Source organism: Malus domestica, chromosome 11 (assembly GCF_042453785.1).
Source record: "Malus domestica chromosome 11, GDT2T_hap1".
Lineage (NCBI taxonomy): Eukaryota > Viridiplantae > Streptophyta > Magnoliopsida > Rosales > Rosaceae > Malus > Malus domestica.
Window position 1 is genome coordinate 24,582,151 of NC_091671.1, and position 72,089 is coordinate 24,654,239.

At 38.0% G+C, this 72,089-nt stretch overlaps 4 protein-coding genes and 1 non-coding gene across 5 annotated transcripts; 3 read left to right on the top strand and 2 right to left on the bottom strand.

Moving 5' to 3' along the window:
- Positions 1 to 13,459: 13,459 nt before the first annotated feature.
- Positions 13,460 to 15,954, top strand: LOC103448226 (uncharacterized). The gene is made up of 3 exons (XM_008387476.4): positions 13,460 to 13,774; positions 15,138 to 15,175; positions 15,671 to 15,954. Exons 1-3 carry the CDS (start codon positions 13,699 to 13,701, stop codon positions 15,782 to 15,784), a joined length of 228 nt encoding a protein of 75 aa, XP_008385698.1. The 5' UTR covers positions 13,460 to 13,698; the 3' UTR covers positions 15,785 to 15,954.
- A 136-nt stretch (positions 15,955 to 16,090) lies between these two features.
- On the bottom strand, positions 16,091 to 21,988 carry LOC103448225 (uncharacterized). The gene is made up of 6 exons (XM_070807912.1): positions 21,764 to 21,988; positions 21,519 to 21,584; positions 18,599 to 20,906; positions 17,960 to 18,106; positions 17,085 to 17,383; positions 16,091 to 16,244 (listed from the first exon to the last, which is right to left on the bottom strand). Exons 3-4 carry the CDS (start codon positions 19,055 to 19,057, stop codon positions 18,044 to 18,046), a joined length of 522 nt encoding a protein of 173 aa, XP_070664013.1. The 5' UTR covers positions 19,058 to 20,906; positions 21,519 to 21,584; positions 21,764 to 21,988; the 3' UTR covers positions 16,091 to 16,244; positions 17,085 to 17,383; positions 17,960 to 18,043.
- Positions 21,989 to 33,136: 11,148 nt separating this feature from the next.
- LOC103406853 (uncharacterized) lies at positions 33,137 to 34,425 on the top strand. Its single transcript, XM_070808456.1, has 3 exons — positions 33,137 to 33,973; positions 34,034 to 34,346; positions 34,406 to 34,425. Exons 1-3 carry the CDS (start codon positions 33,137 to 33,139, stop codon positions 34,423 to 34,425), a joined length of 1,170 nt encoding a protein of 389 aa, XP_070664557.1.
- Positions 34,426 to 55,325: 20,900 nt separating this feature from the next.
- Positions 55,326 to 55,397, bottom strand: TRNAD-GUC (transfer RNA aspartic acid (anticodon GUC)). The gene has a single exon. It is a non-coding gene; the product is annotated as a tRNA-Asp (tRNA).
- Positions 55,398 to 63,852: 8,455 nt separating this feature from the next.
- LOC139189498 (uncharacterized) lies at positions 63,853 to 64,965 on the top strand. The gene has a single exon (XM_070808457.1). The coding sequence runs from the start codon at positions 63,853 to 63,855 to the stop codon at positions 64,963 to 64,965; it is 1,113 nt and encodes a 370-aa protein (XP_070664558.1).
- Positions 64,966 to 72,089: the final 7,124 nt, after the last annotated feature.

The following is a 72,089-nucleotide window of genomic DNA, read 5'->3' on the forward strand; positions in this document are numbered from 1 at the left end:
AATTTGCTTTTGACGAATTTATTACATAAAATTTCACTTGTTCTATTTTTATTTTCTTTGCATAACAAATCCTATAAACACAAAAATAACGTAAATAGCTCAAAAATATAAGGAACTAACTAAGAAAAGACGAGTGAATTCGAAGTAAAAATATATATAAATATGATCCGATCAGCAGGAGACTTTCCTTGGTCGGATTTTCTTAACAAGGACAACATTTGCTACCCATGTTGGGTAATTGACTTCACGGACGAAGCCTATGTCATTGAGTTTTTCAACTTCTGCTTTCATCGCCTCGTATCGTTCAACATCATAAGATCTTCACTTCTGTTTTACTGGTTTGGTCTTAGGATCAATACTCAAGTGGTGACAGATGATATCGGGAGAGATGCCCGGCATATCTTTATATGACCAAGCGAAGACCTCGGCGTTCTCTTGCAAAAAGGAGATCAGCGACAACCGAATGGGTGGTGACAAAGTGGTGCCAATCTTCACCATGCAATCTGGATGGTCTTTGAAGATAGAGACATTCTCCAACTCTTCAGCGGGTTGTGCTTGCTGGGTGAATGAGTCATCTCGAGGGTCGTCGGGTTGACTGTTGCCATCATGAAAATCCGAGTTGGCTTCATCTGGACTGGTCTTTACTACCTGGTTATGTATAGAGAGGGTCTCCTTGGGGACAGGCAGGTGTTGTTGCTTAACTGAAGTGTTGTAACATGATCGAGCACTAAGTTGATCTCCCCTGATGTATCCATTGCCTAAAGGGGTTGGAAACTTCATCAACAACATATGCGTGGATACCATGGCCTTGAGATCATTGATGCCTGTGCGCCCAAAGATGACATTGTATGTCGTCGGGCAATTGACCACTAGGAAGTTAGTGGTAATAGTAGCTGTGTAGGGGCATGTACCAATGGTGAGGGGTAAGTGTATACTCCCTAAAGGTTGCACGATATCGCCAGAGAAGCTTATCAGAGGAGAAATCGAGCGATCGAGCAAGTGTTCAGCTACATTAAGTGCCTTGAAAGCTTCAGCAAACATGATATTAACTGAAGCACCTGTGTCTATCAGGATTCGTTTCACATCAAAATTTGCTATGTGAGCCTCCATGATCAGCGGGTCGTTGTGAGGGTAGATGATACCTTTTTCTTCCTCAGGGTAGAAACATATTGGATCCCAGTTAGGCTTTTGATACTTGCCTCCCCTGATGTCTTCCACGTGAAACACTTGATGGCCAGGTCTCAAAAGTTCGTTCACTGTTTTTCATGGCCCTATTGGAAGATTCAGACATAGGTGTGCCGCCGCTTATAGAATATATCACATTTACCTGGCGTTGGTTACGGTTATCCCTTGGAGGGTGAAGGAGGAACTGATCAATTTTTCCTTCACGTGCCAAAGCTTTAATATGATCACGGAGGATGACGCACTTCTCGCCATCATGGCCATTATACTCGTGGTAGCAGCAAAACATGCCCGTGTTTTTCGTGGACTTGTAATCTGGCTGTCTTGGCTTTGGCTTTGGTATCAGATGAGCTATACTAGGGTAGATGGCTGCGCATGTAGCGTTCAAAGGTGTGTATGTCTCATACCTCGGGGTAGGGCCTGTCTTGACATATGATTGGCCCACTGCATTGACTGCCTGGGGACGGGCGTTATTGTGACGATATCCTGAGTTATCGCGATAGTGCCCCTTATTCTTTTTATTAAAATGAGATTGGTGAGGATGGAAATCTTTCCTTTTGCCCTGGGATTGATATGTCTGCTGACTTGGCAAAGCATTAAATGAGGCAGGGGGTGTTCTGCTACCGTTTGGAAGGTTGAGGTCTTCTCATTTGGTTGGATCTGGCCTCCACTCCCTACTTGCTGATAAGGGGTGACTGTAGGGGGTTTCCCTTGATATGTCCTTGCCTCGGCGGAGGCATGGTTGTAAGCTTGTGCCATCACCTCAGAGTAAGTCTTCCAAGTGTTGGCATTGATCATGTACTTAAAGAAACAATCACGTAAGCCTGCCGTGAAGGCCTTGAGGGCGGTCTTGTCATCTGCCTCAGCGCAACGAGAATACTCATGGCTGAAGCGGCCATCATACTTTCGTAATGACTCGTCCGGCTTCTGGCGAATAGTGTACAAGTCATCTGCGGAATGCAAGCGATCGGTCTGGAAGATGTGTTGAGAGACAAACAGCTTCCTCAACTCTTCAAATGAGTCTACTGTCTCAGGTGGAAGACGGCAATACCAGTTTAAAGCTCCGCCAGAGAGGGTAGAGGGGAAGAGAAGGCACCGTTCTTCGTCGGTGTGTCTCCGGTATACCATGGTGGACTCAAAGAGGTTAAGGTGTTCAATCGGGTCTTCCTTTCCAGTATAGAGTTGTAAGCCAAGCTTCTGCTTTGTCTTTGCTTGGAGGGGGGTGTTGAGGATCCTTCTTGTGAGGGGGCCAGGCCTGGGTTGGTTCCAGTCAGGTATCTCGGCTTGACGTTCAGCCTTCAACTTGTTTACTTCCTCCAGGAGCTGTAGGACAAGGGGGTCCTGAATGGAGTCGTGCACCACTGAAGTTTTCTTCCGTAAGTCCCCGTCGCCTCTTGGAAGTAGGAAAGTTTGATCAAGATAGCATGATTTTTCCTTGGACTCGTCACACTGACTCCTAGAGTGAGTATGTCGGAACATTTCCGAGTCCCCTGTACCTTCATGTTTTTTTGGGACTTGTTGCCCATTCCCTAGATTAACTGCTGGCCTGGGTCGTGGGAGAGGACCGAGTCTTTCAGAAACTCTTGGGTCATTGATCTTTGAGCTTATGTGGATGGGATTCTCTCGACGTTGCTTTAGGAAGTCTCGACAATCGCGATAGACGGCTTTTGATTCTTCCACTCCTTCTGTGAGGAGGTGTTTTCCTCTACTCCTTCTGCTTCGGGTTGAAGCAGCTGGGTTGAGAGAAATCTCATGTTGATTATCACATTGATGTGTAGCTCGATCCCTATCAGGGATATCCGTGTTGGATATCGGTGACCCTCTGTGTTGGGGGGCATTCAGATGATTGTTGACCTCAGCAGGGGCGACGAGCTTGTGTGCTTGAGCATGCCTAGCCTCGTGAAGCATCTCGAAACGTTTTTCATACTGCTCTTGGAGAACCTCGTTCCTCATCACTATCTTGTTGTTCTGAGCTTCTAACTCATCGACTTTAGCTTGAAGAGTAACTCTATTTCCTTCCTGCTTTCGTTGCTTCATACTAGGTCCAATGGGGGTGTCATTCTGTGTGCTATGGCTTCTTTCGCTCCCCATGTTGGAGAGAGATGTTTGGCCAAAAGAAAGTGTACGAGTTTGTGATCTTCGCTTGGTTGCTTCGATCACTAGTGAAGATAAGTACGTAAATGAATAGGGACAGGGAAGGAAACACAAGATGTACGTGGTTCGCCCAGATCGGCTACGTCCACGGAGTAGAGGAGTTCTCATTAATTGTGAAGGGTTTACACAAATACATAGGTTCAAGCTCTCATTTTGTGAGTTCTAGTGAATAGTTTAGTACAAAATGACATTAGAGATTATTGTGGGAGAATGATCCCTATTTATAGAAGAGAGTTTCTAGTTTTGTTCTAACATTGACACGTGTCGTGTTGTGATTGGCTTCTGATGTTGACATGTGTCGAGCTGTGATTGGCTTCTGATGTCGACACGTGTCGCATTGTGATTGGCCTCTTGGTTGAAGGGAAGCTCTTCTTGGTCCTTGATGGTATAACGTTGACCGGTGCTCAGTAGTTTCGGGATTGGTCAAGTATGGTACAAACAAGTTGCATTAGTCAAGGAGTTTATTCTCCATGTCTTGTCATGTCTCCTTATTGTCAAGGAATTTAAAGAAGGCAATATTTTTGTGTCTTTAACCTTGCCTTTATATTGTAACCCGGCTTCTTGTTCTTCACACAAAAAAATATATACAAAACCTTCAAATTACAACAAAAATCAACCTGGTATTAGAGTAGGAACCATAATCAGCCTGCTTCTTCATTTTTTGTTGTCTGTGCTGCTTTTTTATCCTGTTAGGGTTTCTAAGACCTTTCTGCTAAAATGGCAGAAGAAATCCTTCAGTTTTAGACAAAGCTTATCAATTCTTTCACCTCCAAATTTATTTGAGGTTGATTTAATCCCAACCAACGCTTGAGTTCAGTGTTACTAAATGAATTCAACTATTTACCTGGTCATCTCACTCTTGCTTTCAGTGGGCATTCAAAATTTGGATATATAATGGCAACATCAAAGCTCCTGATGTCTTTTCTCCCAACTATGAAGTTTGGCTATGTAAAGACCAGTTGGTCATGTCATGGCTTCTCAATTATATGGAAAGAAAAATTGCTAAAATCTTCAATTTTTCAAAGTCCTCTCATTTTCTTTGGCAGTGTGTTAAGGAAATGTATGGTAATCAAAATAATGATGCTCGATTGTTCCAACTAAAAAGGGATCTTGCTTGTCTTCAACAAGAAGGTAAGCCTTTCGTTTAACTCTTAGGTAGCATGAAGAACATGTGGAATGAACTGGAGGTTACTCGTCCACACACCACTGATGTTGCTGTATGACTGAAAAGAACTGAGGAAGACAAAATCTTCTAGCTCTTGGCGAGTCTCAGTTCTGAATATGAAGACCTTAGTAGTCATATTCTTATTAACTCTGAGTTACCCTCGTTTGCAGTTGTCTGTGCAACAATCCAGTGAGAGGAAGTTTGCAGGAAAGTCATGAATATGGAGACTGAAGGTCAATATCACTAAGGCTAGGGTGTATATGTCCAATCAAAGACAACATGAAGAGAAAGTGTGCAAAGGCAAACGACCAGACTTGAAGTGCCTTCTTTGCAATAACATTGGCCCTGTGATTGAAAGGTGTTGGATACTACATTCATAACTGAAGCCTAAGTTAATGAAGGAGAATACCAGAAGCTCACAGAGAAGGTTCCAAAGTTCCATCTACAAGGCTAATCACATTACCTTCACACCTACTGAGGGTCTAGCTAATTTCATGGAAAATCCAACAAATCTCATTAATGAGTTTGTTGCATTTCTTCAAAAAAGGCAAGAGGATGTTGACAGCAATGGAGAAACCAACCCTAGGGCTGAAAGTTCAACTGCACTACTTGGGAAGTTTGCTAGATTCCTAGCTGAAACTAAGTACCCTTCACAAGATGATGTACAAGATATTTTAAATGATTTCTCAACAGCCCTGAATGTAATTTCTATGCATGATCTTTGGGTTATAGATTCAGCTACCACATATCATATGACAAAAAAAGTTACAAACCTCTATGAATTTGAGAAAATGACCAAACCTTCCAAAGTCTCTGTTTCAAATGGTAAGGGTGCATCTATTAAAGGGAAAGGGAAAATCAAACTAATCTCTGAAAAAATAGAGTCAATGACCTTGTATGTTCCTTTCTATTTCAGTTATTGTCACTTGGGAAAGTCACAAATTCCATAAATTGTATTGCTATTTTTCACCTCACAAGGTCATTTTTCAGGATTTAATCACCAAGAAGATTGGTGAAGGTTTTTACTTGAACGGGCTATATTACCTGTCAAAGGACTTTCAAATTCCCAAGGGGCAGTAAAGTCAAATCTTGTTCAATATCACCACCTATGGCATCAATGGTTGGCTCATCCTTCTGAACTTGTTTTGTCCAAAATTTTCCCTAGTATAAGGACAAACATGTCTAAGTGTGACATTTGCCACCTGTCCAAACGTACTATGTTACCTTTCAACTCTTCCACAACTAGGACTAGCAAGCCTTTTGAACTAGTTCACTATGATATTTGGGGACCCATCCTTGAATCTTTTGATGGCTATAGGTACTTTGTAACCTTTGTTGATTACTTTACTAGAGTCACTTGGTTGTATCTTTTGAAATTTAAAAGTGAAGTTATGGAAATGTTCAAAAACTTTCACAATGTTGTCAAGACTCAATTCTCATCTCAAATTCAAACCTTAAGATCTGATAATGACACTGAATATATGTCCCATGTTATGACACAATACCTAAGTAATTATGGAATCATTCATCAAACCATTTATGTTGGCACTCCTCAACAAAATAGGTTGGCCGAGAAGAAAAATAGAGATTTACTTGAGAAAACAAGGGCATTAATGTTTCAAATGAATGTTCCTAAAAGATTTTGGTCACAAGGTGTTCTCACTACTACATACCTTATTAATCAATTGCCAAGCAAAGTGTTGAAGTTTAAATATACTTTGGAAGTACTAAAAGGAAAGCCATTTGACTTGTCACACTTGAGAGTGTTTGGAGCCACTTGTTTTGTTCATGTTCAGTCTATCCACCATGACAAACTTGATCGAAGAGCTGAAAAATGCATGTTCATTGGATACTCTTCTACCACCAAAGGGTACAAATGTTATAACCCCAAGTCTAAGAGGGTTGTCATGACAAGAGTTGCATACTTTGATGAAGGAACTCCATACTACCAAAAGGTTAGAGATGGTTCCAGTCATGGGGAGCTCTTTCAAGATCTACTTCCCTTACCAAATCCAACTACAGTTAAAGATGTCTCAAATAGTATTGGTGCTCCATAAGATCACACCGACAATGTGTCTAATCCTAATGCTGAGGAATAATAAGATATCACTTATTCAAGCAAAGAGATCATCATCAACGAGCCTGCTAGTTTAGCCCTAACACACGTATCCTACTAATGAGCGTCATCGTGCAAAAAGACTGCAAGAATATGTTACTTACACTGCAAGGCATCCAATCGCCAACTCCATTACTTATCACAGAATGTAACCCTCACATTTTGCGTTCCTCAGTACAATTTCAAGTCATTACAAATTCAACTTCCAGCTGTTGGCGAGTCTCAGTTCTGAATATGAAGACCTTAGTAGTCATATTTTTATGAACTCTGAGTTACCCTCGTTTGCAGTTGTCTGTGCAACAATCCAGTGAGAGGAAGTTTACAGGAAAGTCATGAATATGGAGACTGAAGGTCAATATCACTAAGGCTAGGGTGTATATGTCCAATCAAAGACAACATGAAGAGAAAGTGTGAAGAGGCAAACGACCAGACTTGAAGTGCTTTCTTTGCAATAATATTGGCCCTGTGATTGAAAGGTGTTGGATACTACATCCATAATTGAAGCCTAAGTTCATGAAGGAGAATACCAGAAGCTCACAGAGAAAGGTTCCAAAGTTCCATCTACAAGGCTAATCATACTACCTTCACACATACTGAGGGTCTAGCTAATTTCACGGCAAATCCAACAAATCTCATTAATGAGTTTGTTGCATTTCTTCAAAAAAGGCAAGAGGATGTTGAAAGCAATGGAGAAACCAACCCTAGGGCTGAAAGTTCAATTGCACTACTTGGGAAGTTTGCTAGATTCCTAGTTGAAACTAAGTACCCTTCACAAGATGATGTACCAGATATTTTAAATGATTTCTCAATAGCCCTGAATGTAATTTCTATGCATGATCTTTGGGTTATAGATTCAGCTACCACATATCATATGACAAAAAAAGTTACAAACCTATATGAATTTGAGAAAATGACCAAACCTTCCAAAGTCTCTGTTTCAAATGGTAAGGGTGCATCTATTGAAGGGAAAGGGAAAATCAAACTAATCTCTGAAAAAATAGAGTCAACGACCTTGTATGTTCCTTTCTATTTCAGTTATTGTCACTTGGGAAAGTCACAAATTCCATAAATTGTATTGCTATTTTTCACCTCACAAGGTCATTTTTCAGGATTTAATCACCAAGAAGATTGATGAAGGTTTTTACTTGAACGGGCTATATTACCTGTCAAAGGATTTTCAAATTCCCAAGGGGCAGTAAAGTCAAATCTTGTTCAATATCACCACCTATGGCATCAATGGTTGGCTCATCCGTCTGAGCTTGTTTTGTCCAAAATTTTCCCTAGTATAAGGACAAACATGTCTAAGTGTGACATTTGCCACCTGTCCAAACGTACTATGTTACCTTTCAACTCTTCCACAACTAGGACTAGCAAGCCTTTTGAACTAGTTCACTATGATGTTTGGGGACCCATCCTTGAATATTTTAATGGCTATAGGTACTTTGTAACCTTTGTTGATTACTTTACTAGAGTCACTTGGTTGTATCTTTTGAAATTTAAAAGTGAAGTTATGGAAATGTTCAAAAACTTTCACAATGTTGTCAAGACTCAATTCTCATCTCAAATTCAAACCTTAAGATCTGATAATGACACTGAATATATGTCCCATGTTATGACACAATACCTAAGTAATTATGGAATCATTCATCAAACCATTTATGTTGGCACTCCTCAACAAAATAGGTTGCCGAGAAGAAAAATAGAGATTTACTTGAGAAAACAAGGGCATTAATGTTTCAAATGAATGTTCCTAAAAGATTTTGGTCACAAGGTGTTCTCACTACTACATACCTTGTTAATCGATTGCCAAGCAAAGTGTTGAAGTTTAAATATACTTTGGAAGTACTAAAAGGAAAGCCACTTGACTTGTCACACTTGAGAGTGTTTGGAGCCACTTGTTTTGTTCATGTTCAGTCTATCCACCATGACAAACTTGATCGAAGAGCTGAAAAATACATGTTCATTGGATACTCTTCTACCACCAAAGGGTACAAATGTTATAACCCTAAGTCTAAGAGGGTTGTCATGACAAGAGATGCATACTTTGATGAAGGAACTCCATACTACCAGAATGTTAGAGATGGTTCTAGTCATGGGGAGCTCTTTCAAAATCTATTTCCCTTACCAAATCCAACTACAGTTGAAGATGTCTCAAATAGTATTGGTGTTCCACAAGATGACACCAAACAATGTGTCTAATCCTAGTGCTGAGGAATAAGAAGATATCACTTATTCAAGTAAAGAGTTCATCATCAACAAGCCTGCTAGTTTAGCCCCAACACGTAGGTATCCTACTCATGAGTGTTATCGTCCAAAAAGACTGCAAGAATATGTTACTTACACTGCAAGGCATCCAATCGCCAACTCCATTACTTATCACAGAATGTCACCCTCACATTTTGCGTTCCTTAGTACAATTTCTAGTCATTATGGACCCCAAAACTTTCAGGAAGCCAATCTTTAAGATATGTGGAGAAAGGCAATGAAGGAAAAGCTGCAAGCCCTTGATGAAAACCAAACTTAGAGCATTGTTGAATTGCCAAGGGGAAAACGGGCTGTCGACATTAGATAGATCTATAAAACCAAATTCCATTTAGATGACTCCATTGAAAGATATAAGGCAAGGTTGGTTGCTCGTAGTTTCACTCAAACCTTTGGAGTGGATTACAAAGAAACCTTTGCACCTGTTGCAAAATATGAACACAATTAAAGTTTTATTATCCATCGCAATCAATTATGGGTGGTCCCTGTACCAAATGGATGTTAAGAATGTTTTTTTTTTTTTTTTTGCATGGTTAGAGGAAGAAGTCTACATGAAGTGACCTCCAGGCCACCCCTCAAGCCTGTCATCCTAATTTGGTATGTAAACTTTATAAAGCCATATATGGATTGAAACAATCCCCTCGTGCATGGTATGCTAAGCTTAGTTTAGTCATTGAAGTTGTTGGATTCAAGAGGAGTAATGCTAACTCTTCTCTATTTGTTCGTAATGGATCACTTGGGAAACTTGTTCTTATATATGTTCATGATCTCATCATCATTGGGGATAATATAGATGAGATTACAAGTCTCAAACATTCACTTCGACAAAAGTTTGCCATCAAAGACCTTGGAGTGTTAAAATACTTTCTAAGTATCGAGATAGCCATTTCCCAAAAGGGATTGTTCTTAACCAACGCAAATATGTGCTTAATTTGCTACAAGCGGCTGAAATGAGTGATTCTAGACCCAGTTGTAGTCCTCTGGACAATAAGCTAAAACTAGACATTGTGGATGAACCTCTCAGCAACATCACTCACTAGCAAAGGCTTGTAGGTAAGTTCATCTATCTAACCATGACAAGATCTAACATCACCTATGCAGTTAACATAGTCAACTAGTTCATGCACGCACCTACTTTAGCACATTTGAATGTGACTAGAAGGATCCTATGTTACCTTAGGGTGCGTTTGGTATGTGGGACGGGACGGGACGGAACGGGACGAGGCGTTCCGTCCTGAAATTTGGTGCGCCAAAAATGGGTGGAACGGGCTGTTCCACGGGATAGATTTTGGGTGTTTTTGCATCCCACCTCCCCCCTGGAACGGGTTTGTTCCACGTCTGTGGAACACAATGTTTTACCATTTTAAGACAAATATACCCCATGTCTTTTTCAAAAATTACACCTTCGTTTCGTCCCGTCCCGTCCCGTCTGCGTACCAAACGCACCCTTAAAGGGTCCATTGGGCATGGTACTTTCATGAACACAAATGGTCATACACATATTATAGGATACATTGATGCTGATTGGGTTGGTAATGCTACTGATCGTCGATCTACCACTGGTTATTGTACCTTCGTTGGAGGTAATCTCGTCACTTGGAAAAGCAAATAACAAAATGTCATTACTCGCTCTAGATCTGAAGCAGAATATAAAGCTATGGCATCCATTGCATGTGAGCTCATCTGGTTAAAAGATTTGCTTTCTGACTTAGGGTTTCCTATTCATCAACTAATGTCCTTATTTTGTGACAATCAAGCTGCCATGCATATCACCTCTAATCCTGGATTCCATGAGAGAATTAAGCATATTGAAGTGGATTGCCACTATGTTCAAGCACAGGTCCAATCTTAAATCATTCAAATAAACTTCACTTGCAGCCATGAACAACCTGTAGATATTTTCACCAAGGCGCTTCCCACAACTCAGTTTCATCTATTACTTTCCAAGCTTTGATAAATCAATCCCCTTGATCCAGCTTCAGGAGGAGTACTCGAAGATGAAAGTCAACCAAGGCAATTAAGGCTAAGTAGTAAGGGAAAGTGTAGTGCAGTTGTCTCTTCTAGGGTAGCTGGTTGCATTAGTCAAGGAGTTTATTCTCCATGTCTTGTCATGTCTCCTTATTGTCAAGCAATTTAAGGAAGGCAAGACTTTCGTGTCTTCAACCTTGCCTTTATATTGTAACCCGGCCTCTTGTTCTTCACACAGAAAAATATATACAAAACCCTCAAATTACAACAAAAATCAACAGTGATGAATCAAAGTTGATAGAAAGTAACAGATCATGGAAAAAGAATATTGGAAGTGCAATTGACATGAAGAAGCAAAAAAAAAAAAAAAAAAAAAAAAGACCAGGAACTTAAATTTGTGCCTGGTTCATATTAGATCACCATAAGGAAATATTCACCACAAAAGAAGAACCTGAGCAAAGAGAAAGGTAAAAAGAGGGGGAGGGGAGAAGTGAAGGCGCTCTACCTTCTTTCCTTCCACTAGTGACTACGGTCACTACTGTAAATTTTAAGTAAAAGAACAAGTAATGTTTATCAACATAGTAATTTTTTTTTTAATTGTGAGGAAATAGAGTTTTTTTTATTATTATTATTTTATTTTATTTAGAATCATGTGTCAACTCTATGTCCGTTAGATTAAAAGTTTTAATGAGACAAGCAGACTGAGTGGAAAAAAAGATGGTTGGTACAATATCTAGTTGTAGCACGGAACTTGCATGCTTTTGTTGAACAAAAACTTGCATCCATGTTTTTGTAGTAGATAATCTATTTGCAGAAGTGTAGAATTATGACTCCTTGTAGTGATGTGTGAAAAAATCATAATATATATGGGGATATATCAATCTCTCTATTGAGGTAGGAATCCTACACTATTTACAATTGGAAATTACATTCCTATAATACATGCTATAATTATGGAGAAGATTCACGTTTAATTAATGATATTCTGACACCCCCTTCAATCTGGACCAGCCTGGTTGGAAAAATTTGAAACAAAGAAGGGCATGATGAGACTGATGAAGAGCTTTAGTGAGGAGATCAACCAGTTGGTCAGCAGAGGGAATATAACAAACACGATGACTACCAAGAGCAGCCTTTCCACGGACAAAGTGATAATCAAGTTCAATGTGATGCGTGCGTGCATGTTGAACAAGATTGGCAGTAAGATAGGTAGCACTCAAATTATCACAATGTTGTAAAATAGGTGTAGTCAAGCAAACTCCAAGCTTACCAAGAAGAAAGAAAACCCAAGTAGTCTCCAATGCACGCACATGAGCAAATGAGCGATACTCAAACTCAGCACTAGAGCAGGACACGGTTGTTTTTTGGAGCACCATGATATAAGATTAGAACCCGAATAAATAAGATAGCCAGTAGTAGAGCACATATATCCGGACAACTTGCCCAATCAGCATCCGAATAGGCAGATAAAGAAGTAGAACTCTAATGACCCATATGAATGCCAAAATCTAAAGTACCTTTAACATAGCGAAGAATTCGTTTAGCAGCATTCAAGTGAGTAGTATGAAGAGCACTCATATACTGAGCAACCATGTTAACAACAAAGGAAATATCGGGACGAGTAAGGGTGAGAAACTGTAGAGAGCTAACTAACTCACAGAAAACAGTGGGTGAAGCAAGTAGAGAGCCATATGTAGCAGTAAGAGCAACCCTTATAGCAAGTGGAGTCGAGGCCAGGTTACAGGAAACCATATCAAATTTTGTACTTGGTGTAAGATTCCTACCTCATGTTTCAAAAAACTTAATCTTTTGATTAAATTGGAATGTGTGGGATGTGTGGATGCTTAGAAAATTAAACGTTACACTTTTCTATTTTATTTTATTAAGGTGTTGGAATATGCTTATACCTATTAAACCATGGTTTGTTTGGTTTGGTTTCGATGTATGGTTTAGTTTGATGTATTGGTCAAATTCAAACCAAATCGAATCATTGAGTGCTAATTGGTTATGTTATAATTTTTATGTCAAATTGAAGTACCCCACACTTATTGGTATATGTGTGTTATTTATTGTGTGGGGTCCCTTTTTGTGTGTAAATATAGCTATATATTTACATTACAGAGTGGAGGATTTGAGCTAAGATAAACAATAGACTAGAGCAATAACGTTGGGTTAGAGAGTTAATTGTTAGAGTGAGGGGAGTTTTTATAATAGTGGCATCACGTTGGTTGGTACTTGGCCCATCGATAGGGAGACTAAATTTGTAAGTAAAATGTAGTAAACTAAAAAATATAGAAGTTGATTATTGGATTAGTATTTAAGTGTATAAACGTGCTCATTTTCAATTGGTGACAATCATTTAATTTGTAAATTTTATCTACAAATTTAGGCTCCTTACTATTACTCTTTCTCCATTCTACTTGGTGAAAGTTTAGAAACCAGTACGTATAGTTAGTATACAAAACACGTTTAGATTAATAATCAATAATCCGCTGTCGTCCAGCGGTTAGGATATGTGGCCTTCACCCAGGAGACCCGGGTTCGATTCCCGGCAACGGTACTTCTTAATTTCATTTACTTTTCTTTTTAATTTTCAAAAAAAATAAAAATTTGTGCTTTTAGTAGATTATCAGAAAGACAAGAACATTAAACATCGGACGGACGCCGAGTCCAACTCCAACTCACGGAAGGCTTCCATAAACCCAAAAGCCCTACTTCTGCATCTGCTGCTGCTTCTGCGTTCGTGTGTGTGCTCTCCAAGCAAACTTGTGCCCCACTCCTTTACTCTCTCTCCACTTCCCCTATTTATTATTTCTTCGCCCACTTCCTCTGCATATCTGTTGAGAGAGAGATGGCTAAGGAAAACAGCTGCTTGACTCGCGTGGCCACCGGCGCTGTAATTGGCGGAGCTATCGGCGGTGCCGTCGGTATTTCTCTAAAACCCACTTTCTAAATTTGCTTCAAAACCCTTGTTTTTGTTCTTTTCGCTTTCTTCTGTTGCTTATCTTGGGTTGTTGTGGAATCATCCTTCGATGTTCTTATTTAATCTGGGTTTCTGAGATTTTGTTTGTTCGAATACTTTGCGATCTTTTAAATGCATGTTGTTTGGTTTGTTTTGATGGGCATCTGGAAATCAAAGCTTTAGGTATTTCTGTCACTTTATTTTGGATTTTCAGTGAGTAGGTTAACTTGAATTATACCCACATTGTTATCGTGTAACGAGGAAGTATAGATCATTCGATTTTGTTAAGTTTCCGCAATGTCTTGATACATATATAGATGGTAGGCCCTTGTTGAAGGACTTTGTTCTCATGTTTTATGATGATCTTGATTCCAATTACTGTATAACTTTCCGTTCAGATTATTGCCACTCAACGGGGATCTGAAAAAGGAATGGGAAACCTTGACGTATTATAGCAAACTTTAGCTGGCCTGAAATTGGCAAAAGCTGATCACCTATTTCTCTTCTTGACTTTTCTTAAATCTCTGAAGAATCTCTCAAGAGGTCGCACTTGGTGCGATGGCAAGTGCCTTCGCCCATGAGCGGTAGGTCTCGGGTTCGAGACTTGGGAGCAGCCTCTCCATAAATGGGGGTAAGGCTAGCCGACATTCACCTCTCCCAGACCCTGCGTAAAGCGGGAGCCTTGTGCACTGGGTACGACCTTTCTGAAGAATCTCTCACTTGTTACTGAAAGAAATGTTTTCCTTGTTTTCTCTCAAGTACTTCTCCAGGCCTGTCATGTTTTCTAATGCTAATAGTACACTCCCTTCTTGTGCTAATAGACATCCCGACCAACCCTTTCCTTTCCCGGGCAGTATTTACAAAGCTAATCACGTTATCAGTCATCAGTTTTCACTTCCACCTTGGTAACTAGTTTGTTGTATAACATGCACTTCTTCTACGGTACAAGTACTATGTGATATTGACATGTTATGTAAGTTTAACGATTGTATAAAGTGAAAACCTAGAACAAGTAAGAGACAAGTAAAATCATACATTTGTTCTACATGTTACAAATCCGTCACTACCCTACTCCGCATGTGTAGGGAATATAGCTTAGACATTAGATTAATATAACATTTTGCTTCCTCTGAAAAACGTTTCTTTTGTTAAATCTGATGATTCATTACTACCTTAGTCCACATACTTCTTTCGGCACTATAATAATATAAGAGTTGTGGATTATGTAGTCTGGAACATGATCTTTTATGATAAATTAGTCAGCTAGCTTGAGAAAAAATGGATATTTGCTTTACCTTGTCTAATCGTAATTTATCGAATATGTCCAGGTTCGGTGTATGGGACATACGAGGCTTTAAGGTTTAAGGTACGTCCTCAGATCTAGCCTCTAGTTATTTTCATCGTTTTAAATACAAATTCCACAATTTTCTGCTCATGGTTTTTCGTTAATACTTTTTTGAGCTTCCATGACGATTGTCTAAAAAAAACTGAGAATACGGGAACATCCATCTGAACAGTATGTTGTTAGGCCACAAACACCAAACAAGAAAATGGAGTGACCTTCAGGAAAAATATTGGCTGTATTTTGAGTGATGGTCATGCTAGTGGCATAAGATGAATGAAAACTTCGAATGGTACATTTGTGATGATTCAATTTACATTAGATGGTCAAGTTTTCTAAATGGGTCTCTGTGTTGAGAAACATAAAAAATTTACAATCCCACCATTCGTCAATATGTGATAAGACTTTGTATCATTGCAATTGTTTTTCACATGTTAAATTATCAAACAATGCTATCCCTTAAAGAGTCTGCCATGCTTGCATTTAATTTTTTTTTTCTTTTCATAATTATGCTTGCAGGTGCCAGGATTTCTGAAGATCAGGCACATTGGACAAAGAACAGTGTCGAGTGCGGCTCTCTTTGGTCTTTTCTTAGGTGCCGGGAGCTTGATACATTGTGGGAAGTCATATTAAGCTCTTTCCTGCCTTAGATGAAGTAATTTGTTCTGTTTACAAAGTTTTGCTTTTGAACATGAAACTAGATGCTGCGCAGCAGGTGTGTCGTGGCGAATAGTTGTTTCTTCAAAGTCGGTAGTTCTGTTCTGTTGTTTCTGCCTTTAACGTTATATCGGAATTGTTTTTTATTTCTGTCTCTCAACGATTATTCATAGTTGTCCTACGGCGATGCAGACAATTGGATTATCTTAACCGGTTACTTTGTGTGTTAGCTGACTAGAAATTTTGGCTATCTCATCGATACGTTCTTTCAATAAAACAAGATAAAAAAGAATGATTTCAAATTAAACGTTGCGCCACCGATAAAAAAAACAACTTTAACAATACATCAAAGACATGTACAAGATACGAATTTTAATATAACACGCAAATCTAACATAACCCATATCCAAGTCCACAGCCCAAAACAACCAAAACCCTAGATGAATCCATAACCCAAAATCCTAATTATCATCACGAATTGAAGCTGTGCCGTCATTGAACCCACCGCATCTAGCCATAAAGAACATGTAGAACAAAGAGACACTCTGGAGAAGAGTCAATCTCCAATGATCCAACTGTGCATGATAGCGGAAAGAGTAGCAACTACAAGTCGTCATCAGTTTAATTCCTATAAAATAGTGAGACAGATTTATGGAACACAATTAGCCTTCATTCCTATCGTACATTTAAATCAAACTTTGGCCTTAGATTTTTTTGTAGAAAACTGGATATATGGACGATGATACATGAATGTACAGCTACCCAATAATCAATATATGAAACATTTTTATCATGCCTCCCAGTGGGATAAAATCTTGGCTCCACCACTGACCATGCCCTATTTAAATGGCCGGTGTTCGTGCCATTCGGGCCGGCTCGCCCGTTTGATACATTTACATCCCACCGAGACAACACCTACTCTATCAGCTACTCAATCGGGTATAAGCTCACCACCTACGTTCAATTTCTAATACTGGGCCTATACTGAATGCCTGGTGATCAATGGCTTTGTTTTATCGCAGTAACAATACAAAGGATGACTATTATATGCAGCTTGCTAATTTTAAAGAAAATGCTAGGGAACAATCTTGAAGAAAATGCTAGGGCTCACAGTAAAAGCTTGCATAAGAAGTTATACGTAGGGAAAGGATTCAATTCCATCATCGTAAGATCATCCCTTGATGCCTGCAGCACTATCAGATATATGGGTGAAGTACCAATGAAGAAAGAAACAAACTACGCTTCCCACTCTATTGGGTCAACATGAAATAATCACCAACATCAATAGCTAAATAACGAAAAAACGAGACGCATAATAGCCAATGAGTGAGATGTACTTAAGTCGTCCATATCTAACTTACCAGTATGGAAAAATAAGATCCTTATGTTGCATGACTTTTAGCTCAAACCCTGCATTCGAGTGAATTTTCTGTGAGCAACATTTGTCTTTTTTGGAGTTTCGAGTAATCTTGGTGAGAATTTTTCTACTAAGATTGGTTGGGTTTCCATTTCACAGGTCAAGAGAAGAGAGCACAAGCAGCACCATTGTGGCCCTTGTCAAGATAGCAAGGCAACCTGGCCATACGAGAGCAGAGAAAAAAAATACCCAAGGTAAACAAAATTAAATGAGTGGGTACAACATGTTATAGAAGGCGTAAAAGTGCTTGGAGAACAACAATGCTGAACAAAACGTAACAGCTACTTGCTACCCTAAATCACTTCAAAAATTAAAAACATTGTAATAAAGATACACATCACAGGATTTTTTTTCATTACATGATAGAACTGTAGCATTACAGTATCACAGGATGTTTTTCATTACATGATAGAAGTGTAGCATTAACAGCTGACTAAGAATAAACACTGATGAAAGCGGAAGCAATCCAATATTTCCTAAAACAAATTTGGCGTGTTATACCTACTTAGTAATAAGCTTGTGTACTTTAAACCAAATGTAGGTGAGACTTTGTACTCTTGATTTTAACAAACTGTCATGATAGTTTATGGAAGAGTAAGCCATCCATATATCATAATGGTAGCATGATTGAATAGTGAATACGTAGACAAGATCTACACCAAGGTTACCAGAAGTCGAAGAATAAAATGAGAACAAGAGAATTATTTTTTTTGAAGGAGAATTTAGTGAGGTACCTTTTGTGAAACCACCAGAGTATGCAAACAATTAGAATATATCTCTTGGATACTAAAATATTGCAGTTGGCAAGGATTCCCCCATCAAAACATTCTGAATACAACCTTTTCATCTTCAGATTGCATGTCCACTTTCAAAAGAAAGACCTTGCGAACAAAAAAGTGTAGCTATGAGCATTGACATCCGTAAAGAGTAACAAGAAATATAAATCAAAGGTGAAAACAGAAAACTAATAAAAAATATATACAAGGTTCACGTCCTATAACTTTTCACAACCATTTACAAAGCATATCGTAGTCAAGCTAGCATGCCTTCATTCTAACCAATAAAATATAACAAAAATATAACACTGAATGTCAAATACTCATGTAGTCATGCGCTGAAGAGAAGAGTCGAAGATCGAATAAAAGAGTCAAATACTCATGTAGTCATGCGCTGAAGAGAAGAGTCGAAGATCGAATAAAAGAGTCAAATGTCGTATAACATTTAATGATCTGATAAATGTCACATATATAGAATGGACTCATAAGATTTATAACTAGTCTGATTTGTCTGTTAGTTCTAAATTGTATCATAGATCAATCATACACTCAAGATCAAATTTTACAATATGAGATATAGAAGCCTGAACAGCTTACCTTCCAATGAAACGCATTACATAACCCATCAGTGTCACTCCCATTAAAATACTTCAATAACCACAAAATGGCAGAGCGGTTTATCATTCCTGCTGAATCATGAATGACGAGATCCCCATTTTTGCCCTCAACTTTTTCTGAAAACTCAGCCAAGCTTTCAAATAGCATGAAGCCATTAGATACAGCCCATTTAGCCATAACAGCAGAAGCAAAATCCTGAAAGACACTGTTAGGTAATAACATGACAGCCCCAACAAGCTTAGGCATGGGTGGACAGCAACTACAGAGTGTAAGAAGACCTTCAACCGCAATGGCACTCGCATTTGCATCTAATTTCTCCAACCAGAAAAACTTTGAAAGTAGTTCCTGCACTTGCACCGTGGAAACGGCTAGCTCTGATCTAATCAAGCCCCAGAATTTATGTTGTTCAACACAATCCCAATTAAAGGAATTCTTCATTAAGCGGAAAACTGTTTCAGTATTCTCACCAAAAATGGAAAATCATTTCAAGCCAATCTCAATCTGTATATTAACAAGATCAGCATGATCTAATTGACCAACAAGTAGCTTGATGATGCCATCCTCACCAATGGACATATCAGAAAGATGAGAATAGACACTGGAAAACAAGAATTTTAATCGCTTCCTCTCCCACACAGAACAAGTCATTATGTCAGAAAAAAGGAGCCGTGGCAGAGAATTTTCAGCATCCTTGAATAAGGCAGTTCTTGAATACATAAGGAAGCATTTGTAGGCAGCAAAGGCACCATCGACTAACATTGCAACTAACTTCTTTTCTGCTTTAGAAATAGATTCAATGGTTTCATATGAGTTTTCAGTTCTGCCATGCAAAAAAGAAAAGTACCCATTGACATGATATAGCAGCAGATGGATGCCTGATTCACTTGGAGTAATAGCATTAACGTCAACCATGGCACCTCCAAAAAAACCCACCATGTGTGCCTCATAAGCTAGTCTTGATGCATACGATAATAACCTTGCTCCAACTGGAAAACCATTCTTTAACCAGAATAGAAGCATAGCTTGCATATTTTGATGCTTAGAAAGAACAAACATACGGATAATTAAGGATGTGGCAGACCCAACTTCATCACCGTTTTCAGGACTATCTGGATGAGAGGAGAAAATAATTTGGACCCACTCAATTCATACAACATTCTCATTATAGAAGATAAAACATCAGGGAGAATGAAGCCACTCTTTGGTCCTTGGCCATCAAAACTCACAAATAAAAGTAACAGTTCTTCCAAAGTATGAAGAGCCATTGGATTTGAATTTTTAATTGCTTCTCCAAGATTATGAATCAAATTGTCTATATCATGAACTTGACCTTCCCTGGCCACTACTAATGGACTATGGGAAGGAGCTGCATCATCTGATATCATAACTTTAGTTTCAGCTAATTTGGTTCCAAATCTGTCTCCTTGGCTACATTTAGGTTGCCATTCTGTTAATGGTAATGGAGTTTCCATACATGAAGAGTTCAAACTCACAAAATCACCAGGACGACAAGCTTGTTGAACCTCCTTAGAGATTTCAAATTTCCTACGTGACAAAAACCTACCAAGCCTCTCTTTCAATATAGGAGACAGTGCATCACAAGAGGTCAAGACATCAAATGAACGAATCACTCCTCTCTTAACCAGTACACTAAAAGAAGATGACACACCTTTAGCTAAGATATCGTAATGTTCCACATCATAGTTGTCCATAAGAAGGAAGAAAAATTCAAGAATAGTGTGAGTTACATCAATGTATCTGGGTATAGAATAGACCATTAATAACATTGCAGGTTCAATATCCATAATATTGTCTACTCTTTCCTCGAAAAAGAGCCAATCATAAAGTAGAGCTAGTTTCACATTTGCTTCAACATAATTCTTAGTGCAAGATTTGAAATGCCAACCCATAACAGCCCATCTTGGAATGACATCTGACTGAATGATTTCATTCGTTGGGTGGTAAGGACAACATATAAAGCGAACAAGGTCAATTATGAGAGTCTCTCTGTTTGGTTCAAATAGATACTTCTAGGAAAACCATGCCTGATGACGCTTCTGGTTTCCCAACTTCACATGAGTGAGCAAAAATCGTAAATGGGCCTCCATTTTGGAGTAATCCGAAGTAACATATAATCGCTTGGAGTCCTTATGTTATAGAGTTGTGGAATACCTGAAAATCCCTGAGCTTTAAATTCGCCGCGATTAAATACCAAATCCTTCCATATTGCTCTAAACTTGGGTAAATGAACCAAATCTTGTAGAAGTCGAACAAGATCCCTGCCAATCTTCAAACACAAAGGAAACTTCTCCTTAAAAACTTTAATGCAAAAATTGACCTCCAATTGCTTTAAGTAAGCCCAAAATCGAACTCTCCCCACACATTATCCACCTACTCTCTAACATAGTAAGAAGTCCTATTTCTTTCCCAGCTCAACCGACCATCTTCATTACGATCTCTCTAATAGATATGGGATTCACATACCCACCTAAATTAGAGAGATTGTAGACAACACGAGCACTAGAGATGGTTATTATAGAGCAACGTCAATTTTGACTGAAACTATTTTTCTTAGAAACAATATTTTAGGCATGTGGGTTATGCACAACCTCATTCACGTAATGTCTTCTTTTTCCGTTTTTCTGTCCAAGAATTTTCTTTTTATTAAAAGGCAATCTCATTGATGTAATAATCTTACTATTAAATGTTCAGAATCCTACATTAATATTAGTAAAATACAAATATGAATATAGGTATGAAGGGTTTTCTGACATTTAGTATGAACGGTATAATAACATCGGCAAGTAAACGCAATTGTTTCGTTAAACCTATAACATTTAGCCCTTCATGACTAGAGATTAAGCTGGATAGAGCAAGTGATTATGCAATAGAGCAATACCATATTCAGATGTTTTAACAAACACCTGGTGTGCAACGCGGCCAAGAAACCCCAGCGCCTTCTTAACTGGCAAAGGCATACACAACCAAGAATTTCAATTTCAAGGAGCCTATGGAAACGATTGGTGGATAGCAGACAATAGGAAACATCAACTCTACAGATATACGTATACATATATGTGTGAGTGTGTGTGTGTATATATATATATATGTATATGTATATATTCATGAAAGAAGAACACTTACATACACGACTATGCACGATATATCGGGGGAGCTCGACGCGAACTTGATTACTTGGCCGCTGTGACTGAGAAGAAAAGACGCGGAAGGAAGAGAAGGTCGGGAAAACGGTGACGAAGCAAGCGTGGCGACATAGGTGCGTGCGAGTAACCCAAGTATCACGAAAGGGTAAATGCTACGGAACAAATTTAGTAAACAAAACGCATGAAAGTTGATAATTCACGTTCTTATTTCTTATTGTTACACATTATTGAATTTGTAAATTTAGTTTACTTAACATTACTCATTGCAAAATCGTTTGCGTTATTGAGAATACACTGCTAAGATCATCTCCAACACTTAGAGATAAAAGTTTAAAATTTTAAGTCATAACCTAGAAACTATTTTTTCCCTTGAATAGTTATGACCTAAAATTTTAGGAAAACTAATGAAAGGGTTTTAAAACTTTTAATTTTATGCAAAAGTCATCTAATAACTTTATTTAATAATAAGAACAAGAGGAAAAAAAAAGAAAAAAAAAAGAACCTTATCAAACGCGCGTGTAGTCTCCTTTGCCACTGCATCTTTTGACTGCTTTTTCTAGTCCTCATCAATTGGGGTCCAAAAATTGCCTTGCGAAGCAACTCCAATCTTGGCAGCTCCAATATCTATAAAGCACACACCTCTATATATTTGTACTATATATACATAAACACCCTGCTACATATTATACATTATAGACATATGAAGCACTGAAGAATACCTTGTGCAACTTTATTTACGAAGCCACTACCTTTTATACACACAATTTTGATTTACATGATGCATAGATTAGACGAATGCGATGTTCCCAGCAATTTTTATCCACGAAACTAATGGTGCCATGAGATGCTTCAGAAATTGTATGGTAACCAAAATTCAGGGTTTTTAGGTACACACACATATTGAAATGATTGAAGATTTGAGATGTTTATGAAATTGAAGGACAAGAAGCGGGAGTACAATCTAGGCTCATATTCGTGGGTGTATTCGATTTTATTGATTTCATTTGTGTTTTATTTATTTTATTTTGTAGAGGGAGAAGGTGAGATTGTAGGTGGATGAGAAGAGAAAGCCACAAATGGACAATAGAAGAAAATTAAGTAATTGGCGTAGAAAGTTAAGAAATTAAAGAGATAGAGAAAATTTGATGAGTATCAAAGAAAATTAGAAGAAGAAAATATGTTTGGAAGGTAAGAATGTGCCAAGAAAATTCAAGAAGAGGAGAGAGAAGAATATAGTACCGTTAAGTTTCATAAACAGTGTAGCATCATTAAGTTTCATAAATAGTGTAATACCATTAAGTTTCATAAATAGTGTAGTCAATGTAGTATCGTTAAGTTTTATAAATAGTGTAGTACCGTTAAATTTCATAAAAAGTGTAATAAGTTTCATAAATAATGTAGTACCGTTAAGTGTCATAAACAATTTGTGTGAGGACGCGTGCCTCAGAATTTTTTTTAATATTAAAATTATATCCTTTTTAAAATTTAAATTCTTTTGTCATTTTTATTAAAATTTAAGTCTTTTTCTTTAAACAAAGTTATGGCATAGTTTTTTTATATTAAAATGTACTTAGCCCAAGCCCTTTTCATGAAAGTTCCTAAAATTTTAGCCTAATTTTTTTGGTAACCCTTTAAATTTTTTTTTTATAAATTATACTAATTTATTTTTATGAAAATTTTGACCTAAAAATATTTGAATTTTGATAATTAATTAAAAATCATACAAATACATAGGTATTTATAAAATTTTAAGTGAAATTTGATTTAGATAATTATTTAGACATTAGATTTAATTTTGGTCCGTCATATCTTTTTTTTTTCTTTGTAACCGTTAGATTTAATCTCATTTGATTACAACCGTTGATTTAGGAAAGGGATCCCCGGATCCCTTCCTCCTAATCCACCAATTCAGGTAATCTGTGCCGTTGAAATTTGATCAAATGACTGAAGTTATTATAACTTTTAAAGTGGGCCCCTGTTTGTAGCCATTGGATCAAATTTCAACGGCACGGATTCCCTAATTTAATGGATTAGGAGGAAAGGATCCAGAGAGGATCCCTTTACGTTGATTTATAAGTAAAAAATAAACAAAGGTTTGAAATATGACATATTGTTGGGTCCAAAATAATTTAAGCCCGGCTTAATTTCCGAGGTGAATTTAGCCCAAATATATATTCTCTCCCAAGGCTTATTTTAGCCCAATGGTTGGTAGTAGTGGGTTAGATTCTAATTGGTTCGGTTCAGTTGTTTTCCAGTTCGGTTTGGATTTTTTTTTATTTTTTAAACAATATAGTCTGGTCACACGGATCCTTTAAATCTTATTTCTATAAGTTCATGTCGAAACCTGCATGTTTCATATATAAAACCACAATTAAGCATTACTACCTAACACCTGCAAGACTGCAATACTAGATGGAAGCAGAATACTCTGATTACAACAAATCTTCTGTTCATAATGGTTTACATGGAAGGGAATCCTCTCCAGATCCCTTCCACTAATCCTTCTCATCAAACAATCCGGGCCTTTAAAATTTGATCCAACGGCTACAAACAGGGACCCACTTTAAAAGTTATAATAATATTAGCTGTTGGATCAATTTCAAAGGTCCGGATTATTTGATGAGGAGGATTAGGTGGAAGGGATCCGGAGGGGATCCCTTTCCAGTTTACATCCGTCGGTTACAGAGAAATTCCTTCAATATTTATGACACAAAAGAAACTAAGGATACTATCTTGTTGCTTACTTGTTAAGTTACTGTACTAACTTTACCATGAGAGACTTTTTGTAAAAGGACTCTATGTAGGGATGGGCAAAATACCCATGGGTTTGGGTAACCGCGGTTACCCGCCCATTTAAAGTTCACGGCTATGGTTATGGGTAATCGTTTAGACGAATAAACGGTTATGGGTATAACCGTTTATCCGTGAAATTTAAATGGACGGTTATGGGTATTACCTGTAGTTATAACGGGTATCCATCGGTTATGGGTATTACCCGCGGTTATAATGGGTATCCATTTACCCATTTAATTTAATATATGTAAAATTAAAAAAAAAATTAAAAACCCTAAATTTTCAATCTCTTCGCGTCTTAAACGCCCCGTCTCCCGCTCATCTCTCCTTCCTCGCTGCCCTCTCTCATCTCTGCCGCTCATCTATTAAATTAACAAATTTCCATAATTAATTCTTTTCAAACATTGACATGCGAGAAGTTGTATATATAAATATTCTTGCTATAATTAGCTCCTCCAAAGTGATTAACGACCGCCCAACCTTCAATCTTTCTCTCAAGAAAAAGATAATTATGACTTCAGGTATGTTTCTTTTGTGCTGGCTTTAGTTCTTATATGTTTTGAAATAATTATTGTGAACTACGAATGGTTTGATCCCTATGTAGGGAGAAATTTTTAGGTGTTCCCGTCACCCCATATCACCATGGAGACTTGGTGTACCCATCCAATCAGGGGATGCCACGTTTCCCATTAAAGAATCTTTCTGATTTATTTTTTAAGAAAATCAATTAAACAAACACTTTAATGGGAAACGTGGCATCCCCTGATTGGATGGGTACACCAAGTGTCATGGTGATGTGGGGTGACGGGAACACCTAAAAATTTCTCCTATGTAGGGTACGTAGGCAGTCTAACGAGATGTTAGATGCATCCATATAATAACTGAGACTAATTAATTGAGAAAATAGCCTTGTGTAGGGGATTGAATAATGTGAGGGACATTGGTGGAAAATGTGAGATTTAACCTTATGAATTAGTGGTTAAATGTTAGTCATAAATCAATGTGTGAAGAATCAAGAATTTGAAGTACGGAAACATAATTAATGATAGTTAATTAAACTAGTGTCTAGTTGGGCTTATCACCAATAATTATTCCTGAAAATAAATAGTTCGGGAGTAGGGCGTTACAGCTTATGCATTTTTATGCCATTATATATATATATGTATGTATGTATATAATTGAAAATGCTATAACATGGTTGAGTATTAAATTGCATCATGGTTTATATATATGTATATTAACTGCACATAATTATTGTGAACGCTTGAAGTGCAAAGGTGAACGCAGGACACCCAGGTAAGTTCAGGTGAGTTTATAGTATTAGTTGAAATGATGGAGTTATGGCATGACTATATAATGTATTAAGCAACTCCGACACTATTGTTGGAAGTATGCCCACAAAGCCACTCATTTGATGTAATAGCTTTTTGGAATACTTAATGTATTAAACTTTTATATGTTTAATGAAGGGCAGAGCTTATTGTTAATCACTATTTATTGTATCATGTGTTTAAGCAATAAGGGAATCCTAGGGATGTATTTGATCTAAGAGACAAGTGATCTAAGTGAGTTAGATTATCGAGACCATTCTCTTATGTTCATTCCTAAAACGTTCCTAGCCATAGGATTGCCAATTGGGCATTGACAATCCGCTAAGGTTAGTATGTGTTATGTTGACTCAAGCGTGAGTATGACTAGTCTCAAGTCATTTAGTGTTGGACACTAAGACAAACACATATGTGCTCGAAAGAGTAATCGAGTACACTGAACTACGATCGAAAAAGAGTTCGAACATACATGTCATGTAAGAACTCGAAAGTTGCAATATGCAAAGTAGTCCTTTGACCTGAGGCATCATAGATGTCTAATGGTTAGGTCCTTGATCTTTGATCATGTCAACGGCATTCCATCGGAGTGTCCACGGCATTGTTGGGGTCAAGCTATCTAGTCATGTAGGCATATGAATGCACAACAAGGGATCTCTAACCTTCCATAGTGGAAGGAGAATACTCTAAGATATGATTCGTAAGTCTTTGGCCAAAGCAAATGAATATGACTTAGGAAGTTTTTTCCAATTCATATTCAAAGGAATCATATAGAAAAGTATCACATTGGATAGTAGACATAAAACAAACTATCACTTAAACAATGTGATTAAGAGTATTGTATTAGAGAAGGACCGTATTGCATTGTAGTTGTAACTGGATAGGTTGTCCAACCAATTCTACTTAGCTTGGGTAACCATGACATACTGCTAGGTGTCACTCATGGTTTGTGGAAGCCCTAATGACTAGCAAACACTAATCATAAAGGGAGAATTGAAATGTGGTTTCAATTCACAATCGATCGTTAAGAGTAACAATCGCCCACTACCTCGCTAATTGGAACCTAATGGATCGTACACCGAGTAAGGGCGATAGTGAAGAAATTAAATGAAATGGATATGCAATTAAATGGTTTAATTGAAGAATGGTCAAGATTAATTAATTAGTTAATTAATTACACGAAAGGTTCGTATTGGGCTTTTAAGTTGGTTTTGGGTTTCGGGGCCCAAAAGTGTTTTGGTCCATAAGGCCCATTATGTTTAAGTTGTATGACAACTAAAACAAAATGGGCAATAAGCCCAATCACAACATATAGGCCGGCCATGGTGAGGAGATGGTGAAAGTTTGCTTAATTGCAAGTTTGCTACTCACCAAAGAAAAGTGTTATAAAAGCAACTTTATAACTATTTTCTCATTAGGGTTTTCTTTGAGGCAAAGAGGTGAAACATTTTCTCTCTTTCTCTTTACAAAGAGGCCGGCCACTTAGGGAGATTAATCTAGCAATCTCTTCTTCCCTAAGTCATCCATTTCATCTTCACACTTAACCCTTGGTGTGGAGACTTAGAGACACCAAACTTTTGGTGTTTTGGAGATCCTTTCCTTACATCCACAAAGTCCAAAGGAGCACAAAAGGAGAAGGAAATCACAAGCAATATCCAAGGAGCTAGGAGGTGACTTGAAGGCCCTCCACTTGGGTGAATCCCTTGTGTAAACAAGGATGAGCTTCAAGGGTAAAGAAACTCTAAATCTTTACTTCTCTTTAATGTTGTTAAAGAGTTTATTGGTTCACCATATACTAGGCTTTGAAAGTCATGGGTTTTATGAATTGTTTTTGAATGCATGCCTACTTTAATGTGTTAATAGTTTGCATATGTATTCAAATGTTCTTACTTGTTCTTAGCTAGGACAAAATTTTTCCTTCAACTATTGTATAGGTTGCCTATGAATCGTACATGCTATGTTAAGATGCATTGAGAGCTCATAAACCTGCACCCCTGTGTCAGTCCTTCACGTGATGTTCACCTCCCGCATCTTACGCTTACCTTGGATCCAAGGTAGGTGCACAGTCCTGTCGTACAAACCACTTTAGGTGGTTCCGACTCGTAGGTGACCCGCGATTATTCGCACAGTCTTCACATAATCGTAGCACTTGAGTGTATTTATTTACACCCAGTCATGTCGTACAGACCACTTTAGGTGGTTCCGACTTGTGTGCTGGTAGACTTATTGAGCTATAGATTCAGTCGTAAAGGTCATAATAGGTGACTTCGACTTATGAGCTAGCATATGTGATGAGATATGGATAAGTCGTACAAGTCACAAGAGGTGACTTCGACTTATGAGCTAGCATTGATTGTTGAGATATGGTTGTAGTCGTACAGGTCACCATAGGTGACTCCGACTTATGTACTAGTATGGATTATTAAGCACATGATTATTTATATTGTTGTTGAGTTGCTGTGTTGTGGTATACTTCTGGATTTAATGTTAGCGTACATTTGATATCATACTTATACATGGTGAATTCTTAGATATTATACGGTTTTACAAAGAGGGGTTATTACAAAGATAATTATGGTTTCAAAGTTTTGTTTTTACTCACTCACATCTTCTGTTTTGCACCTCTCCAGGTTTTAATTGCTGAATGTTCGTATCGATGAGGATTCTTGGCAATCTCAGGATAGAAGGCTACTTCTGAGGGTATAATCCTTATCCATTCTATTGTACTTACTTATGCTCTAACGTCACATGTGAAGTGGGTTCATTCCCGCTCCCCAGTGCACTCTGGTATTTAGGCACTCTTAGGTTCAAATTTATTCATATTTTTCCACATCTTTACACTTTATGGCTTCGTAACCTTCCAGGTGTCGACCAACACAGCTCGATTCGAAGTCCTTGTGGACATTCTGGGTCGGGGTGTGTCAAAAGTTGTGTGTGTAAAGTTGCACCTTAAATCAGCATTGCCTACTTTTTAGTCATCCTTTTAAGGCCAACTTAAAAAAAAACTAATAATTCGAAATCTTTTAGTCATTTACACTATGTTTGGATGAAGAAATTTAAGATTACTTAGGAATTTTAAAATGACGGAAATTGAAATGACGGGATTTTATTTTCTAGAATTTGTGAATTTTGTTGTTTGGTTAACCTAAAAGAACAATAGAATTGAAAACGGAATTTGTTAATTTTAAACTCTCAATCATAGAAATTGGGAAATGACACATATTTACATGGAATTTAAACTTGGAAATTGGAGGCCCCAAATTCCAAGTTTTTTTTCCACGTGAAAATTCTAAATTTCTATGTTATAAATCCAAACAAGGGAATTGGTGCATGTCAATTTATAAATTCTAACTTTTATCCAAATTCCAAGTTTATTTCCTTCATCCAAACATAGTGTTAGTGATTATTCAGTAAATAGAGAAGCCATGAATGCATATTATTCAATTAAGAACCATAATTTTGACAATGTTAATGAAAAGCTTAAATGAATATTACTTAGTACTCACATCGTTGATGTACATTCTACCAAAAAAAAAAAAAAAATTACATTTAACTTTTTCTAAGAATACCACATTTATTCCCAAGCTACCCTGAAACACCAACACACCACATCGCCCACTCGCGTGACCAACACCATGTCACAACTTACACTAGACCTGGCATTCGTGTCATGTTTCTCGTGTTTGTGTCATTTTCGTGTCATACCCGATAGCTTAACAGGTCGTGTAATACCCGCGAAAGTAAACGGGTAATATGACCCAACCTGAAATCAACCCGTTAATATTATCAAGTAATATGACCCGACCTGTTACCCATTAAGAAAAATATATTTTAAATCAATAAAAATGAAAATGAAAAACATAATTTGACCCAAAAAAATTTAAAACATAATACTAAATTAGTATATACATACTAAATTTCGGAGTTGACCCCTTCATGAAAGTTATAAAGCTTTTCATTACGAGTGATTACATTTTTCACACTTCTACAATAATTATTATTAATTTTATTAATTTTGTAGTCAAATAAAAAACATTGTTCATGAGATTTGAAGGGTTTTAAAAATCTAAACGACCATATAACTGACACACCCCGACCAGAATGTCCACTAGGACTCTGAATGGAGCTGCCTTGGCCGACACCTAGGAGGTGACGAAGCCATACAGTGTGATGATGTGGAAAAATGTGAATAAATTTAAACCTAAAAGTGCCTAAATGCCAGAGTGGGCTGGTGAGCGGGAATGAACCCACTTCACACATGACGTTAGAGCATAAGTAAGCACCGTAAAGTAAATTAAGAATCATACCCTCGGAAGAATCTCCAATACTAAGAATTTCCACGAATCTTCGACGATAAGAAAGATCAGTTAATAAAACCTGGAGGGTGAAAACAAAACAAGGGTGAGTGGCCCTAGAAATAAAATTTTAATAGAAACCATCTAAAACATTATAACCCCTTCCTGCAACACCTGTATAGTTTCCAAAACATCATACCACGTATCAATGAAATCAAAAGTGTATATCAACAGTAAACCATAAATATACCACAACACAACATCCCATCAGCAATATTAATAATCATGTGATTAATAACCCATATTAGCACGCAAGTCGGAGTCACCTATGATGACCTGTATGACTGCACCCATATCTCATCAATCAATGCTAACTCATAAGTTGGAGTCACCTATAGTAACCTGTACGACTTATCCATATCTTATCACATATGGTAGCTCATAAGTCGGGAGTCACCTCTAGTGACCTGTATGACTTATCCATATCTCGTCACATATGCTAGCTCATAAGTCGAGAGTCACCTATAGTGACCTGTACGACTTATCCATATCTCGTCACATATGCTAACTCATAAGTCGAGAGTCACCTCTAGTGACCTGTACGACTTATCCATATCTCGTCACATATGCTAGCTCATAAGTCGAGAGTCACCTATAGTGACTTGTACGACTTATCCATATCTCATCACATATACTAGTAATATGTCAGCCGGATCCACCTCTTGTGGCATGTACGGCTGAACCCATAGCTCATCACATATCCCTGCACACGAGTCGGAACCACCTATAGTGGTTTGTACGACAGGATTTGGTGTAAATAAGTACGTTCTAGTGCTACAATCATGTGAAGACTGTGCTAATAATTACGGGTTACCTACGAGTCAGAACCACCTATAGTGGTCTGTACAACAAGACTGTGCACCTACCTTAGATCCAAGGTAAGCGTAAGGTGCAAGAGGTGAACATCACGTGAAGAACTGTGCCTTGGCCACGGGCGGGAGCACTAACACCGGGGTGCAGGTTTATGAGCTCTAACTGCATCTATTGTAACATATACAACTCATGGGCAACCTGTACGACAGTGTCGGAGTTGCCTAAAACTTACATGTAGTCATGCCTGATCACTCATAAATTTCATGCATTTATACCATCCATTTCTAAAATCTTTGTGATGTTTTTGTGTTAAAATTGTGGCATTTTACCTTACCTTGTGTTAATCTGCAGTTAAATTTGTTTTAGGATAAATTTCAAGCAAAAGTGGGGGAGACACTGAGCAACAGAAATAAATGGGACGGTAAAGAGAAAGACATGGACAGCAGGAATAAGAAAAGGAATAAAATGAGCACTAAAGAATGGGAGACACGGCATAAAGAAAATAGAGAGGAAGTGGAACAAAAGAAAAGAATAAGGGAATAAAATAAGAGGATGGCATGATTTGTTCAAGGCACACGGGTTGAGTGGAAAACAAAAGAAAGAATAAAAGAAAAAAACAGTGGAGGGAGGACTGAAAAGAAGAATAATAAAAGAATAAACAAAGAAAGAAATGGAAATAAGAAGGGGCAATAGGAGAAACTGACAGAAAAAAGAGGCATGACAGAGGGCAGGACAGGAGCAGAAAACAGAGAATAATAAGAGAGAGGAGAGACTGCCAAAGAAGTAGCACACAGCAGAGCCAAGTGTGCGGAGAGACCGATAGAAACAAGAGAGAGACAGAAGAGACAGAGGGCAGGGAATTGAACACAGAGGGAAGTCAGTAGCACAGCAATACAAAGGAGGAGGCACGGCACAGGAAAAGAAGACGAGGCTTCACTCTATTTTTCTTGGTTTTATCTTCTCAAACTCATGTTTAACATTTGGTTTAATTTGTGAATTATGTGTAACTAAATTTTAAGTAGTTAGGGGCTGTTTTGAAGCCCCGAATATGATTGCAAGTTTGTTGTGATATTTTGTTTGAATGACTTTTATGAAAGGATGAAAATTGTTTCACTACTTATGTCATTGATAAATTCTTTATGTGTTTCTATGGATGCATACATAGTGAGCATATCTAGGATTTTAATGCTATGAATATATGTTTACCTGCCCTTGTTGAATGAGGACCTACATATGTTCTAGAGTAGCACTTGTTAATTGTGGTTAACATGTGAACCGATTTCTAGGATAAGTAAGACAACGCCAGTACTTACGATGCCTTGTGATGACTCAAACTCTTTTTATTCTTAATGATTTCTACTTGTTAAATCTATGAACACGCCATTCTAGATTGCATGTTAGGAACTAAGTTAAGTTGAAAACGCCATTCTCTTAACATACTACGTAAGAAAGAGTAATAGGTTGTGTTCTAACATTGAGCCAACTTGAGCATCTTCATTCGGAAATAAAAGGAATTTGAATGAAACATAACATGTTTTCATGATTATTTGGTGGTGGATAACAATTCCCGCTAACTCGTTTTCTTGTGAATTAAAATCTATTGGTATTATTTAAAACTTGTTGAGGTCCTGTTTTGTCCGATTTAATTTAAATAGCTAATCAACTCCAAAAATCCCAAATATTTGTGTGAGCATAGCTTGTTGTGTCTAGTTTATGTGTATAAAATTTCGTTGCATTTGGATAAGTGTAAGTTAGTCTAATAATTATTGTTCGGTGGCTGGTCAGTGGAGATAGCCACCCCGTTTTTGTGACATTTTAAGTATTTTGATAAAACAATCTTCTGCGGGAAAGACCCTTATTTTCATATGCTACAATCGACAAATTTTAGTGTTAATAAGGAAAATTAATAGGATATTTGTGTGCTACTTTGTGGTGTGCTTTTATACCTACCAAATTTTGGCGCCGTGTCGCCGGGGATTGTTATTTCTAAATTACTTATTTTTATATTGTTTTCTTTTCTTATCCAATTAGTGTTTTTGTGTCTATTTCAGGTACTCTTTGTAGTACATGCATACTCGAAAGTCTAAGAGCATTGATCTAGCTTCCTACGATCCAGAGATTGAACGAACATTTCGAAAGCTTCAGAGAAAAATCAAGCAAAAGTGTGCATCGGTGTCTTTGCCACCATCTTCTCCACCACATTTAAGTTCGGAAGAGGAGGAGGAAACACAAGAAGGCATGGCTGATAACCGCACATTGAGGGAGTTGGCAATGCCAAATACGGATCAACAACCATTGTGCATCACATATCCAAATGCAGGAAGAGGATTTGAGCTTAAGTCCGGCATGATTCACTACTTGCCTAAGTTCCATGGCTTCTCAACAGAGGATGCCAACAAGCATCTCATGGAGTTTCACGTGGTATGCTCAGGAATGAGACCAGCAAATGTGGATGAGGAGCAAGTCAAGTTGAGGGCATTCCCATTTACATTAGAAGCCAAGGCAAAGGAGTGGCTTTACAATTTACCTCCGGGATCAATGAACACATGGAACCAGGTGAAGCACGCATTTTTGGAGCAATATTTTCCGGCCACAAAAGCTGCAAGCATAAGGAAGGACATATGTGCAATCCGACAACAACATGGAGAGCCCTTTGGAGATTACTATGAGCGGTTCACACATTTGGTTGCATCTTGTCCTAATCATCAAATTTCAGAGCATTTACTAATACAATACTTTTATGAGGGATTGTATGGTACTGATCGTGTAATGCTTGATGCAACAAGTGGCGGAGCATTCATGGACAAGACGCCTACTAATGCTAAGGCATTATTAAAGAACATTGCTGGCAATACACGACAATTTGGAGGGAAAGATGAGCTACCTTTTAAGAAAGTTAACGAGGTAAGTGCTAATCCTAGTATTGAATTACAATTAGCTAACTTGACTAATCTTGTGCAACAGGTTATTGTGGCTCCAAAACAGGTGTGTGGTGTATGTTCAATGATGGGACATGCCACAGACATATGCCCTTCGTCGATGGATCAAGGTGGTCTTGAGCAAGCTAATGCATTAGGAGGATTTCAAGGGCAACAAAGGCAAAAGTATGATCCCTATTCCAACAACTATAATGCAGGATGGCGCGATCATCCACACTTAAAGTGGAACAATCAAGACAATGGACAACAATCTGTTCCCAACAACTATAATCGTCCGCCTGGCTTCTTTCAAGCAAGACCGCAGGCACCATTTCAGCCTCAACAACAACAAGCTCCAAGTAAGTCTCTTGAGGATTTAATTGCTTCTTTATCTAACTCTACTCAATCTCATCAACAGAAAACAGACAAAGCAATTGAAAACCTTGAGCACCAAATGAGTCAGTTAGCAAGTTTGATGGGGCAACAACACCAACCAGGAAGGTTGCCTAGCCAAACCGTGGTGAATCCAAATACAGAGCAGATGAATGTTGTGACTTTAAGGAGTGGAAAAGAAGTTTTTGAGCAAGATGAGGCTTCAACAGAAACTGAAAAGTCTCATAAAGATACAGAATTGAACAAAAAAGATTCTGATAAGGTAAGTAAAGAAGTTCAAAATTCATTTAACTCATGTGTCCCTATTCCTTTTCCTCGTAGGTTTATGAAGTCTAAGAAAGAGCAAACTGATAAGGAAATCTTGGATACTTTCCGAAAAGTCCAAGTGAACTTACCTCTTTTAGATGCCATAAAACAAGTGCCCAAGTATGCAAAGTTCCTTAAAGAGCTTTGTACGAACAAGAGGAGATTCAATGATCAAGAAACTGTGGCATTAAGCGAGGAAGTATCAGCTATTTTGCAGAGAAAGCTGCCACCGAAGTTGAAAGATGCCGGTAGCTTTACCATTCCATGTGTAATTGGAGGCAAAGAGTTTGGGAGAGCATTGTGTGATTTGGAGGCATCCATCAATCTGATGCCATATTCAGTGTATGAATCATTGAACCTTGGAGATTTGAAGGAAACAAATGTAGTAATCCAGTTGGCAGATCGTTCAAATAGATATCCTAAAGGCCTATTGGAGGATGTACTTGTGCAAGTGAATGAGCTCATTTTTCCCGCTGACTTTTTTGTTCTTGAGATGGAACATGATCCTATGCCTACTGCACTTCCTCTTATATTGGGAAGACCATTCCTTAGAACAGCACGGACGAAGATTGATGTCTACGATGGTACCTTAACCATGGAAATTGAGGGGGAAAGCGTCAAGTTCAGAATCTTCGATGCTATAAGGTATCCTAGTGAATTAGAATCTTGTTTGTCTATTGATGTGTTTGACTATTTTGTGCAGGATTTTTTAATGAAGGTGTGGGACAAGATAATTTAGAGAAGGCATTAGTGCATAGCATTACACATGGAAATTTTAATTATTCAGAGCACATTGAAGAAAAATTAATCCAAACAGTGGCCTCTCTTGAGTCTCTTTCACCAATTCGTGGTAAGTGTTCTTCCTATTTTATTTCTCTTCCTACTTCTAACGAAAAAACTTTTCCTTCTGTGATTCAGGCACCCAAATTAGAGCTTAAACCAATTCCTGAACATTTGAAGTATGCATTTTTGGGAGAGGATGAAACATTACCAGTCATCATATCGTCACAACTCACAGCAGAAGAGGGGAAAAAACTGATCCGGGTACTGAAGGATCACAAAACTGCCATAGCTTGGAGCATTGCAGATATCAAAGGTATAAATCCAGCTACATACATGCATAGGATTCTGCTGGAAGAAGCTGCAAAACCAACTAGGGAAGCTCAACGCCGGTTAAACCCACTTATGACGGAAGTCGTTAAAAAAGAGGTTATCAAACTTCTTGATGTTGGCATCATATATCCTATTTCAGATAGCAAGTGGGTAAGCCCTATTCAAGTAGTCCCTAAACGATCTGGAGTCACAATTGTTAAGAATGAAGCTAATGAGCTAATGCCTACACGTGTGCAAAATAGTTGGAGAGTCTGTACAGACTATCGAAAGATAAATAGCACCACACGCAAGGATCACTTTCCACTCCCATTTATTGATCAAATGTTAGAAAGGCTAACTGGTCAGTCTCATTATTGTTTTCTTAATGGCTATTCTGGGTATAATCAAATTGCAGTTGCTCCGGAGGATCAAGAAAAGACGACTTTCACATGTCCATTTGGCACATTTGCATACGGGAGGATGCCGTTTGGACTGTGCAACGCCCCTGCCACATTTCAGAGGTGTATGGTAAGTATCTTTTCTGATATGATTGAGAAAATAATTGAAGTGTTCATGGATGATTTTTCAGTTTATGGTGATTCTTTTGATACATGTCTACATAATCTGTCCCTAGTTTTAAAACGTTGTCAAGAAACTAATCTAGTGTTAAATTGGGAAAAATGCCATTTCATGGTTTCGCATGGATTAGTTCTAGGGCATATCATATCTGAAAAGGGAATTGAAGTTGATAAATCTAAAGTAGAACTTGTTAGTTCTTTACCCATCCCTACTACTGTCAGGGAGATTCATTTTTTTCTTGGACATGCAGGTTTTTACCATAGGTTTATGAAGGACTTCTCAATGATTTCTAGACCCTTGTGTCGTTTACTTCAAAAGGATGTAACATTTGATATGAATGAAGAGTGTGTGGTAGCATTCAATAAGCTTAAGGAGTTGTTATCCACGGCTCCTGTAATCATGCCACCAGATTGGAGTTTACCTTTTGAGTTAATGTGCGATGCTTCAGACTATGTTGTTGGTGCAGTTCTAGGGCAGCGTGTCAACAAATTGCCACATGTCATCTATTATGCATCTCGAACACTCAATGATGCACAATTGAATTATTCAACAACAGAGAAGGAGCTTCTCGCTGTTGTATTTGCTTTAGAAAAATTTAGATCTTATCTGATTGGGACTAAAGTTATTGTGTTTTCTGACCATGCAGCTTTGAAGTATCTACTCACAAAAAAAGATGCAAAACCACGACTCATTCGATGGATACTTCTGCTTCAAGAGTTTGACTTGGAGATCAAGGATAAGAAAGGGAGTGAGAATGTTGTAGCAGATCATCTTAGCCGACTTGTGAATTCAAACACAGAGGAAGATCTCATTCCTTTACGTGAAAGTTTTCCAGATGAGCAACTATTTTCATTAAAGATTACTGACCCTTGGTATGCAGATATTATCAATTATAAGGTCATCAAAAAGATTCCGGATGATTTTACACGTGCTAAAAAAGATAAGCTTGTCAAAACCGCCAAATACTACGAGTGGGATGATCCTTATTCGTGGAAATATTGCACTGATCAATTGATTAGAAGGTGTGTCCCCGAATCTGAGTTTAAATCTATTCTAACGTTTTGTCATTCTTATGCATGTGGTGGCCATTTTGGAGCAAAGAGGACAGCCCTGAAGGTGTTAGAGAGTGGTTTTTATTAGCCTAGTTTGTTTAAGGATGCGTACGAGTTTTGTGCAACATGTGATCGTTGTCAACGAACAGGTAACTTGGGCCCAAGAAATCAAATGCCACAAACCCCTATTTTGGTTGTTGAGATCTTTGATGTGTGGGGCATTGATTTCATGGGACCATTTCCATCTTTAAATGGTTTTCTTTACATTTTATTGGCTGTGGATTATGTTTCTAAATGGGTGGAAGCAAAAGCCACCAAAACTAATGATTCAAAAGTTGTTTCAGATTTTATTAAGAGTAACATCTTTGCAAGATTTGGAATACCTAGAGCAATCATTAGCGATGGAGGGAGTCATTTTTGCAATCGAACATTTGAAGCGTTGCTTAGGAAGTACAATGTCACACATAAGGTGTCTACACCTTATCATCCGCAAACTAGCGGTCAAGCAGAAGTATCAAATCGTGAGGTGAAGTAAATTTTGGAGAAAACTGTGAGTCCTAGTAAGAAGGATTGGAGCATGCGCTTGAACGATGCATTGTGGGCTTATAGGACTGCCTATAAGACTCCTATTGGAATGTCCCCATTTCGGTTAATTTATGGGAAACCATGCCGTCTTCTAGTGGAGTTAGAGCACAAAGCTTATTGGGCAATCAAAGCCTACAACATGGACATGAGTGTTGCCGGAAAGCAAAGGAAGCTTCAATTAAATGAGTTAGACGGAATCCGGAATGATGCATACGAGTCTAGTCGAATATACAAGGAGAAATCAAAGGCATTTCATGACAAGATGATCTTACGGAAGAGCTTTGTCATTGGACAGAAAGTCCTTCTATTTAATTCTCGCCTTCGGTTATTTCCAGGTAAGCTTCGTTCTCGATGGGTTGGTCCATTTGTTATAACAAATATTTTTCCTCATGGTGCAGTGGAAATCCAAAGTGCAAAGACCGGATACGTGTTCAAAGTGAATGGGCATAGACTCAAGCCATATTACGAGTCTTTTGCGGAGCATGATGTGGAGGTTGTACCTCTCCAAGAACCAGTTCCCTTTGGATGATTACTCTTGGTACCGTCTGGCTGCGGACGTAAAAGCAAGCGCTTATTGGGAGGCAACCCAATATTTCTATTCATTGCCTTTTTCTGTCATTTTCAATTTTCTTGTGTGCTAAACTGAATTATTTCTTTTCTTTGTATTTGGGTTATGTCCACCCTTGGAGTTGATTGCAGAATTATAGTTTGGGGGTCATCATTTGATTTCACTGCAAATTGTGGAAGTTTTTAGTCCAAATGCCGGATCACTTCAAGTATCACCTTCCATTCGAAGTTCACTTCCATGCCATGGAACCTAGGGGAGTGTGACTGGAGGCATCGTCCGGCTGCAAGACGTTAAAGAAAGCGCTTCTTGGGAGGCAACCCAAGCTTTCTATCTTTCATCTTTATTTTGAATAATTTTAAATTTTCTTGTTATGTTTTTCTCTTGTTTTCTGGTTTTTGTGTTTAAGTCTTACTTGTGTTCCTTTATGCAGGTAATGATTTTGCAATCTTTGAAGGGAAATCTATGAGATTCATGGATGAGATTTCTAAATGACTATCATGCATATACAAATCAAATTTAATATACGAAAGCAGTGGAAGCATTTATAACATATTATCAAAGCTATAGTCATGCAAATCCCCTTCAAGGTTCATAGGTTTATATATAATGCATCAAATAAAATTTTAGAGAAAAGAACAAAGTGAAGGTTTAGTCTTATACCTCTTGATCTAGACTTGAGACCAAGGATGGACCAACTCCAAGCCCTTTGTTCCTTGAACTCCTTGAGCCTAGCTTCCCTCCTTGCCTCTTCCACTTTGATAGAATGAGTGCTCCTAGGTTCTCTTCAAGTTTCCAAAGTAGGAAACCTCTAAAGATCCTCACCCACTAGTGTAGTGAGAAGGATGAAGGAATAACCAAAGGGTGAAAGATATGTTAGTAAAATCACCCTAAGGTGGCCGGCCTTTGTGTAGTTCTTAGAGAGATATTCTTTTGCCTCTTTGTTGTTTTTAACCACACAAAAACCCTAATGAACAATATCTTATAAAGTTCCTTATATAGACAAAAGAAACCTAGCCAACAACTTGACTAAATATCTCACCCCTTCCACACCTAAAATGGCCGGCCTCTTTGTTGTTTGTTTGGGCTTTGGGCTTTTAATATTTCAAGTCATCCAATGCTTGAATAAAAGCCCAATGGGTTTAGGCCCAATGGGCCCAATTAAACCCGAACGTTTCTTTAAGCCCAAAACGATCTTTATCGCTTTTATGATTTCTTTAGACTTTCTAAATTAATCACAACACTTAATTAATCCAATTAATTATTTCCATCATCCATTAGTTACTCACTACAATAGTGTATCGGTGAACAACCTTTTAGGTTCTAATTAGCAAGGCAGTGAGGTGATTGGCATTGATCGGATCATATTTATATATATTTTTACTTCGAATTCACTCGTCTTTTCTTAGTTAGTTCCTTATATTTTTGAGCTATTTACGTTATTTTTGTGTTTATAGGATTTGTTACGCAAAGAAAATAAAAATAGCACAAATGAGTTTTAAATAATAAACAGAAAGAATATTGGTTTTATTTTTGGATTGGGTTTTATTTTGGTTTATTTTGGTTTATTTTATATGCATTGAATTGATTGTTTCATAGAATATTGGTTTTGGATTTGTTACTTGAATTTGTTCTTAATTCCCAACTGCTACTAATTTAGAGTTTATGATACAAATTAGTTTTGTATTATTTTGTCAAGGAAGAATCCAAGGACAGCAAGAGGAATAAAATAAAGAAAGGGGATCCAAGACAAAAAGGAAAGACAGCGAGAATCCAAGGAGAGACTTGCGGAGCGCCAGGCATGAAAGCAGGCGGGACAGCTAAGGAAAGAAAAGGCTGTCTTGCAGCCTTGAGAAAGAAGAGAAGAATATAGAGAAAGCTGCCTTTGCAGCGTGAAAAAGGGGAGAAGATGCGGGGAGTGTGGAGGATGGAAGAAAAATAATAGAAGAGAATCAAAGAGCTGCTTTTGGCAGCTAGAGAAAGTGACACGGGAGAGAGTAGCAGGTGAAAAGGAGAGGACAGCAGTGGGCTGTCTTGGAGCCCAGAGGAGTGCGCAGGGTGCGCAGAAAATAAAAGAAGAAACGCTGCCTTTAGCAGCAAAAAGGAGAGAAGCAGGAGAGAGGTCAGAGGGCAGGACAGGGGTCGGGGGAGCGGAAGAAAGGGGCTGCCCTTTGGGCAGCTCGCAGGAACGTGCAGGGCGTGACAGGAAAGGTGAGGCAAGCAAGGGAGATAGGCAGAGAGAAGGGGAGAGGCGCAGGAAGAGTGGGGAAAGAAGAGACTGGCAGCGTGCAGGGGACAGAGGACGGGACAGCAGAAAAAGCACAGAGGCTTGCCAGCGCAGAAACGCAGGGAGAGGGAAGTCAGGGAGTGAAGAAAGCTGCAAGCTGTTCTCTCTCTCGGTTTAATCTTTCCAAACTCCTCTTTTATTTCTGTTTTAATAATGTGTAAATAAACCTATTTTGGCTAGAGGTTAATTCAAAGCCATGAATATATTTGTAATATGAATTGATTACCTTCAGTTGTGATTTCTGAGTTGTGATTTAATTTGCTTAACTGCTTGATTGATAACTTATTTTTGTATGTCGATTAAGGATGCATACTTAATTTACATGCATGAATTTGATGCTAGAATATAAGTGAATTTCACCTAATCGTTATGAACTTATATTCACAAGTAGTGAAGGTTGTTATCCACAATCGTGTTAAGTGAATTCTTGGCAAGAGTATCATGCTTTTCATAGTTACGAATGCCTCGTCAATGCTTATAGTTTTCACAAAGTTTAATGATCTTTGATTGTATCTCTATTGTGCTTTTCACGTAGGGGACTTTTGAAGAATGTTTTGAATTGTTGTATGCGTTTTCCCGTCCAATTCAATAACTTAAGGAAAACTTGAAGATTAAAAAAGTGCTGTTCACGGTTAATCTGGAGTTTTGAGATTCACAACTTATTGAAAGAACAACTGAAAATCAATTTAGGTTGCATATGTGTCATGTGTAGAGAAGAACCCTCTAGCTAATCCATCACTTATCCTTTCACCTTAATTTCATGTTTTTGTCAATTCTGTAATTTATTTAAGTTTAATTTACTTCTAGTCAAAACCAAACACCCATCCATTATTAAATTATATTATTTAGTTAGTTTTCTTTATTGTTAGTCTTTTAATTTAATTTCCGTCCATTTCAGTTCCTAGTGTTTAATTTAATTGTTTTCATTATTTTGAGTCATTTTAAGTGTGTTTCGAGTTATTAGAGTTTTTAGCCTAATTTTGTGTCCTTGAGTCTTATTTAATATTTTTAAATTAATTTAGAATAGATTAGCAATCCCTCCTAATCCCCGGCCTAGAACGATACCCTACTTACATCTATACTACAATTGTCAAAAAGAGGGTTTAATTTGTGTGTCAAGAAATTCTCACATCAGGCATCAATCCAATTGATTATATTTAATTCAATCACTTAGTGAATTAAAACTTCATTTTAATTCACCTTTCTTCTTTGACGACTACATTTAATCATCTAGAAGAACTCACAAGCTATGAGTGCCATCTAACCATATGTCATAGCTCCCCAAGCTAATGTACAAGTTTATTCGGAGAACCTATTCAGTTGGAATTACAATGTAATTCGATCCTTCTCTAAAACAATACTCTCAATCACATCATTAGGGTATGGATATATTATGTCAAACCCCTAATGTGATTATTCCTTCTTGTATGATTCAATTGAGTCGTATAGGAACGCTTTCCTTTATTACGCTCGATACTTCGGCCGAAGATTCCCGAATCATATCTTAGAGTATTCTTCCTCTCTTATCGAGGATTAGAGATTCCTTGTTGCGCATACACTTGCCTTCATGACTAAGTGGCTTAACCCCAACTATGCCGTTGACATTCTGATAGAGTGACTTTTGACATAATCAAAGATCAAGTACTTAACCACAAGACAACGACGATGCCTCAGGTCAAAGGACTACTTACATTATTCCAACCATTAGAGTTACTTGCTTGACATGTGAGTAGACCTCCATGCAAGTACTCTCGTTCGATTGTGTTCAGTGAACTCATTCCCTTAATGAGCACCTACATACTTGTCTTAGTGTCACAACACGAATGGGATGAGACTTTCCATCCTTCCAATTGAAGCGGACACAGTATGTACCGGTTTACGCATTGTCAGTATCCCTCCGACAATCCAATGACCAGGAACCTTTTTGGACATTTGGTTATGTGAAGAAGGTCTCTGTAGTCTAACATCATTAGATTACTTCTTCAATCGATCCATTGTCCATGGATACACTATTTAGGACATATACCGTTTATTGAGATAGTCTTAATTAGTATCTTTGCCATTTGATGTATAAGAATCATCCATACATCGATTCAATTGTCCTGAAAGGTTTCTTCCAAAGATTGACTTTCAGGGCATATTTCCAACAATCTCTACCACAACTTCTTGCAAGGTAGTTTTACATTCATAAAAACGAAAGGAACATTAAGCATATAAATACAAGAGGGAGCCTTCACAAAGGCTGCTTAGGAGAAGTTTCAGCAGTCGGCGGAGCTTCAGCAGTCGGCGAAGTCCCAGAAGGAGGAGGCATCAGGGGTTGATCATTTGGAGCTTCATTACGCTGTACAACCCTAGAAAACGAAGGCAAATGCTGTTGGAACAAACCCACAAACCGTTGATGATCAAGTAAAATCTGACCATCAGATTCCTGCATCTGGTCAATCTTCCTCTTCATGTTTGTGGCATAGTTGTGTGCGAGCTTGTGCAACTGTTTATTCTCATGCTTGAGCCCTCTAATCTCCTGCTTGAGACTCATCACTTCCACCGCCAACGATTCAACTTGACGGGTTCGGGCAAATAGGCGTTGGGCCATGTTGGACACGAAACCTGCACACTGCACACTGAGAGCCAGAGATTCCTTAACAGCCAACTCATCAGACCGTTTGGCGAGTAGTCTGTTATCTTTGGGAGTGACAAGGTTCCTGGCCACCACCGCAGCTATCATATCATTCTTCATCACCGAATCCCCAACGGTAAGGGGACCAGTAGGGGATATGAAGGATGGGCGCCATATGTTGTCTGGAGAAGGCGGAGCTGCCTCTTCACCAAGGTTCAAGTTAAAACGACGATCAGAAGGGCCAGACATTTTTCAGAGGTGGTAAAGAAAGAAGAGGTCGAACAAGTCAAGATCGTAGAAATGCAAAGAGGGAGTTTTTGAAGGTAGAAATTCAAGTGTGCTTTGAACGTCCTGCATACCTCTATAAAAATCAACACGCGATGGGATTTCGGAGATCAAAGAGGCAATTCCAGATATCGAAGAGGCCAACTAAAAAAATCAAAGAGGCACTAGCTTTCTCAAAAGCTGAGCTTGCTCAGAAACCATGGCAAATCTTCTTTTCCAGATTTGTCCGCACTCGTCACATGCACCCTCTGCACTCGACGGAGCTCAGATTTCGAAGAGGCAAACTTAGAAATCGGAGAGGAATCTGCTTTATCCATACGTGTCAACATCTGTCACATGCAGAGTCTGCTTTGTGGAAATCACGGGCAATCTGTTGACGATTTCTGGTAAAGTAGAAAGCACGTGAAGTTTACTGTTCAAATCATCCAACGGTTGCCGACAAGAGTGAAAGAACAGTACCGGTTATTATTTCCTATAAATGTCGACCTTCACCCTCCATGGCAAGGCAGACATACATAACTTTCCATTATCTCCGAGAATGCCTTTCCACCACACCCTCTCGAGTCACTCAGTGTTCCTTATTCCTTGGGGTACCTCTGCAAACAACCCATCCAAAGCAAAAGTATTTCATATCATGAAGGTTGAAAGCAAGAGTATCTCATATCATGCTTTCTCCCTGTCCTTCTCCTTGTCTTTGTTTTACGACAAGGAGAAAGAGAGCAATCAGCCAGCACTTGGTATTAATCTTCCGATCTGGAGCCAACTGCCTGGAACCCCTTCTTGATTGCTTACCTAGCCTTGCTCTCGAGTACTCATCTTCATCATCTTGTGCTTTCTCTTCGTCTACCACATCTGCCTGGGGGACAGATAAAGGAAGTGAAAATGATACCTCGAAGCATGTGGAGACAATTCAGCTAGGGACAAGGAGAAAGAAAGCAAGAGGTGGACACTTGGAAAGATTGAAGAAAGAAACAGACCAATACCTCTACCTCGTGCCTGCCCGCCGTGCAGAAGAAACAAGCAGAGAAGAATGCAGACTGCACAATTCAGAGTTCCTTGGTTTCAAATCAGACTCCGAGATTCGCCTACACAAATTGGTGTGTTCTTTCCTTTTCTTTATGTGTCTTTATTTCATTTTATATTTCTTTCCTTCCATTTTTATGTCTTATTGTTCAAAATTTCCTTTCATTATCATTGGGGACAATGCTATAATTAAGTTTGGGGGTGGAAATATATTTCGTTAGTTTATTTCTCTATTAAAAAAAAAAAATTTTTTTATTGTTGTTTGTAGCTACTTCTCAATTCTATGATGAGATTTGTTTTTAATTTCCTTCTTACTTTCAAGAAAGTCTAAGTTCTTTTCGTTGTCTTTGTGTTAACTGTGATTTCCAGAAATCAACTTGAAAAATAAATGTGCCTAGTCTTGTCAATGTGAAACTTGAGCATGATTTAGCGTTTCATATGTGAATCATGTGAGATTATGTAAACCTTGTGAGTTTTTGAGCCTATACATGATTGAACCATTATGCATCAATCTCATTCCTTCTTATGCGTATGATCTCACTGTACATGTATCTCTAGAACTTGCTTTATACTACTCGATTCATTAATCAATTCATGTAATAACTTGGAAGTGATATAGGCCATCTTTGGATCGTTTGAGCCTTTCATGCCTACCTTTTATGCTATGTTTATCTGTAGTAGCCCATTGAGCCTTTAACTAAGCCATTTCTTTGTTAGCCACATCTCTTTACCTTGCTCCAATATTAGAGTTGAACCCATACACAAAAATCGATTCCTTATTGTTTTGAGAAAGTATTACATGGGTTGTGCTTTTGGGGGTTTCATTTATGTAGAAAGATGGATGGAGCATGTGTATTACAATGAAATGTGAATTTGATGGGTGATGTAGCTTTTGCAGAAAATTCTTTCAATTAAAAAAAAAAAACGAAATATAAGAAAATTGGAGAGTGTTGATTTGTTGAAATTGTGTCTGCATAGTATAAATTTCCTTTTGAAGTTGAATTTGGGGAGTAACAGGTGCTCGAAGTTTATTATTTTGCTTTCAATTTGAGGTGGTGAGATATTGAGGTGTTGGAAAACTACTAAAGTGTACTTTCTCAAAATTTTTGATTTCCATATCCTTTCTTTCATTAGCCTATCACCTTTAGCCCCATTACAACCGTAATAAAGCCCTATTGATCCAAGGTATTACTAAAATATTGATAAGCGAGTTAGGTGGACAAGCAAGCATATGGCGGCATGTACAATGAGATCACTTGAGTGAAACACATTAACCAAAACTTATGAGTGAATGAGCGTATGTCTTGTGAGAAACTCACATGTTTGCATATGATGATTTAAAGGAGCTTGGCTAGCTCACACATGGCATTTCAACGTTTTGTTTGAAGGAAATTTGGTTAACTATTGGATGATGTTTTGAGCTCTTGATTAGTTCTTGGTTGTTTGTATCATGATTAACACTTATCTCTGAAATCGAAATTGAGAAGTTGTCTACTAAGTTGTTGAATCTAGTCTTCGTTGAGTGGTTTTGTTTTGTGTTTTGTTTTGCTAGAGGACTAGCAAAAATGCAAGTTTGGGGGTATTTGATCACTCATATATTTCATGCATTTATACCATCCATTTCTAAAATCTTTGTGATGTTTTTGTGTTAAAATTGTGGCATTTTACCTTACCTTGTGTTAATGTGCAGTTAAATTTGTTTTAGGATAAATTTCAAGCAAAAGTGGGGGAGACACTGAGCAACAGAAATAAATGGGACGGTAAAGAGAAAGACACGGACAGCAGGAATAAGAAAAGGAATAAAATGAGCACTAAAGAATGGGAGACACGGCATAAAGAGAGAGGAAGTGGAACAAAAGAAAAGAATAAGGGAATAAAATAAGAGGATGGCATGATTTGTTCAAGGCACACGGGTTGAGTGGAAAACAAAAGAAAGAATAAAAGAAAAAAACAGTGGAGGGAGGACTGAAAAGAAGAATAATAAAAGAATAAACAAAGAAAGAAACGGAAATAAGAAGGGGCAATAGGAGAAACTGACAGAAAAAAGAGGCATGACAGAGGGCAGGACAGGAGCAGAAAACAGAGAATAATAAGAGAGAGGAGAGACTGCCAAAGAAGCAGCACGCAGCAGAGCCAAGTGTGCGGAGAGACCGACAGAAACAAGAGAGAGACAGAAGAGACAGAGGGCAGGGAATTGAACGCAGAGGGAAGTCAGTAGCACAACAATACAAAGGAGGAGGCACGGCACAGGAAAAGAAGAAGAGGCTTCACTCCATTTTTCTTGGTTTTATCTTCTCAAACTCATGTTTAACATTTGGTTTAATTTGTGAATTATGTGTAACTAAATTTTAAGTAGTTAGGGGCTGTTTTGAAGCCCCAAATATGATTGCAAGTTTGTTGTGATATTTTGTTTGAATGACTTTTATGAAAGGATGAAAATTGTTTCACTACTTATGTCATTGATAAATTCTTTATGTGTTTCTATGGATGCATACATAGTGAGCATATCTAGGATTTTAATGCTATGAATATATGTTTACCTGCCCTTGTTGAATGAGGACCTACATATGTTCTAGAGTAGCACTTGTTAATTGTGGTTAACATGTGAACCGATTTCTAGGATAAGTAAGACAACGCCAGTACTTACGATGCCTTGTGATGACTCAAACTCTTTTTATTCTTAATGATTTCTACTTGTTAAATCTATGAACACGCCATTCTAGATTGCATGTTAGGAACTAAGTTAAGTTGAAAACGCCATTCTCTTAACATACTACGTAAGAAAGAGTAATAGGTTGTGTTCTAACATTGAGCCAACTTGAGCATCTTCATCCGGAAATAAAAGGAATTTGAATGAAACATAACATGTTTGCATGATTATTTGGTGGTGGATAACAATTCCCCCTAACTCGTTTTCTTAACTTGTGAATTAAAATCTATTGGTATTATTTAAAACTTGTTGAGGTCCTGTTTTGTCCGATTTAATTTAAATAGCTAATCAACTCCAAAAATCCCAAATATTTGTGTGAGCATAGCTTGGTGTGTCTAGTTTATGTGTATAAAATTTCGTTGCATTTGGATAAGTGTAAGTTAGTCTAATAATTATTGTTCGGTGGCTGGTCAGTGGAGACAACCACCCCGTTTTTGTGACATTTTAAGTATTTTGATAAAACAATCTTCTGCGGGAAAGACCCTTATTTTCATATGCTACAATCGACAAATTTTAGTGTTAATAAGGAAAATTAATAGGATATTTGTGTGCTACTTTGTGGTGTGCTTTTATACCTACCAATGCCATAACTCCATCATTTCAACTAGTACCATAAACTCACCTGAACTTACCTGGTTATCCTACGTTCACCTTTGCACTTCAAAGCGTTCATAATAATTATGTGCAAGTAATATAAATATGGATATACCATGATGCAATCTAATACTCAACCATGTCATAGCATTTTCACTTATATACATACATACATACATATATATATATATATATGGCATAAAAATGCATAGGTTGTAGCGCCCTACTCTCGAACTATTTATTTTCTGGAATAATTATCTGTGATAAGCCCAACTAGACACTAGTTTAATTAATTATCATTACTTCCGTTTCCTTACTTCAAATTCTTGATTCTTTACACATTGATTTATGACCAACATTTAACCACCAAATCATAAGGTTAAGGCTTGTATTTTCCACCAATGTCCCTCACATTGCTCAATTCCCTAAACAAAGCTATTGTCTCAATTATTTGGTCTTATTTATTGTATGGCTGCATCTAATGTCTCGTTAGACTGCCTACATACTCTAAATAAGGATCAAGCCATTCGTATTTCACATTAGTACTTAAAAGCATACACAGTAATTATATGCAATAATCAATTTATAACCGTTTGTGGAATTATCAATCATATATATATATATATACGATAGAAAGGAAAAGACCCACTTATCTGAGGTATGCGCTACGACTCCCTAGCATGCATATCGAGACATCACGAACCATCGTCACCTATGACCAATTATCAAATCACATCTCATCTCAAAATTCATACCGATACAATACACAATTTACATAAAATGCATCCCTACATAATTCAATTCGGAAGATTTGCATCACTGATTTCCGATCCGTTGCTTCCAAAGATACACATTATACTTCTAGACCAACATCCTAAAGTCCCATTACGATCCAACGGTCGGATCTCCGCCAATTGCCAAAACCAAGTGGCAGTTAACCTTTTATTTTACGAACTTACGAATCTAATTCGGGAAGATCTGTATATCAGATTCTTGATCCGTAAGTTCCTATGGTCCTCAAATATTACGTACTATAACATACTAAAGTTTGGTGATGATCTATCGGTCGGATCGTCGATTCATATCTTTACAAAGTAACGTATCCTAATGAGTTTAGGTCCAAGCGATCAACCTACGATATACAATTGCCAAAAATAAACTCAAGACATCTAATTTAACCTAAGGATGACATCGACTGTCCCCTTGCCACGCGCCGCTGCAGGTGGTGGTTGGCATCCCCGACTCGTTGGAAAATTCAACTATCTCTAAAAATTCTCAAATTTCACAGAAATGAAGATCTCAATGAGAGGAACAACTTTCATACCTGCCACGAAGTCCAAAAGTTAACGGAAGATGGTCAATTTTGCCTACGAAGCCGGTGGGTGCCTAAAGCTGTCCGATGTCGATTTGTCGTCTACGGTGGTCCAACGGGGTCAAGGTTGGTTGGGTTTTGTTTTTGGGATGATGAGCTACAAAGCCCAAGTGTTGGCATCGGCCATTGCTTTGCCGATTTACTGGAAAAATAAAAAAGGGTGGCCGGAGCACTGTGAGAACCGTCAACTTTCGTGGCCTCAAACCGCCACATACAGGGGTTAATCAAGGTGGTTCTTGGGTGGATTTTGTAGAGGGGAATGAGAGCTTTAAGATGGCGGTGGTGGCATCGAAAAATTCCACCGTGGTTGGCCGAAATCGACCTTAGAAGTTGGGTGGTCGGGGTGGTGGCCTGCACTGGAAAGCTGGGAGCTTTCTCCCTTTTTTTTTTCTTTTTCTTTTCTGATTTCTAATTGGGCTGCTTCCCTTTTTCTACCTTTTATCTAATTGATCCTCCTTAACCAATTAACTAACTTTAAATAACCAACTTCAAACGTTCGTAACTATACCGTTATAATCCGAAATCCCAAACGGCTTTCGTCTATTGTTCGTACCAATGAGTACTACTTAAATACGCCAAAAGAATAAGTCATACATTCCTCTAGACGATGGTCAACAGAAATCAAAATCCTTGCCTCTAGGCATTTTCATCAATTCCCTCGATTAAAATAAAGAAAACGAAATTTTAGGAACGGGTTGTCACATAACCATCGTTTAAGCGTTGAGGATGCAATTATGAACGTTTATTATGCTTTCACATCTTTCAGACTTATACATTAATGATTATGAATTTTGTTTATTTTGAACTCCCTTAAAATTACTATTCATCAGAGTTTGTATGATTTTAAAAATTCAAACGATCATATACCCATCCTCAAAGCATAGAGGATGCGACTATGAACATTTGGATATTTTTTTCATATTTTTCGCACATGTAAATTAATTATTATAATTTTTTAATGTGTTTGGTGTTTTTAAATTACTTGATATTTTTATTTTTAATGTGTTTTATGATTTTTAATCTCCATCTTCGCCTATAATATACTATAAAAATAAATAAATAAAACGTAAATTTTAAAATTTATATAAATAATAATAGAATAATAATTAATAAACAATATATACATCTTCGTTATATCTATTGTATTTTATAGTAAGTTTTTTTAGTAGTTTAAAAAATTAAAATCATCAAAATAACTTCTTCTTTTTATCGTGTCGAAACAGGTTACCCGCGTGTCACTCTTGTGTAAACCTATTAAGGACCCCGTTATTAACGGGTTATTATCGTGTGACCCGAACCTTTTTTTTTTTTTTATCGTGTCGAAATAGGTTATCCTCGTGTCACTCTTGTGTAAATCTATTAAGGACCCCGTTATTAACGGGTTATTATCATGTGACCCGATAATGATCCGATTAGTTATCGTGTTGACCCGATACCTGTTATTTTCATGTCGTTTACGTGTCGTGTTAATGGGTCGTGTAAGAAATTGCTAGGTCTAACTGACACCAGCCACCATTACCCACAACAGAATGCTTGCTATGACACACTCATAATTGCCTAATTGCATTCACGGATATAGACTACAAATTCATTATTCATCAAGGTTCTAAAAGAAGATAGGCACTAGTTGGGCGGCAGGCTGGGGTCTAATGTCTAGGTGGCTAGGCAGGGGCCTATGCGAACTAGGTGGATTAAGTAATTTTATCATATATTGTATAAATAAGTGCCTATTTATACTTAAAAAAACATATAATTGTATTGTGATACATAAATTGATAACTAAAATGACATATAGATTATAAGGTATTGACCATATTGAAAAGATGAGGAGCAAACATATAATGAGCGTTCATTCAAGTATTCAATATGTCTCTTACATTTTATTGACAAAATAAAATGCAAAAATATGATTAACTTTTTATGCAAGTAAGAGTCGCGACCTAGGTAGGTCCTTAGGTAGGTTTAAGTGAGCTAGGTGAAGGGGTATGTTCTAAGTTCCAAGGGAATGATGCCAAGTTATTAAGGAATGTAGTACATAATATGAACGAAATTGTAATTTGCTTGTATTGATAAATTATGAACGACTTTAATATTGTTTAGTATCTAAAAATATTTAGTTATCTACATTTTTTAAGACTTTTTGCCCTTTCAATTTCGCCACTTCCCCGACAATTCGTGGCTTCACTCCCCTTCCCTCCCTTCTAAATCCCATGACCAAACCTCATGCCCCATTCCCAAATTTGCGACAGCCCAATCCCACCCTTCCATGCCCAATTCCTTCTTCTTTGTCTCCCATTTTTTTGTTCAAATTTCTAAATAATTATATTATTAGTAAAATGTTTTGAACAACTATTATCTATGACTACACTAAAGGAAAAAAAAAAGAATAATACATTGTTTTTTTGCCAAAGAATAAAATATTTATTTGAAGTAATTGCGATAGTTGCAGTGAGATAGTGGACATAGAAGATAATTTTTCCTCTTTTTTTTTATTTTTTTTGGCTTTGGTCCTTAATATCACTTTACAAGAGGATAAAATTAATAGATTTTTTTTTAATTAAAAAGTGGGAAGACAATGGAATGGTTGATCAGTCCTCAAATATATTTAGTATTAGCCTTTATTATTATTATTATTTTTTTGACAAAATTGGCCTTGAGATAAGTACCACAGATAGATGAAGCGTTTTATAAAACGTTTCAGTAAGTAAAATGTTTGAGGTAAACTTTTGAAAACTTGTAGTTTGATGCAATATTTGAAAGACATTAAAATACACTGACAAGAGAAATGTTAAGGAGACTATCTTAAAGTGAGACTCTCTATAGACACTATATCACCTCATAGTTTAACGTCAATTCTTACGCTAAATTATAAAACATTGTTCAAAAAACATGAGGTGACAAAGAATTTATGAAGAGTATCACTTTTGAGAGAGTTTTCTTATCATTTCTCATACTAACAATCCAACTAGGAATTAATTCAACTTCATTATTACTCCTTTGAGGTTCACTGTGTACGTGGACATGATAAATTCATTCATTGCTTTGGAATTCTCATTTCTACAATGTATTGTTCCAATCCTGTAGTCGACTGTAAATCAATAACACATCAATGAAATATAAACAATGTATTGATACCAATGAAATATTAATTTACATTGATGAGTTGTAATTACTTGCGGCGCAAGCTAATTCTTAGATTGTATGAACTCCAAGACTTATAGGATCTGATTGTGTCCATATTTGGATCAGATCGCATGTCTTGCAGAACAAGCATGGTCATCAAGCGGGGTCACTAGGACTCCACCTAGTGCCCCGGAGTAGAGTGATGGTGACACCGCTACTCCGTCTGATACAGCTCCACTTGAGCTGGTGAGTCCATGACATGACTTTTAAGGTAACTGTATTTAGATCAGTCTTACTCTTACCTTAGAAAATCATGGTCCCACAATTTCCCCTAACTATCTATCTAAGAGGCAACCTATTCCCATTGAGGGTGAATTATTATCCAAAGACTACACCTTTTGGAGCAAATAAGCTTGGATTTTCTCTGAAAGACTGAAGACTAAACGGTACTAATTCCAACTTACTCCGAAAGCCATGGTCTTTGGATAACAATCCATCCTCAAGGGGAACAAGTTGCCTCTCAGATGGATATTAGGGGCAATTGTGGGACTATAATTTTTCAGGGTTAGAGTAAAGTTGATCCGAATACAGTTACCTCAGAAGTTCGATCATTCATTCACCAGCTCTGGGCAGAGCTGTATCAAACGGAGTAGTGGTGACACCATACTTGTTCCGCAAGACAGACGATCTGATCTAGATATAGACTAAATTAGATCCTATAAGTCTTGGAGTTCCTACAATCTAAAATTTGTGTGTGCCGCAAGTTATTAACTCCTAAGAGGGTGCAATATCTACTTCTAGATATCCTTTAGGATTCTCCTGGCTTAGAATAAGGATTCTACCTTAAAATGATCTTTTTTTCCCACGGTATAACCCATTCACGTTTCATCTCTTGCCCATAGCTTGAGTTAAAATCATTCACGGCGGTGCGGTAATTTGGTTTAGGTTGTTTGAGTTTATGCTACTTAAAATGTCCTATTGATAACCTCATATTTATATATATTTTACATCAAATTCACTTGTCTTTTCTTAGTTAGTTCCTTATATTTTTGAGCTATTTACATTGTTTTTGTGTTTTGTGGGATTTATCAAGCAAAGAAAAGAAAAATAGCACAAGTTGGATTTTAAGTAACAAATTCGTCAAAACTGCCTGTGCAGGTCAGCTGACTTTGGAAGCAAGTTGTGAACAGCTCAAAATGAATTAGAGAATGAACCTTATATGCTTCGAAAGCTACGGATGTCTATTTTCTGGAGCATTTCGCAGATTGTTAATATCGTTTTTGTAGAAGAAGTTATGGCCGTTTTAATATTGAAAGGTTCACAAGAGACTGGGTAGTTTGTAACTGCAATGAAAGCAATAAACCCAATAAATCTAGCAGCCAAAACTGATGCAGCCAAGAACAAGCCAGCTGATACCTATTCAAATATTAGAGGAAATGAAAATAAAGATGAGGATTAAGTGGGAGTAATTGGCATAAAGGCTACCCAAAGAGTTACAATTGTTTTACCATTTCATCTCACTTATTGTTATCACTAAATGGCTGTTAGTGGGGTGAGTTATGGAGCAGAAATGGGGCAGCAAGCATGGGCATAAAGGCTGTAGGTTGCAGTGGCAAAAGAAGAGTTTTTTGGAGAAATAATTTAGAAAAAAAAAATAGAAAAGAAGGTTGCAGGTGCAGCGGAAAGGAAAAAAGAAAAGGCAAGGCATCAACGTTGTGGAAGGAAGGAGGAAATCTTGACATTCTCTTCTCTCGGTTTTGTCTTCTCAAACTCATGTCTTTCTTTTGGTTTTATTTGGTAATAATGTGTAACTAAATTTTTAGTAGTTAGGGGCTGTTTTGAAACCCCAAATATGATTGCAAGTTTGTTATGACATTTTGTTTGAATTACTTTTATGAATGGATGAAAATTGGTTCACTACTTGTCTCATTGATGAATTCTGTATTTGTTTTCTATGGATGCATACGTAGTAAGCATATCTAGGATTCTAACGCTATGAATATGTGTGTGCCTGCCCTTGTCGAATGTGGACCTACATATGTTCTAGAGTAGTACTTGTTAATTGCGATTAACATGTGAACCAATTTCTAGTATAAGTAAGACAACGCCAATACTTACGATGCCTTGTGATGACTCAAACTCTTTTCATTCTTATTGATTTCTACTTGTTAAATCTATGAACACACCATTCTAGATTGCATGCTAGGGACTAAGTTAAGTTGAAAACGCCATTCTCTTAACATACTACATAAGAAAGAGTAATAGGTTGAGTTCTAACATTGAGCCAACTTGAGCATCTTCATTCGGAAATAAAAGGAATTTGAATGAAACATAACATGTTTGCATGATTATTTGGTGGTGGATAGCAATTCCCCTAACTCGTTTTTCTTAATTTGTGAACTACTTAAAATTTGTTTCTGTCCTGTTTTTGTTCAATTTACTTTAAATAGAAAATCAACTCCAAAAATCCCAAAAATTTGTAGAAGTGTAGCTCTGTGTGTCTAGTTTCTTCATTTAAAATTTCATAGAATTTAGATAAGTGTAAGTCGGTCTAATAATTATTTTTCTGTGGCTGGTCAGTAGGGACAGCAACTAGTTTTTGTGACATTTTAAGTAGTTAGATAAAACAATCTTCTGCGGGAAAGACCCTTATTTTCATATGCTACAATTGACAAATCTTAGTGTTAATAAGGAAAATCAATAGGACATTTGTGTGCTACTTTGTGGTGTGCTTTTAATCCTATCAAATTTTTGGCGCCGTTGCCGGGGATCGAACCCAGGTCACCCACATGACAGGCGGGAATACTTACCACTATACTACAACGACTATATAGCGGGGTGGCGTGATCATCCACACTTAAAGTGGAACAATCAAGACAACGGACAACAATCTGTTCCCAACAACAATCTAGTTTCATTCTGACATTGACACGTGTCGTGTTATGATTGGCTTCTGATGTTGACACGTGTCGCACTATGATTGGCTTCTGATGTCGACATGTGTCACACTGTGATTGGCCTCTTGGTTGAAGGGAAACTCTTCTGGATCTTTGACGGTATAACGTTGACCGATGCTCAGTAGTTTCAGGATCGATCAAGTATGGTACAAACAGTGCTCCCCTAAGTTCCCGAGTGAGGGAAGCTCCTCGGTTGGGGGACTTGCAAGATCCAAGCTAATGAGTAATCACGAAACTTCTAAGTACCGAAGTGCGGTATCATTTTCACTTGTCTTATATGTCTCATATGTAGATGTGGCATCTTCTCTGGAAGTACTTTTCCTCTATCCAGGGGTGGTATCTTTAACCGGTGAAGATGCACAAGGTAATGTATCAACTTCACTTGAAGCTTACTTGTAGTTTCGGGCTTGGTCAAGTGCGATACAAACCCTATAGTAGGAGTCCCCCAGTCGCCGAGCTAGGAGATTTGCCAAATGAGGTAACAGACAAGGTAAGCAATTAGACTTCCAAGCAAGCAACCTAGATCGGAGGTTCGACTTTGGCTTCTGGTTGATTGTTCTCCTTCTCCTTGTGTCGTAAATAGCAACAAGGATAAGGAGAAGTAAATGGAGAAGAGATAATATGAGATAATTTTGCTTTTAAAAAAGTAACTTTCCAGAGGCTTATTCTTGAACTGGGCTAGAGGGTTTTCTGGTTTCCTCCAGAGTATAAGGCCGACTCAAGAATTTGAGGGTCAAAACAAGTCCATCAAATCTAGAGTACGTTCGACCCTGATGATATGGGATACTTTTGCTATTGACAAAGTAGTGGATGTATCGGCACGTGTTCTGGTACGCTTGTCTCCACATGCTTTCTTGTATCCTTCTCACTTGCCCTATCTGTTCCTCAGGTAGATGTGGTATATTCTTTGGAAGCATAAGATGTTGAAGATGAGTACTCGAGAGCAATGCCATGTAAGTAATCAGGCAAGGGGTTCCAGGTAGTCAGTTCCTAACTGGAAGCTTGATTCCAAGTGCTAACTGATTGCTCTCTTTCTTCTTGTCTTGCATGTAAGAACAAGACCAAAGGAAAAGAGAGGGAAAAAGCATGATATGAGATACTCTTGCTTTTAACCCTGATGATATGAGATACTTTTGCTCTGGTGTGGCTTGTTTGCAGAGGTATTATTGGGATGAAAAGAAGCTGAGTATTTCAAGAGACTCTGCTGAGAGTGCCCTCTCGGATGTGAAGAAAAGTTGAGCATTTTTTTTATTTGCAGGTCTGCCTGGCTGTGGAGGATGAAGGTCGACATATATAGGAGTCTCCCTAACAACAAGTAGTAGTGTTATTCCTTTACCCTTCTTGGTCATAGCAATGTAGTAGGAGCTGCAAGCTTCACGTGTTTTAACTTTGTCAGAGCACTTTAAAAAAATGGTCTGTGGTATCTAGAAAGCTAATGTTGCGTGTGAAGATTGCAGACAAGCTTTATCCAAGGAAATCTGGCTCTCCAAGTTTGGAGAGCGGTGCCTCTTCGATTTTCGAACAAGCAATCCTGTCGAGGATCTGGCTCTCGAGATTCAGAGAACGGTGCCTCTTCGATTTTTGAGAAAGCAATCCTATTCGGAGTCTGGCTCTTGAGATTCGGAGAGCAGTGTATCTTCGATTTTTGAGAAAGTAATCCTGTTGGGAGTCTGGCTCTCGAGATTCGGAGGGCGGTGCCTCTTCGATTTTTAAGCAAGCAATCTTGTTGGAAGTGTTTTCTTGAATATGAGTAAAGGTTGGGCATTTTTGCCAATCTGCCTTGCCATGGAGCACAGAGGTTAACACATATTGGGACTTTCTAGTTATCAAGCAGTGGTGTTGTTCCTTTATCCTTGTGGGTAATAGTAGGGTAGCTGGACCTTTAAAATTTATGTGTCTAAACTTGGTCAGAGATCTTTGGCAAAGTTATCTGTGGTACCGGAGGAGCTGATGTTGCGTGTGGAAAGTGGTGCCTCTTCGGAATCCGGACAGTGGTGCCTTTTCGATTTTTGACCTAACGACCCTGTTGCCCTTTCTTTTATAAGGGCACCAATTGTGTGCAAGAAGTACATTCAAAGAGTTATGGCTTGTAGGAATTTTCCCTTTACTTCAGAGATTTATTGCACCTCATTTCTCCTTCATCATTTCTGAGAATGTCTAGCCCATCTGATCGTCGTTTTGACTTGAACTTTGGTGAAGAGGCATCCATGCCTTCTCAAGACAACATATGGCGCCCATCCTTCTTATCCCCTATTGGTCCTCTTACCGTTAGGGACTCTGTGATGAAGAATGATATGACTGCTGCGGTGGTGGCCAGGAACCTTCTCACTCCCAAAGATAACATACTATTTTCCAAATGGTCTGATGAGTTGGTTGTTAAGTATTCTCTGGCTCTCAGTGTTCAGTGTGCAGGTTCTGTGTCTAATATGGCCCAACGCCTATTTGCTCGAACCTCCCAAGTTGAATCATTGGCTGCTGAAGTGATAAGTCTCAAACAGGAGATCAGAGGGCTAAACCATGAGAATAAACAGTTGCACAGGCTCGCACATGACTATGTTACAAACATGAAGAGGAAGCTCGACCAGCTGTAGGAATCTGATGGTCAGATTTTGCTTGATCATCAGAGGTTTGTGGGTTTGTTCTAAAGGCATTTATTGCCTTCATCTTCTAGGGCTGTACCGTATAATGAAGCTTCAAATGATCAACCTTCGGTGCCTCCTCCTTCTGGGGTTCTGCCTAGTACTGAGGCTCCGAATAATCACCTTCTGGCGCCTCCTCTTCCTGGGACTCTGCCGACTGCTGAGACTTTTCCCGAGCAACCTTTGTGAAGGCTCCCTCTTGTTTGTTTATTTTGATTCATGTATATGTACATATTTATAACTTATAAGAGATATCAATAAACAAGCTTTACTTCATTTCAACATATTGTGTTAAATACACCAAGGCCTTCTTCACTAAGTTCTTTGAATATTTCCTTTTGTTGAATCTTGCATGTTGAAGTTTTGTGAGTGAAGCATGTAGGTTGAGGTAGTGCTCCCTTAATTTCCTGAGTGAGGAAAACTTCTCGGTTGGAGACTTGAAAAAATCCAAGTCACTGAGTGGTCGTGAGACTTCTGAGTATGAAGGTGCAGTAGCATATGGTAGGAGTCCCCCAAGTCTCCGGTCGAGGGAGTTGATGAAGGAGGTGTCTTGCTAGTAGCCAAGTTTCCAAAGTAACAAAACTTCACCATTTTCCTTTCTAAGTGGTAGCCCAAAACTCCTCCTTCATATATATTTGTTATGAAAGTTGTTAGGCCCAAAGAAGAGGAGGCCTAGGCAATTTATTTTTTTTTTTTAATTTTCGAATTTCTGAATTTCTGAATTTCCGAATATATATATATATATATATATATATATATATATATTAAGCTTTATAGGTGAAGCTTTGTAGGTGAAGCTTTGAGGTTGAAGCTTTGTTGGGTACCATGAATTGATTTTGCTTCACACTATCTTGATCAAGATAGTGTGAAGCTTTTGTGGTGGGTGAAGCTTTTGTTGGTAAAGCGTTTGTGGTGGGGGGAAGCTTTTGTGGTGGGGGAAGCTTTTGTGGGGAAGCTTTTGCTGGTGAAGCTTTTGTGGGTGAAGCTTTTATGGTGGGGGAAGCTTTTGTGGGTGAAGCTTTTGTGGTGGGGGAAGCTTTTGTGGGTGAAGCTTTTATAGGTGAAGCTTTTATGGTGGGTGAAGCTTTTGTTGGTGAAGCTTTAATGGGTGAAGCTTTTGTAGGTGAAGCTATTGTGGGTGAAACTTTTGTAGGTGAAGCTTTTGTGGTGGGTGAAGCTTTTATGGTGAAGCTTTTATGGGTGAAGCTTTTGTAGGTGAAGCTATTATGGGTGAAGCTTTTGTAGGTGAAGCTTTTGTGGTGGGTGAAGCTTTTATTGGTGAAGCTTTTGTAGGTGAAGCTATTGTGGTTAAAGCTATTGTGGGTGAAGCTTTTGTAGGTGAAGCTTTGGAGTTGAAGCTTTGTAGGTGAAGCTTTGTAGTTGAAGCTTTTGTTGGGTACCTTGAATTGATTTTGCTTCACACTATCTTGATCAAGATAGTGTGAAGCTTTTGAGAATTTGTAGTTGTCCTCCATTGATGAAGCTTTTGTTGGTGAAGCTTTGTGGGTACCACAAATTGATTTTGCTTCACACTATCTTGATCAAGATAGTGTGAAGCTTTTGAGAATTTGTAGTTGTCCTCCATTGATGAAGCTTTGTTGAATTTCCCTTTTTTTTTTTGGGGAAACTAGAATTTGGAAAATGTGGGAGAGACAACATATACAAATTTTGCTTCCACACTGTTGAGCAAGAGATTGTGATGCAAGCCACACCTTGTAGTAGTCGAAGGTTTGGATGAACCATATAAATTGAATTTGCTTCGAACAATATTGAATTTGCCTCGAAGGTTTGAAAATTGTAGTTGCCCTCTATTGATGAAGCTTTTGTTAGCACCATATATTGGTTTTGCTTCACACTGTCTTGATCAAGAGTGTGTGAAGCTTTTGAGAATTGTGGTTGCCCTTCATTGATGAAGCTCTTGTTGGCACTATAAATTGGTTTTACTTCACACTGTCTTGATCAAGAGTGTATGAAGCTTTTGAGAATTATGGTTGAACTCCTTTAATGAAGCTTTTGTTGGCACCATAAATTGGTTTTGCTTCACATTGTCTTGATCAAGAGTGTGAAGCTTTCTACGATTTGTAGTGTTTGCATTGTTACAGAGGGGAAATGTCTGAAGCAGATGCAAGAGGGCTGAATAGCTTGATCTTCGTATACCATGCACTGAAGTTGTTGTTGGCTAGCAATAAGACTTTGTTGGTGACTATAACTCTTGTTGAGCATAAGTGCTCCCCTAGTTGAGTTGTCAAGCTTGAGGGTTTTTGATTATTTGTGAATGCTAGGAGTTCACATGTACAAGTTGTACCACTCGTCTTCTGGTAGGTGGAATGAATGGTGAGTTGCTTTCATCACTTGGTTGGTGGTACGAAGGTGAGTTCCTTCATCACCTTTCATCACATTTCATCACCTGGTTGGTGGCATGAGGATGAGTTCCTTCTTCACCTGGTTGGTGGCATGAATGGCAAGTTGCCAAATGATATTAGAGTACGGGTTGTACATTTCATCACCTGGTTGGTGGCATGAAGGAGAGTACGAGTTGTACATTTCATCACTTGGTTGGTGGCATGAAGATGAGTTTCTTCTTCACCTGGTTGGTGGTATGAGTGGCAAGTTGCCAAATGATATTAAAGTACTGGTTGTACATTTAATCACCTGGTTGGTGGCATAAAGGAGAGTACAGATTGTACATTTCATCACCTGGTTTGTGGCATGAAGATGAGTTCCTTCTTCACCTGGTTGGTGGCATGAGTGGCAAGTTGCCAAATGATATTAGAGTATTGGTTGTACATTTCATCACCTAGTTGGTGGCATGAAGGAGAGTACGGGTTGTACTTTTCATCACCTGGTTGGTGGCATGAAGATGAGTTCCTTCTTCACATTTCATCACCTGGTTGGTGAGAATAAGGGCAAGGTGTCGAGGCACATTGTAGCAAGTGTCGAAGACACAAAGTATGTTGAACCCTTTCGAAGCACAGTTGACTTACGTATGGATGTGTTGGAATGTATGATGTTTATGTATGAATGTATTGGAATGTATGACGTTTATGTATGAATGTGTTGGAATGTATAATGTTTATATTGATTGATATGAGTGATGCTTATGAATGTTTTGCTATGCATGAAGGGATCCATGATTTTGATATGTAAACCATGTTGGTTGTAACACTTAGTATCACATACTTTGTGTCAAAGTACGCATGTTGAAGCTTTGAGTTAGAGTATAAGGGTAGGACAACGTAGACCAAGTATTCCAATGCTAGGAACGTAAAAGACTCAAAAGAAGTTGTATGAATTCCCTCTTTTTTAAATATCTGTCGAATGGCTTGTGTGACAAAAGATCTCAAGCGGTTGAGAGTAAAAACATTTGTAATGTGTATGCCTTCTTATAATAGCATTTCCTTCAGTACCTAGTCCTCCACTTTGAAAGAGTGAGGCTTGGCTCTAAGTCATAATAGTCGACGGTACGTTCACCCCTGGTTGTCTTGATACGAATTTTTATCTCTCTTGTTGTAATGGGCTTGCTAAGAGTAAAAATCATTCCTCTTACCAAGAGACAGATACGTTTGGTGACTTAACGAGTAGCTAAATGAGGCAGGAGATGATGCAATGGGTATCTGAATGGCCAATATCTCCTCACTTGGTAAAACTTGACTTCCACTTCCCATTTGTTGATAGGGGTTAACCATATGGGGGTTCTCTTGGTATGTCCTTGCTTCGGCGGATGTGTGGTTGTAAGCCCGTGCTATCACCTCAGAGTAAGTCTTCCAAGTGTTGGCATTGATCATGTACTTGAAGAAACAATCACGTAGGCCTGCCGTGAAGGTCTTGAGGGCCGTCTTGTCATCTGCCTCAGCGCAGCGAGAATACTCATGGTTGAAGCGATCGGCATACTCTCGTAGTGATTTGTCCGGCTTCTGCCGAATAGTGTACAAGTCATCTGTAGAATGTAAGTGATCGGTCTGGAAGATGTGTTGAGAGACAAATAGTTTCCTCAATTCCTCAAATGAGTCTACTGTCTCAGGTGGAAGATGGCAATACCAGTTTAGAGCTCCGCCAGAGAGGGTGGAGGGGAAGAGAAGACATCGCTCTTCCTCGGTGTGCATCTGATATGCCATGGTGGACTCAAATAGGTTAAGGCGTTCAATTGGGTCCTCCCTTCTAGTATAGAGTTGTAAACCAAGCTTTTGTTTTGTCTTCGCTTGAAGGGGGTGTCGAGGATTCTTTTTGTAAGAGGGCCAGGTCTGGGTTGGTTCCAGTCAGGTATCTCGGCCTGACGTTCGGCCTTCAACTTGTTTACTTTCTCAATGAGCTGTAGGACAAAGGGGTCATGAGTGGAGTTATGTACCACTGGAATGTTCTTTCGTAAGTTTCCATCGCTTTTTGGAAGTAGGAAAGTATGAGCATGGGCGTGTAGTTTTTTCTTGGACTCGCCGTACTAACTTCTAGGGCGAGTCTGTCGGAATACCTCAGAGTCCCCCGTACCTTCATGTTCCTCTGGGACCTATCGTTCCTTCCCTAAATTGGCAACTGGCCTGGGTCGTAGGAGGGGATCGAGTCTTTTAGAAACCCTTGGGTTATTGATCTTCGAGCATATGTGGAGGGGATTCTCTCGACGTTGCTTTAGGAAGTCTCGGCAGTCACGATAAACGGCTTTGGATCCTTCCAACCCTTCTACAAAGAGGTGTCTTCCTCCACTTCTTCTACTTCGGGTCGAAGCATCTAGGTTGAGAGAAGTCTCATGTTGATCAATGTTTTAATGATTAGCTCGCTCCCCATCAGGGATACCCATGTTGAAAAGAGGTGACCCTCCGTGTTGGGAGGCACCCAGATGATGGTTGATGTCCACAGGGGCAACAAGCTCGCATGTTTGAGTATGCCTAGTTTCGTGGAGTGTCTCAAAGAGCTTCTCATACTGCTTCTGGAGGACCTCATTCTTCATTGCTATCTTGTTGTTCTGAGCTTCTAGCTCATCGACTTTAGCTTGAAGAGCAACCCTCTTTCCTTCCTTTTTTCGTTGCTTCGCACTATGTGCAAGAGGAGTGTCATTCTATGTGCTGTGGCTTCCTTCGCTTTTCGTGTTGGAAAGGGATGCCTGATCGAAAGAGAGTGTACGAATGGTGGAAACCAGCTTGGCAAAGCTGAAGAAAGTGGGAATAAGTGTCGTTCCCATAGACGGCGCTAAATGTTGAAGCGCAAAATCAGCAAGGACTTTGGTACAACAAAAAGTGTTAAGTTTGTGACCTTCGCTAGATTGCTCCTGTCACTAATGTGGATAAGTAAGTAAATGGATAGGGACAGGGAAGCAAACACAAGATGTACGTGATTCACCCAGATTGGCTACGTCCACAGAGTAGAGGAGTTCTCATTAATTGTGAAGGGTTTACATAAGTACATAGGTTCAAGCTCTCATTTAATGAGTACTAGTGAATGATTTAGTACAAATGACATTAGGAAATATTGTGAGAGAATGATCTCTATTTATAGAAGAGAGTTTCTAGTTTCATTCTGACATTGACACGTGTCGTGTTGTGATTGGCTTCTGATGTTAACACGTGTCGCACTATGATTGGCTTCTGATGTCGACACGTGTCACGCTGTGATTGGCCTCTTGGTTGAAGGGAAACTCTTTGGGGTCCTTGACGGTATAACGTTGACCGATGCTCAGTAGTTTCGGGATTGGTCAAGTATGGTACAAACAAAGTCTAAGAAAGAGCAAACTGACAAGGAAATCTTGGATACTTTCCGGAAAGTCCAAGTGAACTTACCTCTTTTAGATGCCATAAAACAAGTGCCCAAGTATGCAAAGTTCCTTAAAGAGCTTTGTACGAATAAGAGGAGATTCAATGATCAAGAAACTGTGGCATTAAGCGAGGAAGTATCAGCTGTTTTGCAGAGGAAGCTGTCACCGAAGTTGAAAGATGTCGGTAGCTTTACCATTCCATGTGTAGTCGAAGGGAAAGAGTTTGGGAGAACATTGTGTGATTTGGGTGCATCCATCAATTTGATGCCATATTCAGTGTACAAATCATTGAACCTTGGAGACTTGAAGGAAACAAAGGTAGTAATCCAGTTTGCAGATCGTTCAAATAGATATCCTAAAGGCCTATTAGAGGATGTACTTGTGCAAGTGAATGAGCTCATTTTTCCCGCTGGCTTTTTTGTTCTTGAGATGGAACATGACCCTATGCCTACTGCACTTCCTCTTATATTGGGAAGACCATTCCTTAGAACGGCACGTACGAAGATTGATGTCTATGATGGTACCTTAACCATGGAAATTGATGGGGAAAGCGTTAAGTTCAGAATCTTCAATGCCATGAGGTACCCTAGTGATTTTGAATCTTGTTTGTCTATTGATGTGTTTGACTATTTTGTGCAGGATTGTTTTAATGAAGGTGTGGGACAATATAATTTAGAGAAGGCATTAGTGCATAGCATTACACATGGAAATTTTAATTATTCAGAGCACATTGAAGAAGAATTAATCCATACAGTGGCCGCTCTTGAGTCTCTTTCACCAATTCGTGGTAAGTGTTCTTCCTATTTTATTTCTCTTCCTACTTCTAAGGAAAAAACTCTTCCTTCTGTGATTCAGGCACCCAAATTAGAGCTTAAACTGATTCTTGAACATTTGAAGTATGCATTTTTTGGAGAGGATGAAACATTACCAGTTATCATATCATCACAACTCACAGCAGAAGAGAGGGAGAAACTGATTCAGGTACTGAAGGATCAAAACTGCTATAGCTTGGAGTATTGCAGATATCAAAGGTATAAATCCAGCTACATGTATGCATAGAATTCTGTTGGAAGAAGGTGCAAAACCAACAAGGGAAGCTCAACGCCGTTTGAACCCACTCATGATGGAGGTTGTCAAGAAAGAGGTTATCAAACTTCTTGATGTTGGCATCATATATCCTATCTCGGACGGCAAGTGGGTGAGCCCCGTTCAAGTAGTTCCGAAGCGATCCGGAGTCACAGTTGTTAAGAATGAAACTAATGAGCTAGTGCCTACACGTGTGCAAAATAGTTGGAGAGTTTGTATAGACTATCGGAAGATAAATAGCACTACATGCAAGGATCACTTTCCAGTCCCATTCATTGATCAAATGTTAGAAAGGTTAGCTGGTCATTCTCATTATTGCTTTCTTGATGGCTATTCTGGATATAATCAGATTGCAGTTGCTCCGGAGGATCAAGAAAAGACGACTTTCACATGTCCATTTGGCACATTTGCATACCGAAGGATGCCGTTTGGACTTTGCAACGCTCCTGCCACATTTCAAAGGTGTATGGTAAGTATCTTTTCTGATATGATTGAGAAAATAATTGAAGTGTTTATGGATGATTTTTCAGTTTATGGTGATTCTTTTGATAGATGTCTACATAATTTGTCTCTAGTTTTAAAACGTTGCCAAGAAACTAATCTAGTCTTAAATTGGGAAAAATGTCATTTCATGGTTTCACATGGATTAGTTCTAGGGCATATCATATCTGAAAATGGAATTGAAGTTGATAAAAGTAGAACTTGTTAGTTCTGTACCCATCCCTACTACTGTCAGGGAGGTTTGTTCTTTTCTTGGACATGCAGGTTTCTACAGTAGGTTTATGAAGGACTTCTCAATGATTTCTAGACCCTTGTGTCGTTTGCTTCAAAAGGATGTAACATTTGATATGAATGAAGAGTGTGTGGTAGCATTCAACAAGCTTAATGAGTTCTTATCCATGGCTCCTGTGATCATACCACCAGATTAGAGTTTACCTTTTGAGTTGATGTGTGAAGCTTCAGACTATGTCATCGGTGCAGTTCTAGGGCAGCGTGTCAACAAAGTGCCACATGTCATCTATTATGCATCTTGAACACTCAATAATGCACAATTGAATTATTCAACAACAGAGAAGGAACTTTTAGCTGTTTTATTTGCTTCAGAAAAATTTAGATCTTATTTGATTGGGACTAAAGTTATTGTGCTTTCTGACCATGTAGCTTTGAAGTATCTACTCATAAAAAAAGATGCAAAACCGCGACTCATTCAATGGATACTTCTACTTCAAGAGTTTGACTTGGAGATCAAGGATAAGAACGGGAGTGAGAATGTTGTAGCAGATCATCTTAGCAGATTTGTGCATCCAAACACAGATGAAGATCTCATCCCTTTACCTGAGAGTTTTCCGGATGAGCAATTGTTTTCATTAAAGGCTACTAACCCTTGGTATGTAGATATTATCAATTACAAGGTCACTAAAAAGATTCCGGATGATTTTACACGTGCTCAGAAAGATAAGATTGTCAAACTCGCCAAATACTACGAGTGGGATGATCCTTATTTGTGGAAATATTGCTCTGATCAATTGATTAGAAGGTGTGTCCCCGAATCTGAGTTTAAATCTATTCTAACTTTTTGTCATTCTTATGCATGTGGCGGCCATTTTGGAGCAAAGAGGACAGCTCTTAAGGTGTTAGAAAGTGGATTTTATTGGCCTAGTTTGTTTAAGGATGCGTATGAGTTTTGTGCAACATGTGATCGTTGTTAACGAACAGGTAACTTGGGCCCAAGAAATCAAATGCCACAAACCCCTATTTTGATTGTTGAGATCTTTGATGTGTGGGGCATTGATTTCATGGGACCTTTTCCATCTTCTAAAGGTTTTCTTTACATTTTATTGGCTATGGATTATGTTTCTAAATGGGTGGAAGCAAAAGCCACCAAAACTAATGATTCAAAAGTTGTTTCAGATTTTATTAAGAGTAACATCTTTGCAAGATTTGGAATACCTAGAGCAATCATCAGTGATGGAGGGAGTCACTTTTGCAATAGAACATTTGAAGCGTTGCTTAAGAAGTACAATGTCACACATAAGGTGTCTACACCTTATCATCCATAAATTAGTGGTCAAGCAGAAGTATCAAATTGTGAGGTGAAACAAATTTTGGAGAAAACTGTGAGTCCTAGTAGGAAAGATTGGAGCATTCGCTTGAAAGATGCATTGTGGGCTTATAGGACTGCTTATAAGACTCCTATTGGAATGTCCCCATTTCGGTTAGTTTATGGGAAACCATGCCGTCTTCCAGTAGAGTTAGAACACAAAGCTTATTGGGCGATCAAAGCCTACAACATGGACATGAGTGTTGCCAGACAGCATAGAAAGCTTCAATTGAATGAGTTAGACAAAATCTGGAATGATGCATACGAGTCTAGTCGAATATACAAGGAGAAATCAAAGGCATTTCATGACAAGATGATATCAAGGAAGAGCTTTTCCATTGGACAAAAAGTTCTTCTATTTAATTCTTGCCTTCGGTTATTTCCAGGTAAACTTCGTTCTCGATGGGTTGGTCTATTTGTTATAACTAATATTTTTCCTCATGGTGCAGTGGAAATCCAAAGTGCAAAGACCGGAAACATGTTCAAAGCGAATGGACATAGAATCAAGCCATATTATGAGTCTTTTGCGGAGCATGATGTGGAGGTTGTACCCCTCCAAGAACCATCTCCCCTTGGATGATTACTCTTGGTACCATTCGGCTACGGACGTAAAAGCAAGCGCTTATTGGGAGACAACCCAATATTTCTATTCATTGTCTTTTTATTTCATTTTCAATTTTTCGTTTGTTTTTGTTTTCTAAATTTTCTTGCATGCTAAACTAAACTATTTCTTTTCTTTGTAGGAAAATTTGATCGTGCCCACCATTGGAGTTGATTGCAGAATTGGAGTTTGGGGGTCATTGCTTGATTTTACTGCAAATTGGGGAAGTTTTCAGTCCAAATGCTTCATTTTGTTTCTTACTATTTTGTTTTATTTTTATTTTATGCATTATTGTGTTTTTTTGACATTGGGGACAATGTCCAGTTTAAGTTTGGGGGTAAGGATTGAAAAAAAAATGACCAAATTGAAAATTTTAACTGGTTTGATTTGTTTTCGTGTTGTTTCTTTTTGTTTTCTTAGTTTTATTTACTCTAAACAAAAACACAAAAACATTCAGAAAACTTGAAAATTCAAAAAAATATTGTCTTGTTTTATTTATTGCTTTGAATTAGATTTTTGTTAGTTTCCCGACCCAATGATATAATTGGATTGAATTTGAACTACAGGGATCAAGAACTTAGTAAGCATGTGTTGTGTGAAATTCCTTATTCTCTTGTTAGCCTTGTACGTGTTTAATCATCTGTGAAAAACCAAATCCACATAGCCTTGTTGATGTGAAACTAAAGTATGACTTAAAGATTCGCATGTGAATATAGTGACCATATACAACCTATGTGAGTTTTTGAGCCTATTGAAAGTGTGCATTTTTCATACACTCATATTCTTTCAAGTGTGATGAACTTATGTGACTTACATCTCTAGAACTTGCGTAACGATCTTTCGAAATGTTTGTCATTTGATTGCATGAACTTAAAAAGGATAGAGGCATTAGATTTATCACCATGGCCCCAAATAAGTATGTGTCCTAAAGAGAAATGATATCATTAGATTGCCAATTTGAGCCGTATATATTGAGCCTTTTATTTCTTATCACCAGATATGTCTACCCTTATACCTTAAACATTTTTCCTTACCCTTTCCAAGCTAGCTAGTGAGCAATGTGAGATTGTCTTATGAGAAATGTTTGTGAAGTGCTTCGAAGGAGTTTTGAAAAAGAATAAGTGTGGGGGTATTTCATGTTTGTATTTAGTTATGTGCAAAATTGGTTCATAAAAAATAAAAAATAAAAAAAATAAAAAAAAGAAAGAAAGAAAAAAAAATTGTATACAAAGAAAATAAAAAGTTTTTTTTTTTTTTTTTTAAGTTTCAGTTTAGGGGTGTGGTTGGAGGTATTAGTAGAGTGGTTGGAGAGTTTGAGTTCTTGTAAATCTCAACAAGAGAATTGCTTGCAATGTAGCTTGGAACTTGTGTTTACCTATCCCTTCATTTCTATAACCCTCTCCCTAGGCCTCATTACAACCAATAAAAGTCCTCTTGATTTAAGTTTTGTAATTATGATTGTGGAGATGAAATCTTTATGCAAGCTTATGGTAGATCTTTCACATTTGATTCTTTGAGCAAAACACATTAAACTAAACATATGTGTGATTGCGTGTATGTCCCATGAGAAGATCACTAGTTAGCATGTGGTGTTTTAAAAAAAAACTTGAAATTGCATTAGCATGGCTATTACACACACTACACTTCATGGATGATTAAAAGGTTACTGCTAACATTTGAATAAGGAAGATGAGCTTGGATTAGCTTGTTTGGTGCTAGCTAAGGTTCTTAATGATTTTTTTTCTTGAATGAAATTCTATGAGGTCACATAGGGGGAAGCTATTGTTTTTCATGTTGCTACTTTTTCATATTTTCTTCGTTTTGCTCTAGGACTAGCAAAAGCTAAGTGCGGGGGTAATTGATAAGCTCATATTTATATATATTTTACATCAAATTCACTTGTCTTTTCTTAGTTAGTTCCTTATATTTTTGAGCTACTTACATTGTTTTTGTGTTTTGTGGGATTTGTCAAGCAAAGAAAAGAAAAATAGTACAAGTTGGATTTTAAGTAACAAATTCGTCAAAACTGTCTGTGCAGGTCAGCTGACTTTGGAAGCGAGTTGTGAACAGCTCAAAATGAATTAGAGAATGAACCTTATATGGTTGGAACGCTACGGATGCCTATTTTCTGGAGCATTTCGCGGATTGTTAATATCATTTTTGTAGAAGAAGTTATGGTCATTTTAACACTGAAAGGTTCACAAGAAACTGGGCAGTTTGTAACTGCAATGAAAGCAATAAATCCAATAAATCTAGCAGCCAAAACTGATGCAGCCAAGAACAAGCCAGCTGATACCTATTCAAATATCAGAGGAAATGAAAATAAAGATGAGGATTAAGTGGGAGTAATTGGCATAAAGGATACCCAAAGAGTTACAATTGTTTTACCATTTCCTCTCACTTATTGTCATCACTAAATGGCTGTTAGTGGGGTGAGTTATGGAGCAGAAATGGGGCAGCAAGCATGGGCATAAAGGCTGTAGGTTGCAGCGGCAAAAGAAGAGTTTTTTGGAGAAATAATTTAGAAAAAAAAAATAGAAAAGAAGGCTGCAAGTGCAGCGGAAAGGAAAAAAGAAAAGGCAAGGCATTAACGTTGGGGAAGGAAGGAAGGAAGGAGGAAATCTTGGCATTCTCTTCTCTCGGTTTTGTCTTCTCAAACTCATGTCTTTCTTTTGGTTTTATTTGATAATAATGTGTAACTAAATTTTTAGTAGTTAGGGGCTGTTTTGAAGCCCCGAATATGATTGCAAGTTTGTTATGACATTTTGTTTGAATTACTTTTATGAATGGATGAAAATTGGTTCACTACTTGTCTCATTGATGAATTCTTTATTTGTTTTCTATGGATGCATACGTAGTAAGCATATCTAGGATTCTAACGCTATGAATATGTGTGTGCCTGCCCTTGTCGAATGAGGACCTACATATGTTCTAGAGTAGTACTTGTTATTTGCGATTAACATGTGAACCAATTTCTAAGATAAGTAAGACAACGCCAGTACTTACGATGCCTTGTGATGAGACAACCTCTTTTCGTTCTTATTGATTTCTACTTGTTAAATCTATGAACACACCATTCTAGATTGCATGCTAGGGACTAAGTTAAGTTGAAAACGCCATTCTCTTAACATACTACATAAGAAAGAATAATAGGTTGAGTTCAAACATTGAGCCAACTTGAGCATCTTCATCCGGAAATAAAAGGAATTTGAATGAAACATAACATGTTTGCATGATTATTTGGTGGTGGATAGCAATTCCCCTAACTCATTTTTCTTAATTTGTGAACTACTTAAAATTTGTTTCTGTCCTGTTTTTGTTCAATTTAATTTAAATAGCAAATAAACTCCCAAAATCCCAAACATTTGTAGAAGTGTAGCTCTATGTGTCTAGTATCTTCATTTAAAATTTCGTAGAATTTAGATAAGTGTAAGTCGGTCTAATAATTATTTTCCTGTGACTGGTCAGTAGGGACATCAACCAGTTTTTGTGACATTTTAAGTAGTTAGATAAAACAATCTTCTGTGGGAAAGACCCTTATTTTCATATGCTACAATTGACAAATCTTAGTGTTAATAAGGAAAATCAATAGGACATTTGTGTGCTACTTTGTGGTGTGCTTTTAATCCTATCAACGGCGGTGTGGTAATTTGGTTCTAACATTAATATAGTTAAAGAAAAAGGTTAAGAATTTAGACAGAATAATGAAAATCAACTAGTTGTAAACTGACTATCTGACAACTTTACACAACTATTCACAAGTCATCATATACCAACAGCAGACCGTCATGTATTCATCCTTTCCATACATTTTATTTGGTGTGGCAATTAATGACATCTAAATTGAACATCTATAAATGAAAGCCAAGGACAATTTAGTAGCCAAAACTTACTTCTTCCATAACCATGGCAACAACATATGTCATGGCTATGTTTCCAAGTGATGCTGAGTCTGATGATCTGACCGATTAGATCAAATTTTGTGCCAACTCATTCTTCGTCATTGAATGTCATTAAAAGTGCGTCGAACAAGAGTCCACCTTGATTGCATTACAACAATTGAACGAGGCATTGTACAAATTGGCCAAGTACAAACGCCAAATACATAGCTAAATGCGTGAGTATGATGAACTGGCTCTAAAAGAGGTGGAAGATGTACATCGTAGATCAATCACGTCATTAGCGATGAAGCAGCTCCAACAAGAGTATGACTCCGCTTTCAATGACCAGTCTGAGAAATTTCGTTTGTACTCCATCTTAACCCCAAAAGAGTATGACTCCGCTTTCAATGACCAGTCTGAGAAATTTCGTTTGTACTCCATCTTAACCCCAAGGGATATGATTGGGACTACGTTTACACGTGGATGACATTGTCAGAGATGGTGGTGTGTACAA

Excerpts from the sequence above, each read along its gene's own strand:
- LOC103448225 (XM_070807912.1), bottom strand. The coding sequence starts at position 19,057 with ATGAAGAATTCCTTTAATTGGGATTGTGTTGAACAACATAAATTCTGG. Across the intron at positions 18,107-18,598 it reads GTAATGCGTTTCATTGGAAG|GTCTTTCTTTTGAAAGTGGA; the intron begins GTAAGCTGTTCA and ends TTTGTTCGCAAG.
- LOC103448226 (XM_008387476.4), top strand. The coding sequence starts at position 13,699 with ATGGCTAAGGAAAACAGCTGCTTGACTCGCGTGGCCACCGGCGCTGTA. Across the intron at positions 13,775-15,137 it reads AGCTATCGGCGGTGCCGTCG|GTTCGGTGTATGGGACATAC; the intron begins GTATTTCTCTAA and ends GAATATGTCCAG. Across the intron at positions 15,176-15,670 it reads ACGAGGCTTTAAGGTTTAAG|GTGCCAGGATTTCTGAAGAT; the intron begins GTACGTCCTCAG and ends TTATGCTTGCAG.
- LOC139189498 (XM_070808457.1), top strand. The coding sequence starts at position 63,853 with ATGGTACAAACAAAGTCTAAGAAAGAGCAAACTGACAAGGAAATCTTG.
- LOC103406853 (XM_070808456.1), top strand. The coding sequence starts at position 33,137 with ATGCATACTCGAAAGTCTAAGAGCATTGATCTAGCTTCCTACGATCCA. Across the intron at positions 33,974-34,033 it reads CTTTTAAGAAAGTTAACGAG|GTTATTGTGGCTCCAAAACA; the intron begins GTAAGTGCTAAT and ends CTTGTGCAACAG. Across the intron at positions 34,347-34,405 it reads TCAACAACAACAAGCTCCAA|AAAACAGACAAAGCAATTGA; the intron begins GTAAGTCTCTTG and ends TCTCATCAACAG.